We start from the raw sequence: 72,089 nt of genomic DNA, 5'->3' as shown, positions 1-72,089 counted from the left end.
ATGAATTCTGCCAATTTTAAATTCAGTGCTGGCAGTCAGGCAAGTAAACATTGGTATCATTGAGTTTGCCTCGATGACACTCTCATCTCAGTCCGCAGCTTCAGTGAAACCAGTGAAGAAAATGTTGCAAAAGAGAGGAGGAAAAATCACAATGTTATTGTAGTGCCAATAACAACGACTGGCAGTATGCCCTCAGTTGTGTTTCATTTTAGATATGAGATCCTATTAAAAATACTTCTGATATATATGAAATATTTTTGATGCATATATCAGAAATTTTGCAACTGCAAAAATAAAATTATTGAAGGAATGATGAGACTCTGGAGAGATTGGTGAACACCAGAATGAGAAAGTAAAGACAATATAAGTTAACATGCTTCTGACTATTAAAGGTGAGATTGTTTAAATAATTTAAAAGCTGAAAATTTTCAAAAGAAAACAAAAACAATATACAGTGTATAATTTCTTTCTGGAATTAATTGCTAAAACATCTGTTGCTTGCAAAATCCCACCATAATTTTAAAAGGCTTATATTTATTTGGACAATAAGAAATAGAATTAAACAAAAGAGGTTAAGGTGAAGGGTAAGGATTCTATATCAGAATGAAAGTAAATTGCTTCCTAAAAAATTAAGAGGTATTTTCTCCCATTATTAACTCTTTTTTGCATATTTCAGAAGACCTTATGCCCTTTTGTGGAATATCTGGCACTGTCAAAATGTCTACATTTCTAAATGAGAATTATACTCTTAATAGTGCTCCCCAACAGGTTATTGTAAAACCTTAATACATTTTGAGGAGTCTCCATGTATGCCTGTTATGTGGCTACCTCCTTATGGAGAATAAAAAACATTGCACAGAAAAAATATGCGCAAGCATAACGGCACAGACAGCAGTGGCTGTTCTCTCTCCCACTAATGAGGGGCTGAGATCAAAAGCAGAAAAATGATTTGCTTTATGTGGGAACCCTGTGACTGAGTAGAGATTTGCGTCCTCCTCTGCTGCCCTGTCCTGCGTAGGTTTAGCCTGGTCTGCAGGTAGCTCTGGCTTGGCCTTTTAATGCAACGTAATTGATTGCTAACCAATTTGGATGGTTTTGGTCTTTTTTTTATTTATTCCCAGTGGTTCTTATTTTTATTTTTGGTAGTTCTGGGTAATCCAAATAAGAAGTTTTTCTAATCCTCTCTGACAGACCATGCTTCCCCTCTGGCATTTAGCATATTTTTGACAGGATGTTCTTCTTGATCCAAATCTGAATTCACTTTTTAAAGCTTTTTTTTCAATAATACAGCCAGGAAATCAACCAGAGCAAAATACCTTCTTTGATAACCAAAGTTCCCATAAGAGGTGTTTTCAGCTTGTATTCAACTTAATCTCAGTAAAATATGATAATCAAACTCTACTTAAATTTTTAATACATATTGCAGTGAATACCTGAAAATAGATTTGCACAGTAGCTCACAAGTTGAAATCTACTGCAGTTTAAGAGTTTGTTTTACCTTGTGTTATAATGCAGGTGCTGAGACTTTGGGAACTGTACATTCTAACAGAAGAAAAGAAACAATTTTCAGTGAAATAAAGTAAAAAACCATGTGAAAAAGGTGCTTTTTTATTGCTGTTCCATTTTTATGCAGTCTTGTTGGCAGGCATAATGTTATGCTGAATCACATGATAATTTGAAGAGTAAGATGAGAAAGTTTCCTTAGGAGGAAAAAAAAGTTAACAAAATTGGTAAAGAATTATGGCAATTGAAGTGTTCAGAGTACGCTCCGTAAGATCTGTTTTCTACCATATCCGACATTTGGATCAGCCACCAGGACAGTGTGTACCTGAAGAGCAGAAAAGTGCCAGCAAGGCTCAGGGACAAAGCTCTGCAAATTGCTAACTCATCTCTGAGCTCTGGTGTGGATTATAGGATCAAAAGTCATTACGATACATGCTTTGTTTGCTATTGTATGAATGAAAACTAAGTTTACTGTGTAGAATGTTTGGCAGTTGGATTTTCACACTTGGAGTCAAACAGGTTTGTTCATATTTCTGAGTGACATTTCAGGGAGGCTGAATTTATTTGGAAGTATCCCCGTATTTGTGGGTTTGTAAGTTTAGATCTTCACCAATACACTAGTGAATATGGGTAATTTAATCGTGACTGCTTCTCCCTGAGCAGAGGCCAAGGAAAAATGCAAACATTTCCATTTCCAGTGGCTGTGCAAGACTTTAGAGTTTGATGTATTTTACTGAAAAACTTTCTGGTAAGAGTATTTCTCAAAATCACTCAGTAGTGTGCTGGCTGTGCTCATCCTTGAATTAGTGGTATAAAAAGGAGACCAACCCATAATACCTCAAAAGTTTACTCTAAGAATTCACTAGGTGTTAAACACTGATGAGTGGTCCAGGCTACACTAAGAATTATCTCCCCAGTTGCAAATTAAGCCACGTTCTTGACTTAATGGTACCTTCAAAGCAGTAATTAGGGATGGGGAAGTGAGGATATTTATAGCTGTTCAAATGATGAATGCATATGTTTAAAAGTGGAAATAGGTTCTGTAAAAATAAGTTGTCATCAGGAAAAAAAATGGACAAAGAAATACAAAATAATCAGAAGTACTTAAAAGCTGGTCTGGGTCAGTTGTTTTTTCTTCTAATCCTTACAGCAACACTGAAACCTTCCTGACTGACTCTTGATGAAATGTCAACCTGTGAAACCTCCATGAACTGATTAGAAAAAGAGAAATCAAATACAATAAGTGTAATGCTTTTAATCCTTTAAAAATACGTTGGTACTTCAACATCAGAGAGATATTAATGTGAAAATTGAAGCTTTTATTCTGACAATATTTGTAAAAAGAAACTTTTAGGCAACTCCAAATCCATCTTTTTTTGCAAGACGTGTTAGAAAAAAATTGCCCCTCTGATCAGAATAGCTTGATTAATGCTTTTTAATCCCTCAGAATGTTGTGTTGTCATAAGACAGCTGACCAGGTGATACAGGAACCTTTGGATGGAGGATGAGCGGGTGCAGAGCTCATTAACTTTGCTAGTCATTCTAGCATGACATCTATAAACAACCAGCTCTATTGGCACAGCTTGGTGTCACAGGTTAGTAGGTGTGCGTCACCTGGGGAATGGAGTGGTTATTAAAACCAGGTAGCTAGATGACAGCCTTTTGTTCTCTGCTATGAAACACAGCCTGATGGAGATAGAAATTTAGCTGATAGGGTCAAATTTAGGGGAAAAGAAAGTCCTTTGTTTTTTCATTCACAGTAAGTTTTTTCCCCCCATGTTTTACGTCACTTTGATGTTTACCAATCTATCTAGAGTTGAGGTCCCTAAGAAGTAGGAAAACAAGTATTATCAGACCAGGGGGATTTAGAGCATAAAGACTACTAATTTATAATACAGATGCATAATTAATAGAGATTTATACCTCCAGGCCATGATTCAGATCTTAGAGACTTTGAATAGTTCTTTTGCCCTTTCTTAATTGACCCCAGAAGAAAGTTAAGAGTGTGAGTGCCTAGTCTGAACATATCAGTTCAAGTGCATTAATGCTGGGCTGGATGAACGTTGAGTCCAAGTACCCAGAATATGAAGTAGAAAAGCCTTTGAAAGCAGTGTGCTCTGTAACTGCAAGCCTTTCTTAGCTGAGCTGTGAAACTATTTTTCTTTGTTTTCCGTAGTCTGCACGCCGTGTGTGGGGTTCGTTATTGTTCCCTCTGCGCTGACTACTGCTACAAGGTAACACAGTCTAAACAATAAAGTGATCAAACAGTGCTCTTTTGGGTATCTGAACGTTAAAACTCTTCTTGATTCATTGGAAACAGCCTAATATGTTCCTGTTTGGGAACATCCCTGAGTAAATTCTTTTGTTTTTGGACTACCACTGCAAACTGTATTATCTGCACATAAAACGTCTCTGGGCCTCTTCCTTCAGTTCTACCCCACAACTGTTTTAAATCAGTGGCGTTACTTGAGCAAGGACTTACTCCTGGGCTCTGAGATGTAATTAGTAGGACCTGAGTTCCTAGGCCACCTAGACCTCTTTTAGAAAATACCTCCCGTTGTCTTTAGTTATGAGAGGTAATAATTTTCTATCCATAAAATTATTCTTTTTTCTAAGGAGACATGCCCACATAAGGCACACATCAATCATGGCCTGAGGCTGGCAAGGAAAATAATTTTGTCTTCCTTTTGCTAGAGGAAGGAGTTACTGGAGATCTGGTATAATTAGAGTCCCAAAGAAACAAGGGAACAAATAATCAAACACATTGCATGTAAGCACCTTGAAGATAATAACCTCTTAAGTAACAGCTAACATAGATGGTCAAACCAGCTCAGTATTTCCTCACACCAGAGTCCTCTGACATAGAAGGGAGGGCTCCCCTGCTTTTGTGTTGTTTCACGAAGATGGATCTCCACCTGGCTGGCAGTTCTGCAGAAAAGAGCCTAGGAACTAGAATGGACCCCAAACTGAGCATGTATTCTCAATGTTAAACTTCTGCCAAAAATATTTTTAAAAAAGCAAACACTGTATCAGGATGTATAAACATGAGTATTATATGTAAACCAGCTGCTCTGCTGAACACTGGCCTCAGCTGGAACATTACTGCATCCAATTAAAGGCACCGTATTTCCAGAAGTTTGTGGACCAAAAGAAGAGGAGGGCAAAGCAGAGCAAAAAGTTTGATCAGAAACCTAGAAAATGTGGCTTTAAAGAAAGAATTGGGATGGTGGAGTACAAGGAACCGAAAGCTGAGGGGTAGATGTAGGTCTTCATATACGTAAAAGGCTGCTGCAAAGGTGAGATTTACAAAATGCTCTCCAGGCATTATTTAGGACATTGATCTGTTGCTCTTTAGGGTGAGAAATAGCATGTTAAAATGCAGCTACAAGATTTAGGTTAGACATGAGAAAAGATTTTCTATCAGTAAGGATAATTACATGGCGGAAGAGTTTTGTGAGGGGAGCTAAGGGGTCTCAGTTGCTGGAAGTTTTTAAGAAAACATCAGACAAACATCTGCCAGGAATGGTTTAAGTATGGTTGATGCCGCCTTTAGACTAGTTGACCTCCCTACTAACTCTGTGATCATGACTGTTTATCCTGAGTGATTTGTAAGATACTGGTTTAAAGGTGATAAGGGCAAATGTGGTGGATATATTGATTTCCCACTGTCACTGGCTAAGCTGGGCGCTGGCTGGGGAAATGATGAGCTAAATTTACCAGCAGTCAGAGAAGACGGTGGAAGAGGGCAGAGTCTGAGATGAGTACTAGGGGTAATTTCCTTTTCCTCTCTTGACCTCCAGTTTGAACTTAGCTGATGGACTTGCCATCTGTACCTGCTTCTTAAAGGAGCATGCTTTCACCCGTGTGCTGTAAGAAATGGCATTTCCAAGTTCAGAACTGATCACTTCAAGTGGGAAAAAAAGAGGGTAAGAATGCAGCAGGGGAATACCTGCTACATATCCAAATTTCAGGAAGACAGAACAGAGAGACAGAAAGTAGTAGTTCACTATCAAAGCAATTTAAGTTACAACAAAAGGTGATTTGAACCTTGGCGGAAGTGGGAACAAGCTGAATTTGGGATCTGCAGCAGAAGAGAAGCTGGCATCTTACCACCCAAATTATGAGATGTTGTACCATATGGTCAAAGTGTATTTTTAAACTACCCTCATCGCCCGAATATAAGAACCCTCCAGTAACACATTAGCTGGGGTGATTTATATCTGCCAGAGGGGTTTGTTCTTTTGATCATTCGTTTTCCTGAGGGGTGCTGTATTGTTCTGGTTTAGGAGTTTTTTAAATGCTATGACTGATTAAAAAAATGTTCCCCAACACATGACTTCGATATTCATGTTTCATTCCCAGGAAATCTTCAGGATTTATCAGTCCAGCCATGTGAAGCTAGTGAATTTTCACTTGGCTAGTTTTGTTACTTTATTCTGAATGATTCTGTGACTACACAGAGTCTACCTGTAGTCCAAAAATCACAATTTTTTGGTCAGAAATGTGGAGATTCCTACTTTTAAATACTTCATGAGCACTAGTACTTACTAGTCAATGTTAATCTAAATGAGGAAAAAATCTAAGAAAGGTAGGAAACTAGTTTTTGCTTTGTTAGGAATTTTTTAAATATATATAAAAGCTAGTGCATTTTCCCCCACTCATCTCTTAAAGAAACAATGCTGCTGTTCTGTCGCTCACAGATTGTCTCTTTATGTCATGGATGAACAGTTTCTATGGAGCTATGCAAGCTGGCATGAGCTTAAATCTTTTACTATGTGATCAGAGAAGTTCAGTCATTTCTGGCCTTCAAGTCCTTCCTTGATGAAGGATGTCAAAATTGGGTCCAAACAGTCTTTCAAAAATGTGAGTTGCTACCGATTTCACATGGAGTTAATCTCTTGCCTAATAACAACCAAAGATTGGTTTAATTTAATTAATGTTTACAGTAATAATTCCAAGAAGTCTTTCATATCAGGTGTAAAAATTAAGTACCAGGTATTGCTGAAAGACAAATTTTGGCCCATTTGTATTAACGACTGTGTGATTAATAATTTATGGCATATTTTATGTCCATCCCAAGATGTTTACAAATGCTGCTTTTTACACATCATTAAAGCTTTACTTTTGTCAAAACCAAATGGGCTGAATTAGGTATCTTCACCTTATTTCCCTTTATTTCATGCACACACTGCACATCATCTAAAGACTTTTTGTTCTTCCTCAGGATTTCAGAATTCATATGCTTGGATTCTGATGCTCCTGCTGGTTTAAAGAAGAAATGCAACACTAATAAATTATAATAAATTGTCAGTCTCAACGGGTCTGTGACCTTCAATCAGTAGGGGGTTATGTGCAACACTTCATTTCCCCTTCTTTTAGCTCTGGCTGTTTCCCTTGCTGTTAGGCAGTGTCCTTGATTTATGGGTGGGCCACCAGCAGGATATCTCACCTGCAAAAATAGTTCATACTGTGTTGTTTATTGTACTAAGTAGGCTTCATGCTGGCTGAGGGTTTTTACAAGGGAAAGAAGCTGCTGTCAGTCTTTCCATCATTTGAGCAAAGCTGGCTCCAAAGTTCTCTCAAATTTCTACATGAAGTCTAGGAGCAAGAAGCCAGAGTGAGCTATTGGCCCTTCTTCAGTGCATCAGTCTCTTTGGGCTTTTTTGACTAGAAGTTCAACAGAAGATGAGAACAAATCTAATGAAAAACAGGGATAAAATTTTTTAAAAATACACTCTTCATTTAGAACAAATATTTAATGCTGCCCACATAATTTTAAATATCTGATTTTCCCTATGCTAAATTATTACCTGCTGTGTGACACATTGCCATTTCTTGTGATTAAAACAAAAGGTTTTGGTTTGCTGAAGGAAAAAAACCACACCTCTGTTGTCCCAGTGCTGTAATTTTTTAGTGCAAATACAGGACAGAAATATTAGTTACATATTTAGCTTCCAAAACATGAACTAGGAAGCAAAAAAAGCAACCAATAAGTCAATAAAGTTACCTGCATGTTTTGTTTTTTCTGTCTTCTTATTTATAAGATTTTGTAAGAGAAGAAGTTTCCATGTTTCACCAAGGCAATATTAAATGAAAGGACGTAAAGACACTGCTAATATTTACTGATTTTACATATATTTACATTGCCAAGTCTGTAATAGGAGTTCGTATAAAGACAGTCCACTGTGTCACTGCAACATTGGTAAAAAGTTCCAGAGATTGTCAACACTTTTGTTGGGTTGCTTGCTTTTGATGGCAAATAAATCATTATATATAGTCAAGAAATACCCCTTTTCCACTCTGCTCCTCTTCAGCTGCTTTGTGCTGCTGTGGTGAGAAGTCACTGGGTGGCTATTGGCTGGCATGGTCAGCTTGGTTGTATCACCAAGGCTGGACTATTAAAACGCTTTCCATATTATGGAACCTTTATCAGCCGCTTACCTGAAAAAGATGGAATTCTTGGTTGAGCCAGTAAGAAACATACAACTGTGTAGTCCTTTCTGAGTGTCACCTCACGTGCAGTCAGGATGTGGTGTCATGATGGCCCATTTTGTTGCTATTCTCTATTTATTAATTTTCTTTACAACTCTTCAGGTGCTTTAATAAATCCTTCTGCTATATTTCCGGTTCTGTGTTTTGTTCCATGTAGTTGAATCAAAAATTATTTTAGACACTTTTATGGGGTCTTTGTATAGGCATTTTAGATTTTTGAGTGTAATTATGGTTCAAATGAACAAGTGGTACAACAGAGAGAAAAAAAGTTGGCTGGGTTATGGAGCATCTTAAGAAGACATTATACATGAAATCATGCTGCTTATCTCATTAAACTAGGATAAACTGGTATATTAGCAAACATGCTGGGATGCAACCAAACAACATTTCTGAAGTTAAAAGCACAGGTTAGGACTGCAAACCCTAAAGATGAACAAGTGGGGATTATATATGTAGTCAGATTATATATGTAGGCACTCTGAAGGAAGTGAGCAATTCTGCTTTGTTAGTTCATAATGCTTTTGCATACCTCCCAATTGCCCTTCCTTTGCTAAAACACGTACAATTTTTTTCATCTCAAGATTTTTTTGCAGTTCTTTGGGGGAAAAAAAAGCTCCACTGATTTACAAGTAGAACACATCTATCTACCTACCTACCTACCTACCTACCTACCATACAACTTTGCTGAGGAAAAAAAGAGTCTTTCTTTGCCTATATCTAAACCTACTTAAAAACTGTCATATTCACTTCCTTATACCAGAATATTTTATTCATGAAAGAATATGTTTTTTTAAATACCTCTTAAAAAATGCCACTAAAAAAAAAGATTTCACCTTTTTTCAATGTGAAAAATGAAGCTGACTGGTGTTAGACCGTCTTCTTTTTAATGTCTTTTCTCACATCTCTTAAAAGTACTCAATAGACCACAGGGACAACCAGTTTACTTCTTCAGAAATATTTATTAGACTGAATAGAAAATGTCCACTTGACAAATTTTTAAGATGCAGTTGTCTCTGTTCCCAGGCAAGCTTAAATAATAGCAACTTATGAATAAAATTCTGCTGGTTTAGGTCCCTCCATGCAAAGACAAATAGCAACTGTCTGTGATGCATTTTGTTGAATGTAAATTAAACATAACATGAAATGAATCTTTAAGGTTATGCTTTCTGGGTTAGCCTGGGTGAATAAACATGTCATATGTTGCAGAGAATTCAGTTTCAAAAGATCTGACTCAAAATCAGGGCTCATTGTTTGACAACAAGCAACAATACATTTGCGGACCTGATCTTGAAGGCCAAGGGATTTCCCACTTCACCAAATCTCCTTATAGGTTGACCTGCTCTGCTCAGCTTAGGAGACATTGGCAGAGACACATGGGGAGCTCTCACGTTGCCTGTGTGCATTACGCCTGGCTCTGCTATGTAATGACTACACTACTCTCATTTTTCTAAGTTGTTGATTTGGATATACACAGTGAAAATATCCGAAGAATTTGGTAGTCCTTAGAAAGAGTGGACTTTGCTTGCCAAGATTAAGCATGATTTATGGTAATGTGTATTAAAACTTTGACTCCTTCCACATTGTGTTAAACTCTTCAGCAGGTCTGTGTGATATATGTGTGTTGAACAATATGTATGGTTTAAACCACACCTCAGTTTTAAAGTCTGATACATCTGCACATCTCTGTTTATGGCTAACAAGAATAAACAACAAAGGGTCTGTCTGGGTATTCAAGGAGATGGCAAAGTCAATTCCTGTTAATGGATGTTGGAGGCTGGTATTTAATTCCTTGAATACTGCCTTCTTTTGACCTGTCTTGCAGAGATGTCTATCTTTTGTTCTGCCACTATTCCTCTCATACCCAAATAATCCATGTAGATCATTGCAAGTAAAGAGATTTTGCCTGTCCCTTCCATTGAGGAGAACACGCCTGTCTTAGAAACTTTCTAGAGGTTTCCATAGTGTCAAGTCCTTTTTGTATCCCTCTTCTAAGCCGTTTACCCAATGTTGGGTTTTAATGTATCTGTCCACCAGTCTTCCTAATATTGAAGATCAATTTATCCACTTCTGCTCTTGATCATCTCCACGACTGATATCATAGCACTGGCCACACAGGTTTTCCTACATAAATAAATCTGCAAAGCTGCTAACCTACTTTCATCCAAATCCTTTTCTGATGATCTCTTCTGGATGCTACAAATAATCATCCAGGGATGACAGGGAGGCAGAATCACAGTTGTAGATTGTTCATTTCCAAAAGGAAAACATGAAATGAAAAGGAAAACAAATACCCTGATAACTCCTTTTCCTCTCTTTTCTCAAATGTGTAGGTTTTCCTGGCATCAAATAAAATGGGCTCACAATGTCTACTTTGAATTTGATTTACACAATATAAACAACAACAAAAAAAATCACTGTAACCAACTGTATAAATAAAATTAATATTAAGTTATGGTTTGCTTTGCCTGTTGAATTCTTATACTTGAGTTCTTATATTTGCTGTTTACTGTTAAAATGCAAGACATTTTCGTCCCAGTGATAGATACATATCCTTGTCTGACGCCTGTTCACAGGGACAAGGAAAACTAACAAGATGGCATTGGCATAACTAAACTTGACACCAAGATCCCTATGCTTGGCTTATTCTGAACTCCAGTGAGTGCAAATGTCTGCTTGTGTAACTCCAAGAGCTGTATTTGTGATATGAAGAGAAGGAACACTAAGCAATCTGGTTAGTAATTAACACTTCACTTTCATCACCTCTGAAACTCAGTAGGTTTAATTCTTTGGAAATTTGACTGAAATTGGCTTCCTTTACGATTGTAATTTCTGCTGAATAGTTAGTTTTCTAAGAATGCCCAGTGGACTTTTAAAAATTTTATTGTTAAAGATATTTGTCTCTTTTAAGCTATGTATTCCAAAGTGTTTTAGAAAGGAAGTTAATATCATTACCCCTACTGAAAAGCATTTTCTTTTGGCTGTCTTTCCTCCAGCCCCCCTAAAGAATATTTGGCTCATAATGTTTAATATTTTACATAATATTTTACTTATTTTCCTCTTGGCACTGAAACAACAGAGTCAAGTAGGAAATCTGGAATATGTTCCACATTTTTCCCTTCTGTCTGTGATCAGTAAGCTGCAAGAGATGAAAGGGATTGCGACTTGAATGCTTCCTTTCTGTATTTTTTTGAACCCTGAAAATAGTTCTGTATTCTTTTTCATTCATCCATTTTTCTGCTATCAACATAAATAAAGCTGCTTAGAAAAAATGGCAATTGTCTTCCAAAAAACTGATCACTGTTTTAGTGATTTTAAAAGAATTGACACTGATTCACAGGAAAAAGCAAGATGAATATTTTCATAGAAGTGTAATAGGCATGATATTTTTGACAGCACATAAATGTGAGCTGCATATCCTATGTGCCATAATATTACATGTGTATCTTAGGAGAGCTGTGTGCAGAACCAGACTCTGTTTCTTCTTGAATTTTTCTTATATTCTTCCCTCCTATATTCAGATTTTATATATTACTGGGGCCAATTAAGTAAATCAACACAAAGTACACACACTGACTACATACATCAGTGTCTATGATAAAGTATGATCATCCTGTCCGCTTGTAACTATCAACAAAAAATGACACAGACTTGAAGAATTATAATTTAAGTTTCATGTTGCATAGTTGTAGCTATATGGCAAGTACCAAACTGTGATCAGACAGCTGTGTACATAAATCAGATAAATGACTGAATTTACAGAGACCTTATTAAATAAATATACAACATATACAATGAATTAGATTTCAGTGGTTTGGAATTTACTTTTTTACTTCAAGCAAAAATGCTTGCTTCAGAAATATAAAATACTTTGGAATTCAAATATATAGTGTACAAAAATTTCAAAATACGACCGAAGCCTGGAGAAGGAACACTAAATGCACAACACATTTAGAATAAACTAAATAAATTTCATTACCTTTTTCATTTTTTCACAGTGTATGATATCAAATTTTCTTGCTGTTTTTTTTTCCATCCCCTTTCCTTATTTGCATAGGAAATCAAAAAGGAAAAGGCAATTCAAATAGTTTTTCCTTTGTCTTACAACTGAAACTGCAAGAGCTCCATTTTAATCCCCTCTCTTACTTTAGTATAAACATATCATTTCCCTAAAATTGCTCAGAGATAATACCATGTGTATCTGCAGCCTGCCTGGCAACGTGCCACCTCCAGCATAGTGCTGTGCAAAGGTCTGCATTGGTATTTGTCAGTCATTTCTTGGCGATTTATAACGAAGCTGAAGTCCTTCCTCCTCCCCTCCTCCATTCCCACTACTGCAGGAATTCGTGATGAATAGGATGGAAAATCCACAGCATGCGTATTAGTGAACAGGAGGCTGTGACTACAGTTTAAATCTGAACAGAAATCGAGAGGCCTCAGAGGAATTAAAAGGGTTTTAATTCATTTCAACTGACCAGCCCTGGTTTAACTGCTCTACAGTTGTGAGCCTTTATCATCTAGGATATCTATTACACTCTACTAAGCATGAGAAAATATACATATTTTTCTTCTTTACAGGAAAATGATTGGCCTCCTTATTCACCTACATGTCAGGTCCTTTTGAGTTACAAAACCTACAACTACATAATTCAGCTGAGGTTTAAAAGCAGAAAATATCTGTTGAGAATCCATGGAAAGTCATTATGCAGATACCGTGATATATGCTGGCTGTGTCTGACCAAAGAGCCAAAATTAAACATTATGTACATTGAGTCCTATAACACTTGGACAGCGCTCAGCCTCATACTGAGTGCTTCCCCTTAAGCCAAAGACATTTTCAGTAGAAGACTGGATGGATGTCTAGACTGTGGAGCAGGTGCATTCGGTGTGGCAGAGTGCCCTCCTGGTTCCTCAGATGTTCAGCTCTAATCTTCCCAGGGAAGAGGGGGAGATGCTGTGTTTCTAGGTCTTCATCTCAGCAAGTGGAAAAGCACTGGGAGCAAAGGCTGGGACATTCTCCTGACCCTCTGAGACTGTGTCAGGATACTGCAAGAGACAAAATATAGTTTGGTGAACCTACAACTAGACATATGTCTTTCATTATAGCATATAAAATTTAATCTAGAACCAAGTAATAAAATCCACAAACCAACATGATTTAAGGCTTAAAAGGCTTTCTAGGCATTATATGTATTGTGACACAGAAAATAAAGTTTGGCAAAGACAACAGACACAAAACACAAATGAGAAAAACAAAGACTAACACCAACTACTCTTCCAATGTCATGTTTTTTACAGCCCTGTGTGTGGATAATAGCCAGGCCATTTGGAGTTCTTTAGCACTCAAATGTACCAGTGTAGAATTGAAACAACAATTATTATTATGGGAAATTATGGGATTATGGGAAATCTTGTGATGAAATATGCAAAACTCAAAAAGTATAGTCCTGCATATATTTGGCTAAGTGAATTTTAAACCCTCTTCATGGTTTAACAAAATAATTTTTTGGGGGTATTTACAGGATTTGGCAAGTCTGTTGGAGTCTCACCTCTGGCAGATGAAGTAGTTTGGTCTGTTATCACAACTGTAGCATCACAGAGGAGTGTTTCATTGCTTTCAGGAGCAATTTCTGACTACAAATATGAAACCAAGTCAATTCAGGCTGTCAGGATTCTGGGGTTCTACATCAGTGATGAATGGCTCCTGACTGCTGGTATTCACAAGTGTATTTTTTCTTCAGGCTTGGCTGTTTTAGTTCTGTATTCCCAAATGCTAAGGGGTATTTTATATCCCTTTGCAGCCTGCAGCAAGTCAAATAAATATCTTGAATTGGAGGTTGACCAAATTCCTTGATTATCCAACAGTGAGGAAAGGAGCTTTCAAGCTATCTAATCTATCTAGCTAATGTATGCCTAAAGTACTTCTCACATTTAGTGTTTCTCTTGAACTGGCAGTTGACCAACTGCCCTAAATGTCTTTGTACCAAAAAAAAGAAAAAGAAGACTTATCTTCATTATGTCCAAGGAATTAAAATATTATTATTTACTAAATAAGTACTAAAAAACCCGAAGATCTATTAACAGCACTAGTGCCAGAGCAGCTGCTGCTGGGCATACAATATTAACGCACTTATGTCACTTCAGACTACAACTCTACCCCCACATTTCATCATTGTGCTGAATGTGGCAAAGCTATCCATGCAAACTTTGCTAACAGCATAGTATAAGCCTACAGGAACGTGGAAAAACCTCTTCTCGCTGGGAACACAGGAATATGCTGTAGCAAATTTTTGACTGCAGTTTGTTCACTACTCATATTCAGTCTCCAGTGTGTGCAGAGCAACACAATAACTTGTGGGCCAGTGTCTCCAACCCATTTACTACTCATTGCCACTAGTTCAGTCATCAGTGAATGCTCATGTAACCAAACATGTTGTGTATTTAATGCACAGCTGTCTCTACCCCCCCCATCCTTAGAATTTATTCTGTCCAGGATGAGTCTGACACAGGAAAAAGGTTAAGAAAATTACAGTAAAGCCAAACATTGTGAATGAAATATCTAGAGCATTTTTGTAAGCCTGCATATCACAGAATCATCAAGGTTGGAAAAGACCTTTAAGATCATCAAGTCCAACCACCAACCCAACACCACCATGCCCACTAAACCATGTCCTGAAGTGCCATGTCCACATGTTTTTTGAACACTTCCAGTGACAATGACTCTACCACCTCCCTGGGCAGCCTGTTCCAATGTTTGACCACTCTCTCAGTAAAGACATTTTTCCTAATACCTAGTCTAAACCTCCCCTGGTACAACTTGAGGCTGTGTCCTCTCATTAAATCTAAATATGTGCATCTAAATCACATCACATCTAAATATGTGCAACAGTGTGTTTTCAAACAGTAGGAATAGGAAGATCAGTCAGGGCTGCTGCCATCCTTGAGAACACCTTTTGTTTCTTCTACAAATAATACTTAATTGTGAATATAAAGAAGACCTTTCAGGCAAATTTCTTAGCATACTTCTTAATAATCTGTCCCACTTTGTTTCAGACATAATAATAGACTATGTATTATGTGTTTGCACCTGATCTTTATCACTGATATTGATAGAAAAGATAGATAATAGTAGAGATAATATATAGGCCTGCTAGCATGGGTTTTCCCTCGAGCTTTACCTATGTGAAAAGCATGGGGTACAAAACAACCTAAACCAACAAGTTTAATTACATATAAGAGAATAGCAAGTCCTTTAACCACTTGGTAGGAATGCAATGTCAAGAAACATTTTTACAGTATCATCTGTTCAAAAATATATTATCAGTGTTACAGTTAGATGAATGGTATAAAATGTTTAAGAATAACAGTCAGTCTTCAAATGATTTATCTTTGTCTGATTTGTCTTGCTGAATACTACTGCAAATGATCCTGTCAAATCCATGGACAGGAATATTTCTAAAAGAGTAACTGCTTAATCTGTTCAATAGTCTAGGTACTATCTGTTGTATTTCTGAAAATGAACATCATAAGAAAGGTCTAAATTGCATATGGACATTCTGTTGCAAGATAATTGTCAAGTTATGTGAATCCAACTGCAACTGTTTGGATATTGGAAATGCAATAACAACTGTTTCATAGCAAAAGTTTGAAAGGGTCACAGCATTACGGCACTTCTGTGACTAATAATCACTCTTAGCTGGAGAGAAATTCCATTAAATCAGTGGTAAAAACATTGTAATAGAAAACATACATTTTCATTTGAATCAGTGTGAACATGATTAGGAGGCTCAAGTCAGTATTAGTTTATACTTACTTGCATGTCAAATCAGAGCATTACATAATTACTTGCTTATGCTCTTTTGTGCATGTTTGCCTACACAGACAGTAAATTTACTCTGCCTTCCCTTATAATAAATTCAACCCTGTTGTATTATGTTCTCTGGGTAACAAAAATACATTAGATTTATATCTATTCCCTCTACAAAGCAACACAGAAATTCCTAAAAATGCTGTCTTCTGGAAAGCCAGGCACTGGAAACTTCTATCAGAACTTTTATGTGAAGTTGCTTATTTTTATTATAATTTTTACTGAAAAGTTTGGATTTTATCAAAATGTTTCTTTTTAATTGAAAAAATACATTACAGAATCATACAATCACGAGTGTGAAGGTGCCTTGGGAGATCTCCAGTCCAAGCTCCCTGCTTGAAGCAGGGTCGATTACAGCAAGTTGCCCAGAGCTGTGTCCAGTTGGGTTTTGAGTACCTCTAAGGATGGAGACTCCACAGCCTCTCTGGGCAACTTGTGCCAGTGCTTGGTCTCCTTCACTGTAGAAAAGCTTTTCCACATGCTTAAATGGAATTTCAGTTTGTGTCCATTGCCTCTTCTCCTGTCACTGGGCTACAGTGGGAAGAGTCTGTCTCCGTCTTTCTCATCCCCCTCCTGCAGCCAGGTTTTTGCACACACTGATCAGATTCCCCTGAGCCTTCTATGCTCTGGGTTGAACAAACCCATCTCTCTCAGCCTTTTCTTATATGATAGATGCTCCATCCCTTCATCATCTTTGGTGCCCTCCAGTAAGTTCATGGCTGTCTTGTACCGAGGAGCCCAGAACTAGATCCCCAGGTCCTCTGCAGAGCTGTTTCCCAGTTTGTTACGCATCAGTGTTTACTAGAGCACTGTGAGAAATGAAATGTTTTCATTGGCTATTCAACCTGCAGCAGATTTGGAAATGTTATTCTGAGATCACTTTCTGTTCAAATGCATTGGTCAGAAATTAACATGGGCATAAAGAAACTGCTATGGGTAGCTTGAAAATGAAACCAAAAATAAATTAAAAGAACTGCTCAAGTAAACCGTGTCTACAAAAAAATTAACTATTGGCCTTATATATCTTCTTCATATTTAACCTACAAAAGTTATTTGAAGCTGGGTTGTCAAAAGGTTTGTGATGATAAAAAAAACATCGGTGTAGCTCTACCGTTATTTTCTTCTTTAGGCCAGACAAATATTAATTTTCTAATAAGTTTTATTAATAACCAGAATTTGCATGTGGCAACTACTAGTAGTGCTATGCCTAAGTCTCAGAAATCAACAGTTAGATTCATCTCATCCATCTTGACAGGAAATTGGACATACGCACTGCAGGATGGCTTTATAATCAGTGAAGGGAGATAGGCTGTGAGTGTTTATTGCCCTCTTCAATAAAATGAAATAAAAATTGAGATATCAACTTAGAAGTCTTGGAGGCAGTATTAGAAAATGAGTAATTTATTTTCTGGTTTAAAATAATATTTTAATATTTGTATATCCTCAGATGTACATTTATATATTTGATAATGTTCACATTTAGGTACACAGATCCCACTTCAACCACTGGAGTAAAATTCACACCCTTTGGGTGGATATGTTTTCTTTACATCCTTCACAAACTGAGGAACCATACTGGCCAAAAGGAACAGCTATTCTGGCCCAGTGTGGGGCAGTCTGGTCTCTCATGATTCCTGCAGCAGGTTTCACTCATGTTTGTAGCATTTAAAGTACTGCTGACTAAAAGAGTGTGGTAGCACCACGAGCTCCTATCTCTCCTGCTGAACTCACTCTTTTTTATTTTGGGCATGCTCAGAACAGACCTTGGAAACAAAAATCCAAGCTTAGGTTTATTGGCACATAAACAGATTTACACCAAGGTCAGCAAAACTGGAAACTTTGCTATTTAGCAAAGTAACTTCCTTGTCAAAAACCTGGACACCAGGCAACTAGGTGCCTTGAGGAGATGGCAGAAAAGGGCCAGCAGATTCATCCCATACTCTTTGCCACAGGTACTTGAACTCTGCCTTCATTTTATCTGTCTTTGTTCCTCTCACTAAATTAGCATTATGATTTTTAACCTGATGGCACTACTTCAAACTCCTGAGATGAAGAACAAGTCACTTACCGAACAAGAGGTCTGTAATATGAACAGTGATACATAGGCTGTGTAGCCCGACTCAGCCTGACATTCTTTGTGGCGTTTGTCAAAAGCACAGATTTCTCAGCTGAAAGCATGGTTTGAGAGGGTAGATGTAGCAAAAACACTTGACCTGTGAACCTATTCTGCTTTTTGGCAGAAAAAGATAAATAGTAATTTTCCAATTAGCTCAAAGTAGGAATACAAAGACAACACATTTGAGAAACAGAAACAGTAACAGGTCATAAAGCAAGTAAATCTTAAACAGGAAACTGTGGAAGGAAGTAGCAGTTCACAGAAGAGAGCTGGAAAGAGAGAGAAGACACGCTGTGCCACAGACTGGTGAGAAATGATCATAATGTTGATTGTGGGAAAAGCTAATGAGGCCAGCTTGGCTGTTGATCTTTGACTCAAACGAGAGCTATGTATAGACAAAGGAGGCACAATCAAGCTGATTTAAAACATCTTAAGAACCTTCATAATGAAATATAAGGCAGGTGAGATAGAATAGGTCTGCCCATGCTCAGGTTCTGGAAGAGCAGCACTCTGAGTCAGGAGCCAACATTTTCTGCTCTGTGTCTTGCCCCAGGGAAGTGATGTAGGACACTAGGACAGGAGGCATCAGCGCTAAGGGAGTGTCTTTCTCAGGTAAGAAGGTCTGGCTCACGTTTGGGCAATCATCTGCTCATGGAATCCCAAATTATACCTGGCAGCAGATATTCACAGAAATCTCCTGCAAAAAAGTTTTTGTCTAAAGCTTACTGAGGTCAGTGAAAGCTTTTCTGAACTTAAATTCTTGCCTAAAAACATCCAGTCCCTACCTTAACTCATCCAAGTCTTGTCACCAGTAGCAGCCATATATAGTTCCCTGTGTGTTTTCCCACATTTTCTCAATGCATGTATAATTTTTACCACCTTTATTTAGAAATCTGTCACCTTGTCCTCATTCAAATGCTTTCTAAAGCACTACTTCTCTTTAAACACATAGAACTGAATTTAAGAGATTAAAAAACTCATCAAACCCAACATTGCTAGCCTTAGTGTTTTCTACTGGGTCCAATCCACTGTGTATCTGAGTTAGAAAGTAGAGACAGGGAACATCTTTATTGCTGTATTGTATTAGGTAGGGATACTGTTAGTATTAAATAACTTACAGTCAATAAAGTTTAAAAGATCACTTTTACACCTGTCCATCTTCTATATTGTACAATGTTGACATCCTCCTTTCTCTTCCAAAAACAATGATCTCCTGTAGCTCATGCAAGTTTGTTTTTCCCCTGTTACAAAATGGTTATCCACTTTTTGTGTCTTGCTGAGCCTTAGTATGGTTTCTTTAATTGAAATCAAATGCGTATGCTGCATTTTTCAACACAATTAAAGACTAGATCCTGATAGAAAAATAGCATTAAAATGCATTAATTGTTGGTACTAGTTTGATACCAGATACAAAGAATCTGTTTTTAATTAAGTGTCCCTCTGGTGAAAATGTTGTGTTATAAAAATGACAACTCAGCATGTATATGAATACTGCATTATAACATCTATGTCATGTTTGCATAGTTTACTGTTTTATGAAATGTATTGCTGTGCTCTGCCCTACTGGAATTGAATTAAATTATGAAACTCAAGCTGGCACAGAAATAATGGACTGAGGATGTATACAGCATTAGATTCTTCCCACTCCTAATAACAAATAAACCAAAATGTCATCTGGTTTCATTTTTTTGGAGGAAGTAGAGTGGTATAGAAAAGTCAGGAGGGGTGCTTTCATACTTTTTAATACTGGTGTTGCAAGATGATGTAAAACTCTGAAATAACTTTTGCGTGGCTGGAGGAACACTCAGAGGAAAGTTCTTCAAACATAATGAACAAGATCTTTTTTGTTATGAATTTATTTTTAGAAAAAATTATACTGTGGAACTGTCAGTGCCGCTGTGACAGTATAATTCAGGACAGAAAACATAGGAAATATATCTCTCCTTCAAAACTGAGACTGAGCTCTTAAGATCAGTAAAGCCCTATGAGACTTTTCACAGCAGGGTGTCCCAGCTATTTCGAATGAGAGGGATTTTCTGTTTACCTGCTGTCCTCCCTCATCTCTCCTAGCCAGCGTGTTCTGCTTTTCTTTTCATCAGCCGCTGCACGTGAAATGATTCTTGAACTTCTCAACCTAGTTTTGGATTCTTCCTCTGATTTAGGCAAGGGAAGAAGACCTAATTGAAAACTGATTGTTTAATGTGTGACTATGTGATGTTTAACAGCCATTGCTGTGGTATTTAAGAGTGAGTGAAGTGTTTCACTTATCTGACTGGGTTTTGGAATCTCTGTGTTTGGGAAATACTGAAATAAAAGTGCTTAATATGCATGACTTTCTTTTTCATCCTGGAAAAAGCAGTTATAGGTTTCTTGGAAACATTTAGGTTATATATATTAAAAGATAAGCAAAGTTGCATGTGAGATTTAAATTGCTTAGAAAAGTTGTATGACTTGGCAGAAATATTTATGTTCTTATAAATAAAGCATTTCTTTTAATCATTGATCATTTTGTGGTTAACTAAAATGAATTTAACTTATCAATCATCTGTGTAGGAAATTTTATTAAAACAGGTGTAAGATAAAGCTGTCACAGATTCTTTTCCTTACTTTTTCCCAGTTAAACACAGCATGTTTGATCAAATGGATTCCTTTTTTCTTTGGGAAAAAAATCCACAGCTGTGAAAGAATCACGGGGAGAAGAAATGTCCTTATCATTCTCTTAAAAGTTTAGCCCATATTTCCACCATCAGAATGAACATCTACAGAACTTGGCAAACAGCCACAGCATCACAGAATCACTAAGGTTGGAAAGGACCTTCAAGATCATCAAGTCCAACCATTAATCCAGTGCCACCATGTTCCCTAAACCATGTCCTGAAGTGCCACATCCACACATTTTTTGAACACTTCCAGAGATGGCGACTCTACCACCTCCCTGGGCAGCCTGTTCCAATGCCTGACCACTCTCTCGGTGAAGAAATTTTTCCTAATATCCAATCTAAACCTCCCCTGGCGCAACTTGAGGCCATTTCCTCTTGTCATATCACTGGTTCCTTGGGAGAAGAGATCAACACCCTCGTCGCCACAACCCCCTTTCAGGTAGTTGTAGAGAGCGATAAGGTCTCCCCTCAGCCTCCTCTTCTCCAGGGTAAACAACTCCAGTTCCCTCAGCGCTCCTCATAAGACTTGTTCTCCAGACCCCTCACCAGCTTCGTTGCCCTCCTCTGGACACGCTCCAGCACCTCAGCATCCCTCTTGTAGTGAGGGGCCAAAAACTGAACACAGGATTCAAGCTGCGACCTCACCAGTACCAAGTACAGGGGCACGATCACTTCCCTACTCCTGCTGGCCACACCATTTCTGATACAGACCAGGATGCTGTTGGCCTTCTTGGCCACCTGGGCACGCTGCTGGCTCATGTTCAGCCGGCTGTCAACCAGCACCCCCATGTCCTTTTCCACCAGGTAGCTCTCCATCCACTCTTCCCCAAGCCTGTAGTGTTGCATGGGGTTTTTGTGACACAAGGGCAGGACCCTGCATTTGGCCTTATTAAACCTCATACAGTTGACCTCTGCCCATCAATCCAGCATGTCCAGATCCCTCTGCAGAGCCCTCCTACCCTCCAGCAGATCAACACTCCCACGCAACTTGGTGTCATCTGCAAACTTAGTGAGGGAGCACTCAATCCCCTCATCCAGATCTTCAATAAAGATATTGAACAAGACCGGCCCCAGAACCGAGCCCTGGGGAACACCGCTTGTGATTGGCCACCAGCCGGATTTAATGCCGTTCACCACAACTCTCTGGGCTCGGCCATTCAGCCAGTTCCTCACCCAGAGAAGAGTAAACCTGTCCAGGCCACAAGCCGCCAGAAAATCCTGGATTGTTCCTCAGCCATCCCAGGAAAAGTTGGCTATCTTCTGTTTCAGGTAAACATCTGTGCCTCTGGTCCATACCCCATACCATCAACACATGGGAGGATGCCTATTAAAAAGAGAGAATATCTGATATGTACTACCTGACATAGAAAAATAAACATACGGTCTCTACATACTTGTAGCACAGTCCAACCTCACACACTGAGAGCATGCATATAGGAGGGGGGAAAACAAAAAAGGATAAAGGAAGGCAACAGTAATAACATTTGAGATCCTTAGTCATTGTTTTTTTTCCTTAAAGTTGCAGAAGGAGCAGAAGACCAAGGGAGGCTTGATTGGGCAACTACCAATACCTAGGTTTAGTGAAGTGACACTAAAGAGTTTAAAGCTTAGAGCAGAAGAAGATGATGTAATGGTTATAACAGATGGGACTTACCCTACCAGATTACAACTATTTTAAAGTTCAGCATCCAGTCTAAACTGGTTGACCAGTCTCTATCAGCCGGGGTTGCTAGGAGGCCTTGCATGACCCTATCTACCTATATATGAGGAAACCTGAGGCTGATATATAAAGTGCACGGTATAAATAGCTTTAGTCAATATACTTATTCTCTGTTGACTACAAAGGGAGTTGAGATAACTGCCTTAGACAAAATACCTAACCTTTCTATGACTGTAGTTAGGTGAGATGAATCCACTCAGCACGATGAGCAAAATTTGAAAGGAAGAGGGGTATTGAAAAGATGGGAAAAAAAGCAGAGGAACTGAAAAGAAGGTAGTGTGAGGGAAGGTGATAGGAAAAAAAAAAGAAGAGCAAGTCAGGAGGAAGAAATATAAAAGATTAAAAAATTATGTAGAACATATGAAAAATATAACCATTAGTCACATGAAAAACAGAAGAGGAAAGAACCTAGCTGATATCTCTGCATATTAAGTTCAGAAGTCTACAGATTCAAGCTCTGAAAAAACCCAAATGCATTTCCTGGCAGCTAAATTTTCCATTATATTTATCAGGAAAAGGACTGTGGAGAAGAGCCTGTAAGTATGCCGCTCCATTTTTGAGTCATTAAATGCATTATCACCCAAGCCTGTGGTAAAGAACAATCTCTGGAAACATCCACTGATAGCAGAAGCAAGGTAGGACTCATTGGCCCTGTAGAGTGATAACTGTTTGGATGCACCCAAACTATAGCAGCAGTTTACGTGCTTCCATATCAGCCCATTATATCCTATGATAATTTGTGTAATGACATTGAAGAATCTCTTCAGAGGCATTTGGAGTTTGATACAGAGCCTTTATGCATGACTACAAGTTTGTGCAAGAAACAGAAGACCAGTGTATACAATAAAAACATCACAGAGGTTTTGATTCTGATGTGTGACACAAGATAGGTGAGGGATACATAATATGCACAGATCAGGCTTCTACTTGGATAAATAATATAAAATTTATTTGTTAACAGATGACATGATTGAACAGCAAGTAAAGCATCTGATAGGAGCAATAGGCTGCATTACTTGTTACTTAGATATTTTTCCTCTTGGAGGAAAAATCTTTATCTATACGTAAGCAACAAAATCTTTGTCAGCTGACCAGTTTTCACTTAAGGAACAACGCCAAATCACCTTCCCGTTTAATCTAAATAGGCAATCATTTGCAAGTAACCACACCAAAGTTGAGGACAACCTTATTTAGACTGCTCATAAAATATATGTGCTATTACTATTCTTTCACGTTCTTTCATGAAGACACGGTCTGACTTCCTAATTATTTTTGACTCTTTTAGCATTCAAATATCTATAAATAGGCTTGATAATATAACTATAAAATGAACAAAACAGGCTCAGACAATGGTACTTTGAAGGTTATATGTAGCCTGTTCAGATTCTACATCTTTGAAGGAATTCTACTGCTTTTAGCATGTTATGTATTCCTTGGTTTCATTCTTAATTTTGTAACTTTTTTTATATGAATAGCAGATTGGCTCCTGAAAAAAGTGTTGCTAAATGATGAAAGAGGAAGGATTTTTTAAAGTTTTAAATCCTGCTTGATCACAAAGAGAGCCAATAGTTGTTGCTAATGTTAAATGTTATTCAGAGAAGCAGGTCAACATTTCCTTACATATGGGAAAGGATAATCATCGAGAAAGGAAATTAATCACTAAAAATCAAAGAGATATTAATGACTTAGAATGACTGGAGCTAATTTAAAAGGGTAAAAAATTTCAGGGTCAGCAAGGCAGCGTGGGTATTGTCTCATGCTGCTACAGTAGCTGATTTCCTGTCTAACTTGTAAGTGAAGCATTTTTACAGATTGGGAGAAGATTCATCTCCCCTAATTTAGGTGTTAAAAGTTAGTTGTTTAAGTTCAGGTTAGTCTCCCTAGGGACCATGTATGGTCAATGAGAGAAACAAGCAATTAATTTCATCTTAAACAGGTTGTGTTAAGACAGGCAACATGAATTGTTTTCTGAAGTTACATGATTTCTTCTATTGAGTGTAAAGAAGACCTGGGTGACTTGGATTACTAAAATGAGGAATCTTAGATTACAGAAAATGATTCCCAATCTGGATATATTGCTACAAATCAATTGGTATTTGAGTCTGTCAGCTTTATTTCCCTGTTTTGGTGGGAGGGAAAAAAGAGAGGGAAAAATTACAACTGAATTAAAAAATAATATTGTACTGTTTTTCTATTGCATGTTTTGAAATTTTAAATAAAACTTCAGAAGCAGAATATTTTTAAGACATTTCTTACATTCTGATAACTAACAAAAGATGGTAGAGATAAATACAATAAACATTTCAAAACTAGATTGAAGCTTTTTATTAGTCTCTGAATCATAGCAATTATTGTTTGTCTCTGAATGATAGAATTAAACACAGCCTGTTCAGTTAAAGTTTGCTTAATGGTGCCACCAGAAAGAAAGGTACAAAGTACCTGTGGATGCTAGATAAATAACAAGTCCTCTTCTGAGAAATCTCGTATCGACCTAATGATTAGCAATTGTTTTTAAATCTGAAAGATATGTTTGTATGTCCCTGTTACAAATCATTGGTAGTATTAATTAGTGTGGTGCTGGATATTGTTGTTATCCTGTAATATTTAATTCCTCTTTAAAAGATTCTTCTTGAGGATACCCATGACAGTATTCTGTCCTTTAATTACTGGTTGCAAGAAACTTCCTTTTGATAACCAGGTATAAAGTCACATTTTGTATATTGTGTTTTAGATTTCTTTCTGTTTTTAAAAAAACATGGCTTGCAGAAAAACCTTTGACTTCTCTAAATGGAAGTCCAAATCAGTATAGTATGAGGTATTTCCACAGATGTGAGCAATTTGATTTCTCTGTACAAAAATCCATGGCATACAAATGAGCATGAAAATTTGGAAGCATCAACACTAATTCCTTTTATATCTGTGACATTATTTAAAGACAATAATTGTTGAAGAATGTGCACAGATTTAAAGAAGCAAGATATATTTTTTAAAAAGTGTTTGTAGAGTGACATGTTTTTCCCTATTTACTCTAGTTTACAGAGGATGCAGCTGTTGCCTTCAGAAGGTGGAATGTAAGGGGTATATTTTCAAAGCATGCTTTAATAGTATGATTTATTTTAGACCCTGTTATTTGTTGACTGCAATGCTTGGATGACTTTTTAAGGATAACTTTTGAGTTTACAGGATAGTATTTTAGGAAACAAGCTAACTTTTTAAGAAAATAAATCCCAACAGTGTCTGTATATGAAACTAGTTCAATTAAAAGAAAAACCTTCAAGAGCTGATCCTTGACACTTCTTCTACTGCAGGCAGTCAGAAATTATGCTATTAACTCTGTGGGTGCAGAATGTGCCCTGCTGTACTTTCTGGATATTGATGAATTGTAATTATTTGGTCTTATACAACTAACTGTGTGTTGTTTTCAGTTTTTATAAATAAATCTAGCAGTTACCTCTTTTTTTTCTTTAAGAACACTATGGTGGTCATACAATTTTTTCTTACTCTGTATTTGTGCTTTTGTGGCTCCTTATATACATAATTTAAATAAAAATGAATTATATTAGAAGTCACAACAGTTTTCCAGAGTCAAACACAAGCGTTTTTGTTTATTTTGTTCCTCTCATTTTATCACATTCCATTTATTTTATAATTCAAAACTAATCTATTTTAATTATATGCATCCTGAATTTGGTGCTTTGCCATGTATACATGGAACATCACTGTGTTCAACAAAATGACAATGGGATGATAATTAGTTCATGGTCACACCTCTCACAGCAGTGAGTGGGAGAAGGGGAAAGTGCTGGGACTTCAACAAAGCATGACAAGAAAAGAGTTTCTGTGTATGGTTTTAGTGAAATTCTAGTTCCTAGTTTCAAAAGTTTCTCTTTGTATAGTTTCAGTTTCGCAGAATAAATGGAGAATAGAAAGGAAACATAATCTTTCAAGAGGCAGGACAACCATCTATTCAGGGAGGCTGTGGTCTTCTTCTAGCATTGTGAAATCTCCATACATTGATATGTGAAACCAGAGTTCTGCTCAATGCTGACAGCGTGGTATGGACCTATTCACCAGCACAGACGGAGAAAACTTTCATGGGCTGTTGATAGCTTGCAAATTTGCAGAATAATTCTGCTTGGGTCGAATCATGAAGTCCTCTCCACAGCCACAGCGTGACATATCTGTGTGTTTTGTTTCAGATCTTTGCTGGGAGTAAACTTTTGTAAGAAATAGTGAAGAAGATAAGAATAAGAGATTTTGGACTAGAAAGAGTAGCAGCAAAAAAATTCATCCAGATTTCAGTGCCCCAACAACAAGTTTATGTAAGGCCATACTCTGAGATATGCGGGAGAGACAATGTTAAGTGATTATACAGAAACTGTAAGTGGGAGGGAAAAAGGAACTGACATTTCATACCTTTATTGACTGGGTGAGGTATTAGTTTAGTTGCAACAGCATTAGTATGAACAAACACATAGCCTTTTATTTTCATTCACATATTTATTGATTAGTTATTTCCTTACACTAAGGTGTCACATCAGTTTAGACACTTGCTTTTGTTAGAGTGAACTGGTCTAAATACCACTGCAAAAATACTGGCACACATGGAATGGGATGGTCAAGTGTAGCAGATGGATACACTGAATAAGTACTCATTTACTTAAAAAAGGATTCTGTTTGGAGGTTTTTTGTTTGTTGTTGTTTTTTTTTTTTTTAAATATCTTGATTGCACTAAAACTCCTTCTTACCTGTATATTCACCTTCTGCACCTTTCACTATCCTACTATCAGGAATTGCTGGCACAGGAGAGACATTTCATAACAAGACCTGGCAACAGGTGAATAAACACTGCATAAACAATAGAATACGATGCCATTTTGCTTCCAGCATTAACCTAGTGGGATACTTGGATTTTTCTGATTGTTTCTGGTAGTGGTAGCCATAAGTGGTCTCACTGTAGCTTCTTGGGGAACTAGTTGCAGGCACCGATGGTGTTGAGCTAGACACTCTACAGACAAAGAACAGAAACCCAATTCCTATCTCAGAGCTCACTCTCTGTTTGTAAGGGAAGAGACAGCAGATGGACCGAGTCATACCGGGACCATGACGTAGCAGCTAGACAGTCTGCAGCCTGAACAATATCAAGTTTATTGTTAAGTCTCCTGTATGTATTGTGGTAAAAGAGTGTTCCTAAAGATAAAGTAAAACATGATTACATGTGCAGGTATTTACTTCATAACTTTTCCCCAAAATTATTTGATTTCAGCTGCCTGCTGCTTATGTTGCAATTGATGCAGAATGATACAGTGTGAATCCATTTAATTTGAACAGACTTTACAAACATGTGGGAATTACTGGTAACAGCAAAATGAACCCCTCAGGAAAAAAAACCCAGAACCCTAATAAACACCTGAACAGATAATCATACTTTGTGGTATAAATAAAAAAACTCCCAAAGAACGGAAGAAAGCCTGTAATGAAAAGTAAATCTTGTCTCTCTGACTCGTGTGAGGGCCCAAAAGTTTAGACTATGCATCCAAACATGAATTGTTCATATAATGGAGGAGCACAAACTTGAGGCACTACCTCATGATACTAGAGCTCATCTGCATGTGATTTGCCACACTAGCTGAGCTGTTCCTGTATTGTTCACTCACGTTTTTTATTTCCTTCTCTGGGATTCTTTCAAGAGGCAAGAGTAAAATGCCTTTGAAAACAAGCAGTGAAGTTATTCTCATAGCAAAAGGCATTGGGTAGGTAATAACAATCAGCTATTGCTGATTTTAGCTAACTTTACAGTTGACTTTGACATTGTTTTTTCACCTGCCTCATCATAAAGTAATCTTCGAATACTTGTGCAGATATATTGATTTCTTTCCAGGAGGCTGAGCCAGTAGGTTACAGTAAGAAGTCATTGTTTTTAATAACGAAGGAATAAACAAAATTGTTTATTGGAATGTATGCTTGGAAGCATCAGTGAAAAGTAACTATTCTTTTCAAAAGCAGTATATCTTCTTAAAAAAAGCAAAAGGTTTCCTACCCCAAAGATTAAAATATACTGTTTTCTTCATTAATTTGCTAAAACTAAGCCTATTGGATTTACTGCAGGTCATTTGTATCATGGGATTACCATTAAGCTACAGACATTATGCTACCCTCGAAACTGTGTATTCAGACAAGTGCGAGTTGATGTAGACTCTTTGACTAACAAAATACCGCTTTGTTGAAGTAACCGTATTTCATTCATGCCAATATAAGTGCAATTGCCTGTACACTGCCACATGCTCAACCCAGCTAATGCATATCCCATTAAATGAGGAAAGCTGTGTGTCCTTGGGTGGTTATTTCCCTCTCTGCAGCTTCCCAACCCCAGCGAAGTGCCAGGGAGCGCGTCCCGCTCCCTTCCTCAGCACAACACCCTGCTCCGGTGGCTCCTCCTCCTTGGGAGGAGAGCTGCCTGTCTGATTTTGGAGCTCTGGCAAAAAGCCTGAGCTCATTGATTACAGATCACTGTTAATAAAGAGCATTTGTAATGCAGCAGTGGTGATACAATCTCCACACGCCAGTTCATGATGGCCCTTCAGTCTCCACAATTAAGTCGTCCAGCAGGCATGCCCCCTGTTGCAGCTGCTCTGTCAATCTCATTTTGTAGTACAAATGATCTTAGACCCAGTATTTGACATGGGGTTTTAACACCAAAGAAGGCAATTCTGCAACTTCAAATGAGCCTAATTGGTTGTGCGCTCAGGCGTTCGCTCAAGCTGCTTCAGTCCATCAGAAAGAGATTTCCAACTAATTGAACAGCTCGGAAGAAAAAGAACCACGGAAATCACAATGCACTGGGCCGTTTGAGAGGGGTTTTCATGATAAAAACCTTCAAAATAAGATTTTTTTGTTGTTGTTAAATCAGCCACCTGTCAATCTAGAAAGCAGTTTCATTGGTACAGAAGCTCTTAATGAGGTGGGGCCTGCAAATCAGTGGCTGTTAATAGCAAAGCCTACAGGTAAATGTAATTTTTTTAATATTAAAAAATGTGTCTTTTGGATTGTCACGGTATTTTCTTTAGACTGGCAAGCTTTTCTTATGATGCATAACAATTACGTGGTAATCGACAGACTCTGCAAATACAGGACATTGCTTACCCAAGGAATGCCATTTGAGACAACCTTACTGCTGAAGTGTGTGGAGTTATTCCTACGTACAAGTGTTGGGACTGGGCTGGGTGAGATTCTGCTCACGTAAATATTTGCCTTTTTTTTTTTTTAGCACAGCTGAATTTAAATTTGCATGTTTGTTCTAGGAAATTATGAATCTGGTTTCTCTTCTGAATTGCACCCTTTTTACCTCTTGTTTTCACTCTACTGATTTAAATAACTTTCTTTCAAAGGTCAATTCAGAGACTTTGGCCCTAGTGTTTACATACTCTATGTCTAATAATTCCATATCTATTCCATGAGTGATTTAAACATATAATTTATGCAATATTTGTACTCAACATTCAAGGTAGTAGTTCACATCTGAACTGATGACAACTCAGTAGCTACTTTTTTAGAAAAAGGAAGATAGACTATAAAATATATTTTTATTTCCTCCCTGTTTAAAATAGGAAAAAACTGAAGACTTTTGCTTCAGTAAATATGAGTACAGAACTTCATTTATTGAAATGAAGGTGTGTTCTGGGGAGGAGCTGATTAACCCAGTCTAATAAAGCACTTCAGCGGCTGTTTAATTGTAAGCATCTAAGTAGTTCTCTGATTCCAAATGCCAAGTTGCCTTTGCCACTGTTTGGACTGTGGTGGCGTTACAAGGCAACCAAGAATTAATCTGTATATGCGTAATTGTGGATGTAGATGAGGTATGTTCTTTGCCTGGGAACAAGCTGGGTGTCCTTGAGTTAGTCAGGACTAGATACTGAAGGAATTTCTCATCTCGATTTTGCCTCAGATTTGTCCTTCAAGGTGGGAACACCCCAAAGCCTGAGTGAACTAACTGTGTGGTTAATCAGTATGTTTACAATAGTCAGCCAAAAGCGTGATTGAAACTGAACCTTGAGTGAACTATCCTGATTAACATCCAATTAACATATAATTGGCATAATAGAAACCTGCCCCTGGATAGGGAAAGCCCCCTGCTCACAAAAGCCCCTTCCCCACTGAGCATGCGTACTAAAGAAGAAGGATGCTGTGACTTGAAGTGGAGACAAGGCTCGCAAGAACCAATGGGAAGAAGCCGATTTTTAAAAACACCGATAACTGTTGCTAGAAATGTATAAATATTTTCTGTGTGTTAACAGAGGTGTGCTAGCTTTGTGGGCCTACGACCTAGCACCCAACTCGGCACAGATTTGGAATAAACCGACATCTTGTCTCTGTGTGTGAAATTGGTTTATTGCACACCCGGTAACGAGCCCACCTTTTCGGACAACAGTGGTATGGAAGGACTGAACCCATCTTTAAGTCCCTGTTGAATAGTATGTACAGTTTAGTCAGGGACAATGCTTTCCTCAATGAGTTTACAAAGCTTGTGGGGGAAAAAAAAAATTGTGTCTATATATGTACATATACATGCATATATATAAAATATAAACTAATTGTTCCAGCTTGTGGAAAATTCCAGAGGCTTTGAGACTTATGCCTATACTTTATTTGTTTTCAGCAATATTTACACAATTAGATTCTAAAATAACGATATAATGCAATAAAATAAGACCTCAGTTGACCATAGGGAATGCAAAACTCCATGAAATTAATGAGACATAATTATCAACCAGATAATTATAGCAGTGTTTATATATTGTCATCTTTAAAGCCCAATGGCAGTGAAACTAAGCCCAAAATAGTAAACATTTTGGTTGAAGTCTCATAAACTCATATATCCTACCATGTTACAGGCATCCATGGAAGTTAATAACAACACTCTCATTTAACTTCAGTGAGAACAGAATCAAACACTCCAGTTTCATGATCAAACACTAAATTCTTCCAGTTGAAATGAACAGTGAAGAATAATATCTGCATGTTCAGAATGTACTTTTCCCAATCACTTGAGGTGCTTTTTCCCAATCGCTTGGTCTGGTGTTGAATCACAATTTGGAATTTTAAAATTCCAGCCTATGTAAGAGGATATAAACATAACATGGTTACTTAAGTAAAATACCCTTTTATTTCAGGAATATTTACTAAATTAAATTAAAACATCATGATGCTTATCTCTCTGAGGATATATTTCAGTGTGAACTATACCACAAGAATATTTTTGTATAAAACCTAAAGGATCATAGTATACATATGATATCTAATGCACTTGTAATCCTATAGTAAAGACAGTAATTGTTAAGTGCCTTCTAGGTCCCCTAACAGTGGGGTGGAGCTGTAGCTACAGGGATCCCTGTTGCTGAACTCATCAGACAAGCTGCCCATGTGATTCCAGATGTTTCTGGTTTTTTGGGGCAGGGGACCTCCCAGGATCAGAATGTCAGCATGTCTGAGGTAAAGAAGCCACCCTTTGACACTGGAAACTCAGTAGTCCTAACCCTATAGCTCTGCAAGAAATTGAGTTGGATCCTCAGGGGCAGATAGGCTAAACAGATCCATGTTGTCAACTTCCTTAGCCAATTGCATCTGCCAAAAATCTCATGTTTAATTTGCTGACACACACACACACAAAGTATATTTCTAAACCAAGAGGAAAAAAAAGCCAAAAAAAAAAAAGGTGAAAACCTTATGCAGAAAAACAGCTGCACTCATTTGTGCCATGAACCAGCTGAGTCAGCCCTCAAATAGAGCTCTAATTAATTTGTGCACACGGCGTAACCAACAAAGAATGGCAACAGTCAGAAGAATGGACTGTGTTGAGGGGGATTAGTCTCTAGCAGAAAGGGTGCCTGAGAGAGAGCCTGATGGCAGCTAATTGCTGCCAGGAGGACCACAATAATGGGCAGCCTGCAAGAGAAAGAGAAAAGAAAGGGCTGGTGGGAGTAGTCATCAGGTGTTTGCAGTGATGAAGTTCATTGCCCGCACTGTTTACTCTGGTGTTCAGCCTCCATGTCCATTTGGAACTGGCACGGTGAGGAGCCTTGTTAAAATAATAAGAGCTGAGTGTATAATGTATTGATGGAGTCAGAACTCCATGCGAATGGCCCTTTCACAGGGACGTGTAAGGTTCAGGCACTGAGCCGTGGAAAGGGCTGAACAGCCTGATGTTTTCGCACAGCAGCTCCTGCGGACACTGAACATCTGTGCTTAATACGGCTTCCTCGAATAGCAACTGTTTAAGTGGGTGATGTCTGAATAGATTTTTGCCCTTTAGAATTTGTTCATTCGGTTAACATCCTATTTTTCATCTAGGAAACATGGCACGGTGTTACCAAACCATTAGTAACCTAAACATTACTCTGCATTATTTTGAACCTGCCTTGGAAATAAGTTAAACATACTTCTGTAGTTCCATTTCTTAAAATCCAAACAATGAATGTGTAATATTTGATAAGTATACAACATATTAGACTACCCTTGTGGTTTCTCATGTGTGAATGTGTTAATATTTAATAAGGAAAATAAGTGCAGCACTACTGCTGCTCTTGAAGTTGCTGTAAATTGCCAGCAATAAGTACCACTGAAATTCAAGCCCTGGGTGTTGCAAGCTAAGCACTGCAAACTGATGGTCAGCATAACTCTGGTCTCATAAATGTTTTCAGTGTTTTGCTTTACATATCCATTACAGCAGGACTGGCTTAAACTTGTGTAACACAGAATTGTTGAACAGTGTTTTCTGGAAGAATGAGAAGCAATTCCAAAACAAACCAAAATATTTTCTGTGAGTCATCTCAGTGAGAAAAATACATGGGAATGTCATGCATAATGTATATGTAGACAAGCCATAGAAACATGTGTTCATGCATATATAGATCTATGAATATTTAATCAACAATATATGTCATCAGTGACAGATAATAGACAAGGGAAGCTATCAGTTTTTTAAGACTTAATGCTTACAAAATAAGAAAAAAAGGAAATCCTACTGTTCATACAGTTCCAGTAAGAGATAAGAGTAGAACAGCTATCAAATACAGTCCAAAAGCTACCATCAACTTGCAAGGATGTTAAACTACCTCTAGTATAATAAGACAATGTGAATCAACACGACACCAAAGTTAGCTCATTAATTTCTTGGTCACTATTCTTGATTTGTAAGAAACATACATATACTGTCCTGATATGAAAAAAGAAACAGTGTATTTTGAGTATTCAAGCTGGCTAGTATTCTGATCAAAGCCGTGGAAAAGCTCATATCATGCATAGTCAAATAACAAATTAAAACACGTTTACATAATCAATGCCAGCTGAAGAAGTTAACTGTATTGACATCATATACAATGTAAGGGCTCAGTACCACATTACGTTCTGGTTAAAAATAGTTTTAATAAAAAATATAATGGAGCCCATATGAAAGAAATTAAACTGGTCTGCAAACACTAATTTCAAATGGAAAATCTACATCCAAAAAGGGACAAAATTCTAGTTAGGTCCTGCCAGGCCCTGTTCATTAACGACATATACCCATTTTCTATTGTGATCTAGAAGACAGTATAAAATCATTGCTTAGGAAATGATGATGATGATTAAAAAAATTAAATCACAATAAAACTAGGAGTAAAAGATTGCCCGACAATGAACTTCTTTTGCATGGAGTGTGGAACAAAATAAGATATCAGAATTTTCCTTTATGAAATTATACTATGAACTATGAAGTTATATATTCTACATTAAAGAAAAAAATTAAAATATTTATTTGATTATATCTAATTTAATATCTCATTTTAATATTTTTTTTTTTAACTCAAAAAACCCCTCCCAATCAGGAAAGCAAGTATCTTTCTCTCAAACTGTAAATCTCAGCATTGCCTGTAACATCTTTCTTCCAGAATGTAACTCCAGGGAAACCTTTATGATTCTGACAGAAATGCATATTCAGATGGAATATGAGCCCATCAATTTTTCTCCAATTAGTCCTGCTAATGTAGGACTACAAAGTAGGTCATGCTTACCAGATGGGCGGCATTGATCTGGAATTAGGTGACATGGAAAAGAATCCAGAGCCACAGTAACGAATCAGCTAGGTATGACTGAGGAGTATCAGCTTGGGGTTAGAAGAGGCAGTACTGTTTAAAGCTGTATAATCCACTGTACAAAAAGCAAACCAAAACCCCAGAATTATTGGAAGTCTGAAACATTGTGAATATGCAGGTTATGGTTAGGCCATTTCTTAAGCTTTCCTTGCATAAATAAAATACAGTAAGCTTCCAGAGAAAGGCATTCTGAGATTGGATAGCTATTTAATCTAGCACAAACTTTTCCCCATATCTCACATTCCCTCAAACACAGCAAAGCTGAAAATACATTAACATGGCTTGAAATGTTGTCTTTGAAATAGTGACAGACACAACAACTATGACTTTACCTGGAGATCAGACATGGCCAGGACTAATCCCTGGCCCCAATAGCATGTAGCAGTGGACAGTTATGTCCATAAAGCTAATCTCATCTACATCCTCCTGCCCACAAATCCTTGTTAACCCTATTGGGAGCACACCACAGCTTGTGTCCCCTCCTGAATGTGCCAGGGCAGTAGTTGGACCTGTGGGGCATTGGCTAAAGCTGTGCCAAGGAGCACAATAACAAGCGCTATGGAAATGTCTGGCCCTGGGTAAGTTGACTGGGACAGAGGTAGTCAATACAGTCACATAAAATTAGTCTCCCTTCTCCTTTGTTTTTTTCCCCTATTCATGATTCATTATCCTATACTTAGAACCCACTTGTCTTCATGGCTGACCGACACCACCACCAAAACGGTTAAGGGCGGTGTTCGGTTCTAAGGTTTTTCATGAACTTGGCGCGTGGCTTTGGGCTACTGAATTAATCTGTTTTGCCAGATTCTCCCTGCCTTATCTAGAAATGAGGTGTGCTAGCTCTCCCCAGGATGATCCTGTTCCTCTCATGGCTACACTGCAAACCTAGGTGAGGTTCCTCGCTGAAGGATGTGAACTGAGTAGAATGGATCCAGACCTTTGCACCTTAGGTTGTTTATCCATAAAAAAGACACTGTGTTACCTTCCTCAGGTGATGAGAAAAATTAATTACTCTTTTCCAGTCTCAGAGAATTTTCCATGAACAAATCTTGTACAGCTGCTGAATGTTTCTTCTTTGCTAGATAGTAATAGTATGCTTTGTGGTTTTGCAGCAGACTAATTTTGTATTAGTAGCTTTCAGTCAAGTATTCAAATTATTTTCCAATGAAATTAATATGCTTAATGAATCATAGACAGTTTTAACACCAAGCAAAGGTACTTAAACCACATATAATTTCCTTTGACAGAAATCATGTCAAATCCACTCTCTGCCCAAGGAATTTCTGTCTTGGCAAGTGATCTTCATTGCCAGCCACAGGAGTATGCTCTGCCTCCATCACTGGTATAGTGCTAAACTCTCTCTACCTGAGAGACCCCTAATCCAAAGGTTAGACACACCAATAACAGCCCCAGATGTTTTCTTCTGCAAAGAAACAAATTGGTTTTATGTCTGTCCTTCAGCTGCCTTGGCTCAGCTTGGGTCCCCTGGGGTATATTGAGCTAGAGGGCTTGGGCAGTGAACTTCCTCCCTCCTGCCAGATTGAGGCAGCATCCAACAGTTTGCACAGGTCCGACTGCAAGATGGTCTTTTTTATGTGGATGTAATGGATGAGGACTCAGGGGCAAACAGTTGACCATTTCATAACACAGACCCTGTGATATGCAAAGCTTTCATGGAATAAGGACTTATGCTTGATTTCAACTCTGCACTCTCTGTCTGTTCTAATATCCTTTCAAATTGTGTGATGGGGTTGAGAGACACGGCAAGAGGAAAGTGCGTTAAGAGGTTTACAATAGTTCTCTTCTTTCCAGGAGCAGCGTTAACAAGAAAAGACCATGTTCCTGGCACAGTCCCATAGTAGACATTAATCTCAGGCCTCCGGGATGATAAGGGAATGAGACCCTTGAAGACTTAGTGTCTTTTCTGAAAATTACTTTTAATAGTTCAACTAAAATGACCAAACTGGCCAAATCATGGACCAGTGTGAAACAGAAGTGTCCTATTTGAATTGTTATTTCTTTTTTGCTTTACCTATTAAAAAAAAAAAAGGTTTTGAATGCTCTCTTTCAGTTGAATCATCCTTGCATATTTTCTTATAGTACTTGTGCAAACATTTATGAAACATGGTTTTTTCTTTTCTAATGGGACCTAGTGGCAAGAGCTTACCAACATTTCTCAAGTGACTTTGGAGTTAAAAGCACCAAGACTCTCAGTGGAAATGTAAGCAATCATTTCTATACGTTGCCATTTTTTTCTCCATAGACCTGGAAAGCAATGTGATAATTAAAGCTTTATTTGTGATGACTGGATGAACAAGCTGTGGTTGAATAGAAGGCAAATGTACTGTGGTTTTGCTATGTTCCTCAAGTTGCTTTTCGTTGTCTGAAGACAAAACAACTTGTGTTGGTTTTGGTTCCTTGGCACAGTTCTCATCTTGATATATCAAATTTTCTCATTCACCTGGCTTTTGCCTATTTAATACATCTCTTTTGGAGATTAATGCTGTGGACTCCTCTATCAAAAAATCCTTGAGCCAGGCAGCAATTGGAATGAAAAGCTCAGGGCTCTGCCATTCAACCCTGATCGCAGGACTAGGAAAGGAAAGAAAAGGATTTGCAGGTTCTGTTGTGTACTTCTTTTTCTGTATATATTTATTGTATTCACATGTAAACGGAAAAAAATCATTGTTATCTTGTTACTGAAAGGGTACACAACAGAAATCAATTTAGAGGAAAATGCAGTTATGGAAAAATCGACAAAAGCCACGCGCCAAAAAATCGACAAAAATATATTCAGATAATACAGCCCATGGATTCTGCCTAAACTCAGAATTATATATGTTCAACTGTCCTATACATGCTTCTTTTTAGAATGATAAGATCTCAAAGTCTCTTTAATCCCACTTGTTTTAAAATCTCAGATTGGCTTTTTCCTTAATTATTTAAAATGGAAGAAGACTCTCAGTCTTCATTCACGCACTGAATACAAGCCAACCTGTTACGCAGGTGATCATCAATGCCTGGATACTTCAGGCAGGTAACTGCATTTGCAAATACTTGCTGGCACATATAAAAGCTAGTTTAAATATTAAAATGTTATTTTTCTTCTAAGCAAAGAAAGTACATCATGCAAGAGATATTAATATATTGTTATGAAGAAAAATACTATTTTTACATATTCAAATAACTCAGTGTTATTTCATTTTTAAATTTATATTGAAAGAGTTTTGGTTTGTTGCTGATTTTTATTATTATGTGTTATAATACATAATGGGACTTATATAAAAGTGCTATGTGAATAGATGATATCGTTACTAGGAATCTCATCAGTTGGTGACATGATTGAAAGGTAAAACCAACAAATGAATTTAAGCTGTTGGACAGATACGAGATCCTTGGGTTTTTATCCTTTCATTGTTTTAGTTTTGTTTTTATCATATTTCTTTTGCTTACATGGTTTGCTAACTATGTAGTTTCTATAGCAACATCCATTGACCATTGAAATAATGAAAGCCACAGCAACTCTCCTGCAGTGAAATCCCTCATGCTGACAAGCACAACTCCAATTTTCTTTGTCCAGTGTTGCCTGTTACTTACACAACTGACTCATTTGTCAACATACTCAAGACGTTTGCTAATTACTTCTGAACTCGAGTAATGTAGACATCTAACCTTTAGTTTACCTGCAAACTAATATTCTAACAAAGAGTTAAAATAGGAATCCTTTTTGTGTGCTGGAAATGTAATTTCTTTACTGTGGAAGGATTTCAAGTATGCATTTGTGACATTTAGGAGAAAGAACTACTTGAATTTTGAAAAACAAAACCAGTCAAACAAATGTTAGTTTCTTAACTTAATTCTAAAGCTTTCTTTAAGGCTATCTCTCTGAACTGCTGTATTTTATGGCTGTTGAATTTGATTCCAAATCAGCAGCAAACAGGATCAATGCCTGGATGATGGACCCAAGGGAAGGACATAGGAGGAGCAGAAAGTGGTTCTGGTCATTCAGTAGGTGGCACTATAGGTTTCTATCTCACTGAATCATGAAGATAGTAGGCCCTTTACTGTTGGAGGTGCCGTCTTCCAGCTGAAATAAAGAACTAACCATTGATGCTAACTGAAGAGCCTCTAGCACTTTCTGTGTTAATCTGATGCTGATCATTGTGCCATGCAAGTAATCGTACTTTTACAAATTAAATTCTCCAAATGGTAATACTATATAAAGCAGGAGTGACCTGTCATGGCTTTTAGTCAGACGTAGCTCTTCCTCTATTGAAGTGAAGCTTCCAGACTGAATGCTACCTGTGAAATGGAGGACAGAGGCTACATAATCTGGACTCCTGGTTATGTGGCTAAGCAAGCCCGTGGAGGCTTCTGCCTTGCCCAGCTCTGTCTCACCCTGACCACTTCTAGGCAGAGAAACAGTGAAATCTTTGGAGAACAACTGTGGTCTTTTGTCTATGGAACACTTTCCAAAACTTTTCTTTTGCCTAGCTTTCCCATCTGTGTGGCTGCTGGCAGTATGAGTCCATTGGTACGAGACCGAGAGTAGTGATGGTGGCTGTTTCTGATATAGAGTGCTGCTTAACTTCTTCTCTTGGAGTGGTATGCATTCTTGCTGTGAACTATTCATTATTATATGCCTCCTGGAGCTGGATGTAGAACTTACCTACCTCTGTAAGATTTAATGCTGATGAACTGATTTCAAATGCTGGTGGAATTGTTGAGCATTAATCAAAATCAAACCATGAGTCCTGGTAAATTGTAAAGGCACTTGACGTTTTTGAGTGACTTTTTTCCTTTTTAAAAAGATTGGTTTGAAACCAATCCAGACACCACAAAAGTTATTTATTGTGTCCTCTTGGATTTGCCTCAACAATGCAAAATATGACTTTTGGGGTTTTTATTTGATTGCTGGCATGATTTATCCATTTTTAAAGTAGCAAAGTAAAGAAAAATGTAAAGACAGGAGTAAAACCTAAAAGAGTCAAAGTACATTAATAATTTAGATATTCACATAATGCTATGAGTGACCACAGTTTCTGATTTCATTTTGCAGAACAGTAATGCAAAAAGCAATGCAGGTGAGCAATACTGTCAGGCTGGTGAACACAAAGCAACATTGCTGAGAAGAACAAGTAGAGAGAACATAACTAAGAGGTTACTCCACTGGAGGAGATTAAGTTCTGCAGATAGTTAATTGCTATTTTCTGTAAGGCTACTCTAACTGACAATGGCTTTTTTTGTTTTTTTTCTGGTCATATGACTTGCCTCTGTTTATAGAAAGGATAAAATACAAGCAGCAAAATTAATATGGTGATATGTGAAAAGGTAATATTTGATTTGGTCATAGCTGATTTAATAATTAGCTTTGGTTTGTCTTCCAGATGGGTTCATGAAAGACATTTGATTCGTTGTTTTTTTTTTTAATATGGAAGAGCTTTCACTGCAATGGGCCAGCTCCGAACTTTATAGTCTTCAGCTCAGAGTCAAGGCATAACTGATAAGGATCTGAGTAATACAGGGAAAACCACAGAAAATTCTCTAATGGGGCAGCTCCTGCCTTGCATGGGACATCACAGGGTTTCAAGGAACTCAGCAGGAACTGAGAGAGCTTGTGCGTCTGGGAATAGCTGACATTAACTTTTATTCCTGAGGTTAGCAGGCACTAGCAGCCACTGCCTAGGACATGTTGTAGCCAGTGGTCTCCTGCAAGGTCTCCTAGCTTCTGCTAAGTTTGGGACCATATTCTCGCACTACACCCTAGCACTAAGGACTGCGTACAGAGAGGTTTGAATTGGCTTGTTGTGATACCTGTGGGCTAAGTGAGCCTAAATCCCCAAAGTGCTTTGGGAATGTTGTAATCTTTATTGGGTTTCGAAAGGAAAATTCTGACCAGCTGTAATTTTTAAAGGAAAAACACAGGTACTTTGGGCATGTGGTGTATTAGGAAGCAGTTATTTACTGGTTTTGATCATCTCACTGTCGTTCAGTAATGCACTTGAGTCCCTAAAGTCCATATAGATCCTCAACTTCATGTGTTTAATCTAATAGCAGATAAATCAGAAAACTATGCTTGAGTGCATATGAGATAAGGTTAACACCTACAGAGATGTAAGGTTAGAAGAGGAAAGGCCAAAATCTGCTGTCATGCATTTGGTTGAAATAACTTTATCTGCTGTTTTGGAGATTCTCTGAATTGGTGCGTCCAAGCCCAGCATCTCACTCCATATCTTCAAGGTGAAACAACATCTTAGATTTTTCCTGCTTGAATAATCTCAAACCTTTCTTTTAGCTTTTACAAATGTAAAGATATTTATCTTTTTACATAGGCTAGCAAAAGGTGTATGCACTACATCTACTATTGGATAATATAGTTGGGATCTGAAGTTTTTTACCTGGATTCATGGAAAAGCTTGTTTCAAAAATAATTTGTTGCCACCACCACAATTTCAGATAAGCCTTTCACAAGGTAAAAACAGGCTCTTCAATAAACTGCTTATATTCCTTTAATGCAATTGATTTTTGTGTTAGAGCTTGGTAAGCTCTTAAGAATTTAAAACCCATCAGGCATTTAACATACAGATGTTCAACGCTCAGCTTTGCACCAGCTTTCATCTGAAATAAACCAACAGAAGTAAGTAGGATTGCACAGGTGTAATTCACCAAAGAGCGTGATCTAACTGGTTTACTTTTCCTGTTACATCAAATGCACTCCTTAGGGTGAGTCTATCTCAAGTTTGGTGGTGAAAACTGACTAAATGTATTAGTAGCATGGATTCTTCTCAAGGTTTATGCCATAGTAGCCAAAATCAGCTATGGTCTTTTCAATTTAATAATGTCGTGTTTGGACAGATGATTGTTCACTTGAGTATTTTGAAATAGGAGTCAGTTACTGTGCAGACTCTGTTCAATCAATTTCATGGCTTGGATACATTGTCCTTAGCTAATGGGTATCAACTTAATTGCTGCATGGAAATGTTCCTCTGCTGTACAATTCTTTCCATGTTGGTATGCTGTTTTCAGTAATCATCTCTCAGGAGTAGGTTGATGCTAATTTATATATTTAAATTCATTCATAACTAGCTGACCGTTTACTAGGGCATGCAAATCGAGAATTTAATTTGATTTTTTTCAGATAAGCTTGTCAAATCTGCTTATTGCATAGTACAATTTTATGGGCATAAATGTCTAAATTTACAAATTACCGACACTGATAGACCTTTGAGGCAAAAAAAAATATACAGTAAATATTTTGGATAGTCAGCCTTGATGGATATAGCCTGGTGAATCTTCTACTGGAGAAAAAAACACCCAGCATACAGTTTAGTTACATCACTGTTATGTTCATTTTTAGTTTAGCTTCAAGTAAGTAACAATCATTAGGAACCTTTGATGATAAAAAACTAAGCTGGACTTTGTCTTTAAGTTCATATCTCTCTTTTTCATAGACTAACGTTAATATATTGAATATAATACTACCTACTGAACCTTTAAAGTTGTATTTTCACTAAAACAAGTCTGCGCTGAATCTACAGCAGTTCCAATGCATCTGAAAGCATTCACAAATTGTAGTGTATGAAGTTGATACACCAGACTCTTCAAAATCGTTCAAAATCCTTTCTTAGGCCATTCTTATATGCTCTCCTCAATGCCTAAGGATGATTCTCTCTGCTTATTAGACATATTTATCTTACAGTGGAAAGAGCTGCCAGAGAAGACATTGAATGCAGAGGCAGCCCAGGTGATTCATATCAGCTGGACACCTAACTTCCTCATGGATGAACATAAGTGATATGAACAACATGCTATAAAATGAACATACAAGCAAGACTATCTCTTGGCTGCAGTATGTTTGACGTGGAGGGAAGGTGACTGTAGGGGTTTTTTTCTTCTTCCAAACAGAGTGAATATTTTCATACCACTCCAGAGCCAGGGTGGCAGGAAAAAAGTAAGAGGACAGGTTTGTTGGTAAAGCTTGTAGCACGAAAGCAGAGACCCCGTGCTCCGCTCCTGGTTTTACCTCACACCGTAGCCAAGTCGCATCATTTCTCTAGCATCTCTGTTTTCCTTCCCTTTCCATAAAATGTGGGTAGCAATGCTATCCTGCAGTAAACCACAGATATGTAAGAGTGCATTAAGCTTCTTGTATGACAGTTCTCATGCAAGTGCTAAATATTGTGTTATGTAATATGGATGATCTTGCATGTGGTTGTCTTTTGATGTTAAGGAAAGACTGAAGCAGTTTAAATACAGCACAGATTTATGGATGGGTGATATGGAGACAAATAATGAGGGAGTCCATCTGCAGCCCTCAGTGAAAACATTTTTTGTTTCAGGGAATTTATATTTTAATACAGATAGTTTCCACACAATATAAGATTTTCCACAATTCTGTAAGACACATCAGATCCAAAAGTAAATGGCCTGCATTTCCATCCATAAAATGGATTGTTTCTAGATTACAGACAAGACAGCCAGTTCAATGACACTGGTAGAAGACAAAGTGGCTCTTGAGAGACCTAAGTCGTCCATTCACCAGTACTCTCTGGCCCACACCCAGCTATGAATTGGATTCCCTCTCGTCAGATTTTTATGACAACCAATTAAATCAATATGACTGTCGAGACATATGGCAACAATAATGCTCTGAGTTTCTGCCCATTACCACTCCAGCAGGAAACCAAGAACACACAGTATTTGTTATTGCTTATTGCAAGGATTCACTGAAGAATATCTCCTTCTTAAATAGTAGATTCACTGTGACTGTGTCAAAGGCAATCAATACTGTGGATGCTATCTGTGGAGCTGCTAACATATCAGTGTGCAGAAGGAGTTCTCCTGCTTTTCTGCCATCTGGAGCCATATTCAGAAAATGTCGTTGGAATCTTAATGTGCATCTGTTCTTGCCAAGATATATTTAAAAATATTAGATATTAATCTTCCTACAGAGAACCCTATGAGACAAGCCTACACTAATGTGCTTTCTGGGGTTTCTGCTTCATGGATGACTAGACATTTGAGTGGTGCAGACTGTGGTAAGATTTCACTAAGCAGAACTTCTTTCAGTGAGCACATTGGAGCTGTGATTTGTAGCCTTTATCAGCCATGAATTTATTTTGGAAAAGATGCATTTTCCTCCCTGTATTCCTAGATCTTGATAAATTTTTCTTCAGATGATGCCGTGTTGGTAGAGCTTGACAGGGAATTTTGGTGCCAGGCTGTTTCAGTGAAAGGTTAGACTCTGGAATTTCCATTTCTGCTTTGTTCAGTGTGTAAAATGGACATGGTCCAAAGTCTCTGCGTTTTCTGATTAGTCATTCTTAAGTAGGGCTAATGACCAAAGAGACTGTTTGGGGATTCCTGTCTGCCTCTTTTTTTTGGCAGGAGTTGTTTTGTTGCTATGTTGGGAGGAGAGAGGTCTATTTTTTACTGTAACAGTGATTTATGTGATGTACTGCATATGCTCGTAAGGCAGAACAAGTGTGGACATATTTAAGAGGAAGAAAACCCATGGGACTGCACTGCAGAAGATGACCATGAAGTTAAGACATGGGAAACATAGTGCTATTAGATCCACAGAGAGCTGTATGGCACTGTGGTTAAATGATTGCTGGCACCTCAGTTGGCTAGCTTCTGTATCTGTATCCTAATTTTAGAATAGTAAGTAGATATACAAAGAAGCATAACAGCTCTCCTTGACAGGGCCTTTTTGATGTTCCTTCTAATTCTTAAGTTGTTATTAATCTCAATCACATAGACGCATTGTCCTGGTTTCAGCCAGGATAGAGCTGTTTTTTTTCACAGAAGCCAGTGTGGGACTGTGTTTTGGATTTGGGATGAGACAGTGTTGATAATGTGCTGATGTTTTGAGTTGTTGCTGAGCAGTCAAGGACAGTCCAGCTTGTCATGCTGGCCTGCCAGCAAGGAGGCTGGGGGTGCACGGGGAGCTGGGAGGGGACACAGCCAGGACAGCTGACCCAGGCTGGCCAAAGAGATATTCCCTACCATATGACGTCATGCCCAGCACATAAACTGGAGTTGGCCGGGGGGCAGAAATCGCTGCTCGGGGACGGGCTGTCGATCTCCGGGTGGTGAGCAATTGCTGTATTGGGCATCGCTTGTTCTTGTACATTCCTTTGTTGGTATTATCATTGTTGTTTCTTTCTCTCTTTCTGTCCTAGTAAACTGTGTTTATCTCAACCCATGAGGTTTTTTTCCCAATTCTCTCCCCCATCCCACTGCGGGAGGGGGAGTGAGTGAGCGGCTGCATGGTGCTCAGTTGCCGGCTTTTTGTCGCCCAACGTGGGGCTCAAGGCTTGAGATAATAACAGTTGCAGGTCACAATATCAGTTTATTTGATTTGCACCATGCTCTCTTCTTTGCCATACATGTTAAGGATCGGTGTTGGTTTCTGCGGGCTGCTGTACTCTGCGATGATTAGTAATGTCTCACCTGCGAAATTTGTTTTTAGAGCACTGACCTTGAGCTTAATGTGGTATCATCTGAGCTCTGTACTAAAGCCGTTGCTGTATTTTGGCTACTATCTTGATTAGCAATTATACTTCTGCCTCTGAAAGGTTTTTTATGGAGGAAATGCAGAATGGTACCTTTGCTACTGTTTCCTCCTTCATCACAATAATTTTTCAGTATTTTGAACACCCTTGGGTAGTTAAAATACCTCTATTGCTACTTCTGGGGAACATTGTTTCAGTTTTGTCTAAGGTTAGCAAGCAATTTAAGAATATCACCCAGAGATCTACCCCAAGGCTGGATAGTTATGAATGGCAGGGTGTGTGGAACAGCATGGGCAAATGCCTGGGGCAGTGGGCACCTCTGGTGTCTTGGAACTTCACTCCCGAAAAAGTGCAGAATCCTATTAAACTAGCAGAATATTTGGAAGAAGTATGCTGTCAGCCTGGCAGCTCCAAGGAGACACAAATCATTGCAATGTGCTGGGGCCTGGCCCATGCTACGGAGCTCTATTTAACACTGTGCGAAGGGGAGAGAGGCTCTCTGGGTCTGATGGCAATGTGGCAGGCACTGCCACTACTGCAACCCCTGTGACAGGCACTGTGACTACTCCAACCCCTGCAACAGGCACTGTAGCTACTCAGACTGTTGCAGCTGAACCAGAGAACCAGCCCGTCCCGGTATCAGTTGCCCCTGTACAAAAGAAGAAATTTTGGAAGTGGAAGTCAGCTGGTTTAGTAAGGGACGAGGAAGATTCTTCTAAGAAGGAGCCAGAGGGAGAGAGTGAGGAGGCAGAGTGCTCCGAAGCAGGGCCATCACGAGGACTGAAGAGGGAAGAGAGCGAGTCATCGCTTGAAGAGGAGGAAGAGGAAGAACTCATAAAAGAGACGGTAACTACCCGATCTCTATCCCTGAGTGAATCGTGAGATATGCGAAAGGATTTCAGCCATCGTCCAGGTCAGCACATTGTCACCTGGCTGCTCCGATGCTGGGATAATGGGGCCAGTAGCCTGGAATGAGAGGGTAGGGAAGCCAAGCAGCTGGGATCCCTTTCTAGGGAAGGGGGCATTGACAATGCAATTGGAAAAGGTGCACAAGTCCTCAGCCTCTGGAGACGACTCCTGTCAGGTGTGAAGGAAAGGTATCCCTTCAAGGAAGATGTTCGATGTCACCCAGGCAAGTGGACCACCATGGAGAAAGGTATCCAGTACCTGAGGGAGCTAGCTGTGCTGGAAGTGGTTTATGGTGACTTGGACAATGGACAATCATCCAAAGATCCAGAAGAAGTCAATTGCACGCAACCTATGTGGCGGAAGTTTGTACAGAGTGTACCATCATCATATGCCAACTCATTAGCAGTAATGGCCTGGAAAGGCGGAGAGAGACCAACGGTGGATGAATTGGCTGGCCAACTCCAGCAATACGAAGAAAGTCTCTCTTCCCCCTACGGGCCTGCATCTCTGCTGTAGAGAAACTGTCCTGGGAGTTCCGGCAATTCAAAGAGGATATCTCCTACCCTCCAACCCGTACGGACCAGTGTCTCAGCCATTAGAAGTAAGCGCTCTCCTGCTCAAGAGAGAAGATATAGAGGATACACACCGTGAGCCACCCTGTGGTTTCAATTGCGTGACTATGGAGAGAACATGAGGAGGTGGGATGGAAAACCAACCTCAACCCTAGAGGCACGAGTACGCGAGTTGCAAGGAAAAACAATTACACAGGGCAGTTCAGGTTCCTCCAGAAAAATCGTCGCTCCATTTTCCAGTGGGCAGTTTCCCAGAAAGAATAGAAGAGCTGATCTCACCTCTGATCCTCTTGAAGGGACTTCTGATTCATGTTACAAGAAGTGGGTAACGCGTACTATGAGCAGGACTAGAGGGGCCCTGCCTCCAGCCAGGCGGAGGAGAGGGACAACCGAGTTTATTGGACTGTGTGGATTAGATGGCCTGGCACATCAGACCCACAGGAATATAAGGCTTTAGTGGACACTGGTGCACAATGATGTACCTTAATGCCATCAAGCCATACAGGGGCAGAACCCATCTGTATTTCCAGAGTGACAGGGGGATCCCAACAGCTGACTGTGCTGGAGGCCGAAGTGAGCCTAACTGGGAATGAGTGGCAGAAGCACCCCATTGTGACTGGCCCAGAGGCTCCGTGCATCCTGGGCATAGACTACCTCAGGAGAGGGCATTTCAAGGACCCAAAAGGGTACCAGTGGGCTTTTGGTGTAGCTGCCTTGGAGACAGAAGAAATTAAACAGCTGTTCACTTTGCCTGGTCTCTCAGAGGACCCTTCTGTGGTGGGGTTGCTCAGGGTCAAAGAACAACAGGTGCCGATGGCTACCACAACAGTGCACTGGCGGCAATATCGCACCAACAGAGACTCCCTGATCCCCATCCATGAGCTGATTCGTCGGCTGGAGAGCCAAGGAATGATCAGCAAGACTCGCTCACCCTTTAACAGCCCCATATGGCCAGTGTGAAAGTCTAATGGAGAGTGGAGACTGACAGTAGACTATCGTGGCCTGAATGAAGTCACGCCGCCACTGAGTGCTGCCGTGCCGGACATGCTAGAACTTCAATATGAACTGGAGTCGAAGGCAGCCAGGTGGTACGCCACCATTGATATTGCTAATGTGTTTTTCTCAATCCCTTTGGTGGCAGAGTGCAGGCCACAGTTTGCTTTCACTTGGAGGGGTGTCCAATACACCTGGAATTGACTGCCCCAGGGGTGGAAACACAGCCCTACCATTTGCCATGGGCTGATCCAGACTGCACTGGAACAGGGTGAAGCTCCAGAGCATATGCAATACATTGATGACATCATCGTATGGGGCAACACAGCAGAAGAATTTTTCGAGAAAGGGAAGAAAATAATTCAAGTCCTTCTGAAAGCTGGTTTTGCTATAAAACAAAGTAAGGTCAAAGGACCTGCACAAGAGACCCAGTTTTTAGGAATAAAATGGCAAGATGGACGTCATCAGATCCCAATGGATGTGATCAACAAAATAACAGCTATGTCTCCACCAACTAGCAAAAAAGAAACACAAGCATTTTTGGGTGTTGTGGGTTTCTGGAGAATGCATATTCCAAATTACAGTCTGATTGTAAGCCCTCTTTATCAAGTGACCCAGAAGAAGAACAATTTTAAATGGGGCCCTGAGCAACGACAAGCCTTCGAACAAATTAAACAGGAGATAGTTCATGCCGTAGCCCTTGGGCCAGCCCAGGTAGGACAAGATGTTAAAAATGTGCTCTACACGGCAGCTGGGGAGAATGGCTCTACCTGGAGTCTCTGGCAGAAGGCACCAGGAGAGACCCGAGGTTGACCTCTAGGGTTTTGGAATCGAGGATATAGGGGATCTGAGTCCCGCTATACTCCAACTGAAAAGGAGATATTGGCGGCATATGAAGGAGTTCGAGCTGCCTCAGAAGTGGTTGGTACTGAAGCACAGCTCCTCCTGGCACCCCGACTGCCGGTGCTGGGCTGGATGTTCAAAGGGAGGGTCCCCTCTACACATCATGCAACTGATGCTACGTGGAGTAAGTGGGTCGCGCTTATTACACAGTGGGCTCGAATAGGAAACCTTAATCGCCCGGGAATCTTGGAATTGATCATGGACTGGCCAGAAGGCAAAGATTTTGGAATATCACCAGAAGAGGAGGTGGCATGTACTGAAGAGGCTCCAACATATAATGAACTGCCAGAGAACGAAAGGCAATATGCCCTGTTTACTGATGGGTCCTGTCGTATTGTAGGTAAACATCGAAGGTGGAAAGCTGCTGTATGGAGCCCTATACGACGAGTCGCAGAAGTTGCTGAAGGACAAGGTGAATCAAGTCAGTTTGCAGAGGTGAAAGCCATCCAGCTGGCTTTAGATATTGCTGAACGAGAAAAATGGCCAATACTCTATACTGACTCATGGATGGTGGCAAATGCTCTATGGGGGTGGCTGCAGCAATGGAAGCAGAGCAACTGGCAACGCAGAGGCAAGCCCATCTGGGCTGCTGAATTGTGGCAAGATATTGCTGCCCGACTAGAGAATCTACTCATAAAAGTATGCCATGTAGATGCTCACGTACCCAAGAGTCGGGCCACTGAAGAACATCAAAACAACCATCAGGTGGATCAGGCTGCTAAGATTGAAGTGGCTCAGGTGGATCTGGACTGGCAACATAAGGGTGAATTATTTATAGCTCGGTGGGCCCATGACACCTCAGGCCATCAGGGAAGAGATGCAACATATAGATAGGCTCGGGATCGAGGGGTGGACTTGACCATGGATGCTATTGCACAGGTTATCCATGAATGTGAAACGTGCGCTGCGATCAAACAAGCCAAGCGGTTAAAGCCCCTCTGGTATGAAGGACGATGGTTGAAATATAAATATGGGGAGGCTTGGCAGATTGACTATATCACACTTCCACAAACTCGCCAAGGCAAGTGCTATGTGCTTGCCATGGTGGAAGCAACCACCGGATGGCTGGAAACATATCCTGTGCCCCATGCCACCACCCGGAACACTATCCTGGGCCTTGAAAAGCAAGTCTTATGGCGACATGGCACCCCCGAAAGAATTGAGTCGGACAATGGGACTCATTTCTGAAACAACCTCATAGACACCTGGGCCAAAGAGCACGGCATTGAGTGGGTGTATCATATCCCCTGTCATGCACCAGCTTCCGGAAAAATTGAACGATGCTGTTAAAGACTACATTGAGAGCAATGGGTGACGGGACATTCAAACATTGGGATAAATATTTAGCAAAAGCCACCTGGTTAGTCAACACTAGGGGATCTACTAATAGAGCCGGCCCTGTCCAATCAAAACTTTTACGTACTGTAGAAGGGGATAAAGTCCCTGTGGTGCACGTGAGAAATATGCTGGGGAAGACAGCCTGGGTTGCTCCTGCCTCAGGCAAAGGCAAACCCGTTCGTGGGATTGCCTTTGCCCAGGGACCTGGGTGCACTTGGTGGGTAATGCGGAAGGATGGGGAAGTCCGATGTGTACCTCAAGGAGACTTGATTTTGGGTGAAAATAGTCAATGATTTGAATTGGATTATGTTAATTGTTACACAATACAGTATGACATTACTCCTATGGTTGCTATCTACCATATCAATGGTATTACAGTAAAAATCACCCAGACTGATGAAGAATGAGCTTCACTGAAACCAAGCAATGTGCAGCAGTGATGGAACCAGAACTGGCTTCAGCAGCTTGCGCCCAACAATTCCCTTGAGATTGACGTCTTCGACCTGCAGATCATGGACATGGACCGTGCCAGATGACAATGCAACACCACATACCATCTCCCCCGCCCTGAGAGACTGCTATGATGGATGAAGCCCCGAGTCATGGACTGACTGAACTCCACAGACATTTTAAAGTGATGGCCCATGGACTAAGAAAGTGATATCTGTGTGTATATATTAAAAGACAGGAACAGTAATAATGAATAATTGGAATGTATTGAAAAGTACAGGACCCGGGCATGACATAAATGGTATGGAATAAGGGGTGGATACTGTCCTGGTTTCAGCCAGGATAGAGCTGGTTTTCTTCACAGAAGCCAGTGTGGGACTGTGTTTTGGATTTGGGATGAGACAGTGTTGATAATGTGCTGATGTTTTGAGTTGTTGCTGAGCAGTCAAGGACAGTCCAGCTTGTCGTGCTGGCCTGCCAGCAAGGAGGCTGGGGGTGCACGGGGAGCTGGGAGGGGACACAGCCAGGACAGCTGACCCAGGCTGGCCAAAGAGATATTCCCTACCATATGACGTCATGCCCAGCACATAAACTGGAGTTGGCCGGGGGGCAGAAATCGCTGCTCGGGGACGGGCTGTCAATCGCCGGGTGGTGAGCAATTGCTGTATGGGGCATCGCTTGTTCTTGTACATTCCTTTGTTGGTATTATCATTGTTGTTTCTTTCTCTCTTTCTGTCCTAGTAAACTGTGTTTATCTCAACCCACGAGGTTTTCTTCCTAATTCTCTCCCCCATCCCACTGCAGGAGGGGGAGTGAGTGAGCGGCTGCGTGGTGCTTAGTTGCCGGCTGGGGCTAAGCCACGACAGGCATAAATTTGTGTATTAGTGTGTGATTACAACCTCCCTTGTGTATGTAATCACAAATACTTTTAATTTAGAAAATACACATTTTAAACCTACTATATAGTATATCTATATTATGAGTAAGGAACATGCAGACTTATAATTTTGAAATTTTTCAGATAGATTTTTAATGTTTTACTACAATTTAAGTCTGACACCTTTCAAGTTGGAACTCAAAGTCTTCAAGAAGACATATATGTTTATACACTTCACTTAAAGAGAAGCAACAACTTGAAATGTACTTAGCCCTTGCTCTTGCAATAACCTAATGATTCTTACATCAGATGAGTCTATTAGTAGAAATAAGGGAATGTTTTTTAAGAGTTTATGGGAAAGTTTGAGACCACATGAAAGAGCCATGCTTGTTTCCTTCTATTTTTTTTTTTTTGTTAATGCAAATAAACACCACCACCCCCCAATATTAAAGTTCAGTAACAAATGAGTTCTAAAGTTTTGGTTTGGTTGCTCCCATTAACTTTTGTGGGGGTTTACGTGATCAGGAGTGAACAAACTGTTTAGATAGAGCTAGCCATTCATGCTTTTAATGGATGTCAGGTGTCAGCCTCCTTCAAGGTTTACTCCACTGATGAGAATAGGATTAGTTATAGAATAAATAATTTTTCGACATGAAAAAAGGTTGATATCTTCTGATCCAAAATAAAAACCTGCAGATGAGGCTTTAAGCATGCTTAAAAGATGAGATAAAACCTGTAAAATCAACTTAGATTGGGGCTTTTGTATAATGCTGGCACCTGAACCACTGAGGTGATTTAGAAAGATTATCCCCAGCATTATATAGCTCTAAAGGCACCTACAGCTTTCTAGATATCTTGCTGGTGGTCTTGAAATTTTTCTAGATATCTAAGTTCACATTATGTACATATGCATGAATGCTTTGACTTGAGCAACTGGGTGACCGAATTCCCCCTCAATTCCATCATGATCCAGCTGGAAAGCAGAAAAACACGTGAATGCCTTAGCCCTGAGAATCACCAGACTCTACACTGCTAACACTGAGTCTAGCATAGAGAGCACAAACACCATTTTGGTTACAAAAGACTAACAATAAAGGGAACATTGCTGAAGGGGAAAAGGAGACGGTTGAAGCGTGGATCTGTTTTTGTATAATGACCTAGTGGTTTGAGCAACTGCCTAGGAAGGCAGAAACTGAGGCTCAGTTCCCTTCATAGCTTGAAAACAGAAAAATTTCTTACGTGCTCCACTTGTCAAGTATGTGCCGCGCTCAATCCAGACAGTGTTTCAGAGACATCTTCCTCTCATCCGGTTGACATTGTCCACCATGGAGTGCATCAGTCATGGACTTAGAAGAGGAACAAGCCAAGAGGGACAAGACTTGTAACTGTTGGTGGTATGATGTCTAGGATATTCAGACTAGCCAGAAGATGTCGTAGTCCTGGCTTGTGCTCTGAGTACTGTTTCTGTAGGGACGAATTGATTAAAATATAAATTTCATTTAATTTCAGATTAGTTCCATATACCTAATATAGGTCTAGATTTTGAGAGCAGAGTACTTCTGCGTAAGTTCAGAAGCAAAGGTGAAGGAAGACATATCAGAAGTTTTTTAAGATGTCTTCTATGTCATGGCTTTTAAGAAGGTGGTGAAATTGCTTTATATACCTGCAGGCTTTCTTGAGCTGTTTTTCTTGGCCTGGGCGCCACAGTAGCACTTAATTCAGTCTAGCAAGTTTGAAGCCTGTCTTTGTCAATGGCTTAAAATCTAAGTTGAGTGTCTAATGTGGACATTTTGGACTTTTCTGCAACATTTAGTTAATCTGTTTACTGAAAGTGTCCCACTCATTCCCTTCAGTCTGCTAACGCCATTAATTAGAGAGTTCTGGTAGCTGATTTAATGTGTTTGGATGATAGTTTTAAAACAGGGTGTTATTTTGTAAGCTGGCTATTATCTATAATTACAAAAGAATATTTAAAAGATATTTTAAAGGACATTAATGCATTTAAAATATTGTGGCTAAGAAGCACAGAAGGGACTACTTCTACACATTTTACTGATTTCTTTCATAATGTTATTGAAAGGATAGAAATTGTCATAGATATTTAAATGACTATTTTTATCTGGTAAAGCACAGATTTCTTTTTAGGAAGTTTTTTCTTACAGAAAGTGTTTTCAGATATGCATTTCAAAAACAGCACATGTAAAACAACATTACAGTGCTTCATACTAACATTTCTGCATCTTTAGTTTTTATCTCTATCAGATCACTTTAAGTGAAGGCTTTGCGTTTGGAATCATAATTTCTCTGAACCTCCTTGACATTCTAGAGACATCACCCTCCCCTGGAGTACGTCTCTGATAGTCCATCTAATTCCTTTGTTTCACAAAGGAACTGAGCTGAGCGTGGCTTTGTGATTTTTTGTTCTTGGAGTACTATAGAGAAATAGATAATGATCGCATGCAGCGTTCTATACTGAATGTTGGTGGCTACTCAGATCAAAGCAGGGAATTGCTTTCTTATACACTGCTTTAGAAAAACACTCATCTAAATGGTTTGGGGGAAAAGGGCATTTTCAAAGCTTTTTGCTGCACATGCATGCCTTGTTGTATTTGACCAAGCTTGACATTGTTGTCAGTTTTCATAGGTGGATGAGAAAAACAAATATTTCCACTTATGCTTATGCTTCTAACATAATATTGATATTATTTAATTAAATTTGTAATTCCAGTCTCATTATCAGTATCATTCCACCATGAAAATGCTAGCATACTGATTTTCTTTTTTTCTGCATTGTTTCACAACGCTTCACCTTGTAATGTGTAGCCAATTAGCCTTTGTTTTCATAGAGATAAGCTAATTCATTGCCATTGTAGAACTTCAGAATGGCTTGCATCAACACTGAAGAAATAACCAAGAACAATGGAAATTCAAGTAACGATAAAATAAATGGCTAAATATATTATGTTAAAATTTTATTCCAGCTATCTTGGAATGGCTGTCATTTTCATCAAAAAGTTTTCAATACCTCAAAGAGGGTAGTGCCAGATCCTTGCCAGGAAGCCAAGAAAACCCTCTTCCAGATAGGTATTGTTAAAGGATTGTATTGGGTGACTACATATGAAAAGCATCGTCCTTAGATGTTGGATCTTGTACCAATTCAGTCTCTTTCTTGGAAGTTATTATGGTAGAACACCACATTTCTAACATTTAATTTTCATCTTCTCTAACTTAAAGTGTCTAATTATATACAACGTATAGCCTAGCGAGGTGCACCTAAAAGTACAGACCTACCTAGAGAACAAAGCAGCTGTTCACAATAGGTCACAAGAAGACAAAACCAAATTGATTTATGCCTCTTTCCCCAGTTACAGGAAACTGGTTATTATTTGTTATTCATGCCTGTATCATTTCTGTAAAAAGATACAATATGAAATATAAGCTTCTAAAAAATTCTTTCCCCAAGAGGCACAGAAGGACTCATAAGAGCATAAAATGCTGTCCAATTAAGCTGCTAAGCATGGGGGTCTGAAGCATAATTTGAAAAAAAACAGGAACAATGAAACCTTTCTTTACCACTGCCTTAGCAATGATTTCATATGACTAGTTCCAATAACTTTGGGACATGACTGGCTGAGTAAGAAGGAAAAAATGGAGAGTTACTACTGCCATAAGCACACTCTTATGGTTAATTCACAGTATTTTTGCCAGATGACTACAAGAGTTTCATCTCAAAGTGAAAAATATTAACGGTCACTTCCCACTTTTTGATCCTTGTTTCGGAGAGCTGCATGGCAGGGAAATGTGGTTAACAAAAAATGTAACAAGTTGGTTAGTTGTTGATCAAGAGATTCTGGGTGGTCAATGAGGAAAGTATTGCAGAAAAAAACTTAGAAAGAAGTCTTTCTTTTTAGATTTTGAGAAAGATGTGGAATTAGGACTTAAAAACTCTCCTCTCTTCAGACTACTAAATCTCTCCCATTTTTGTCCCCACCATGTAGATGATGTTCTGCACTTTGCACAGTAAATCTTTTAAGTACAAGGAACATGGAGTCTTTTTTGCAGTTAGTCAGAAGGGCCTGAGTACACCTCCAGAGTTAACTCATGAACAAATATGTAGTTCTAACAACCTAAATAGTTACTTGAGAGGTGCACTAATGCAAGGACATGATGTGATATAGAATTTGGGCATTGTTTGCTTTCTTTGAGAGGTGCCTATTCAACAATATTTTTAACAAGAAGAAGTTTGTATTTCCAAAAAGGTTTAAATAACCATTTAAATAACAAAGCTGAGTAGTCCAATTATACATTAAAGAACAATTTTTCAACTAAACTGTAAGTTCAATAGGATGTGTGCTCACATTTAGTGCCATGTCTGTCTAACTTTGCTAGCTACTTTTAGTTGCTTGCAAAATTGTAGGATTTATATAAACTTAATTGGTTATGCAGACAGCTGATCATTAAAAGATTTAGCTGAAGCTAGAGTTGCAGCACTACATTACCGTCTTTGTCATAAAGATTTAAATCCTCAATTTTGCAGGCTACTGACTTGATTCTTGACTCATCTGAGCAGTTCTTACACGCTTGGTCTGAGCTCAAATACCATGTATACTTCTCTAAGTCCATTGACTTAGTGGAGTTTCTTCTGGTTTAAGGTTGCACAAGAAAGATGCAAATCAGCTGGATGGCTCTGCCTGTGCAGCCCAGGATGTCCCACCCAGGTAACAATCCCTTGTTTCCAAACAAAATGGTGTAAGGTGGCTCCTGTCTTTTCTTGAGCAGAGTGAATAACATGCTGAGCATGTGGCCTACACTATCCTCTGGGCTTGCTGTGGTGCTCCCATGGGTTCAGATGCTATTTTTGGGGTGTTTGTCTTTTTCAACAAAAATGCCTTAAACAATATGAGGAGTGCCACAGACACCAGAGACGTGTTTTTGCAGCATGAAGTTGCAGGTAGGTGTTGGAGAAGGTGAGTCCTGTCCAGGTTGAAGGTGGATGCTGCCCATACTCAGTTCAGTCTTCTCACAGTCTTTTCAGGAATAGTGTCAGGGTTAAACCATCCTGGGCAGCATGCGCAACTTGATCCTGGAGGAATTGTCTGCATCACCTTGGAAGAAATCCTGAGAGTAAGTGTAGGCAGTGAGACAATAAGAGGCGAAACACAGCGGTAAAGTATTTGCCAGTGGAGGCTGACCCCATAAGACTTACTAATGGCAAGAGCAAGGTCTTGTCATGTAAATGAAAGTCCTCTTACATAAGGTCCAGCCTCATCAGTAAAGATTTATACAGCTGGTTATTAAGAGGTTCACACAGAAATAGATAGTGGAAACTTGCAAAATAGAGAGTCCCAAGAAGCACTCATTTTCATTTGACATGAAAAAAGTATATGAAACAAATATTTTTGTAATGGATAATTGTGAGTAATTCAAAAGAAAAATTCCAAAAAGATATCACTAATGTTTCTAGCTGAACTGTTTTTTTCCCCAGGCAAGTAATCAGATTTTGGTAATGGTTTTAAATTGCATGCTTACATGTTACAAATGCTTTTAAAGATTTTAAATCTGTACCTGGTTTGTATTCAGATTGTGTCTTTCTGTAATTTAAATCTGGTATCGTAATGAGGAAAATAGTAACCACAATAATCAAAACAAGATCATGGAATAAAAGTGATTAAAGTAAAAATGCAACCTAGCTATATAAAATAGTGCTAATAGTAATAGCTGAAGCAAGGATATTTAAGATCTAAGGATCTTGCATTCTTTTTTTATGATCTAATAGAAGCTACTATTACAGCACTATTGTTTTGCTATAAGGCCTCTGACTAAATGGAAAAATGTTCTTTCCAAAGAACTTTCCTCAGAGACTTAACAAGCTGTTTTAGCTGAAAAGACATCTGATAAAAGTTACAAAATTCTTGCAATAAGTAAAAGTTACCTCTTCTAAAAAACCTCTCTCCTCCCTTCTCTCTCACTCTTTTCTTTCCTGAGTAACTGTAAATCCATTATGGTCACATTCGCGTACTGCATGGTAAGCAACTGGGAACTGTTATAAGTTAAAGAACTAGTATTTGGCACTTATGCATGTAACTGAAATACTGTTTCTTCCTGCATAATTCGTGTGTGCTTTTCATCAGCAGGAATCTGTGTCTGTAGTGTGAAATTCCATTAGCTGATACTGCAATCGCCTTAATGCAATAGCAGAAATATGAAAAGGCTCATGTCTAATTCATTGCAGTACCCTCAAGCCTCCCCCCACCCCAATGTATGAAGGCATGATCCTCCTGTAAAAGAATGCTGCGTAGGCCTTCCTCCAGAATACAGCTCTCGGATGAAATATGGGACAAGTTCATTTTTTTGTAGACTTCAGGTACCCCTGACCTCTTGATCTTTTGTATGTCTCTATTTTTTTGGCTTGACAGACCACATGCCAACGTGCAGCCCAGAATTCCTCACCCGCGTGATTTATTGTTTACAGCTGTTTGAGTATTTCAGACATGGCAGCTGCTTTTCAGATGTCCTCAAATTAGAATCAAAGTCTTAGATAGAGGTCTTAATGCAAACCTGTGTGCTTGCAGAAAGAAAGGGGAAATGCTGATGAAAAAGTAATCTGAATTCTGCTTTAAAAGCTCTCAATTGATCCTAGCCTTGAGGGCAAAGGAAAATGTTTGGTTTATTTCATAAGCTCATTAGGTGTGGGAGAGCCTATTTGGCATTTGCTATTGACTGGGCCTGAGCAAAAAGTGATCACTGGCAGGGTGTTCAATAAGAGATCAATAACAAGCGTGTGATTGGATTAGCTACTTGATCAATGCTTTGTGCTAATATATTAACAAGCAAATTACCAGGCAGCCCATAAGAGCAGAGTGCTGACTATAATTGTATTACAAACTATCGTGATCTAATGACCCTTGAAGTGCAAAAGGTTATTTATACAGTCAAAAGGCCTAAAAGTACTTTGAGTGATGCTGCATTATTTCAGAAAGAAGATCTTTCCCTCAATTAGCTAACATTGAATCATGTGATTAAAATAGGTACATGTATTTTGCATTCTTCCAAAATGTTTAGACTAGTTTTAGCCATGCTGCTAGGATAGAAAGGAGAGAAAGAGTAACAGTATTCCAGTGGGCAATTAAAGGTGGCAACACTTCACAAGAGCCGGGAAATAACTGGAGAGGAGAGTGGGGAAGGAGGTGGCTCCTGGTAGGACAGGAGAGCGTTACGAAGCAGCACTGGGGACTGAGTGGGCAGACTGCCGTGCAACCGAGGGGATTGCTTAAAGGCAGATCAGACCGAAGATAGGGCTGTGCCAATACTTAAATCTGAAAATTCTGTATGAAATTTAGAAGTAAGACGTAAGGTATCGTAAAAAACAGAAATGTTACACTTTCTATAGACTCTATTTTGATTTAATTTTTCTACCACGAGACCAGAATAAAGTATCTGTTGCATGGAGTTACGTTGCCTGAGTTCTCAGCGCACAAACTGTATCTTTCAGGTTTCTGTAAAGAGCAGATAAGTGTGTTTAAAAGCAAGATCGACATGGGTCTTGAGACAAGGGGACAAGATTGTCTTCTGTATTTGGTCCTCATAGTTAAATGGAAAATTAGGAAAAATTGTTGTAAAAAAAAAATCTATTAGTTTTCTAGTTAGTTCTCAACTTTCCATTTTATCGTGCAAAACCCAAACTGTTTTAATTTCTGTTCTTTATAGGCATTATTCTTGATATACAGCAGGAACTAGGCAGGTAGGCACACAAGGAGCAAGCATTTGTGAAGTCCTAGACTTCCTATCCATCTGGACAGAGATTTTAGCTGCGACTTCAGATTTCCAAGGCTTTGTCGTTGCCCTCCCCCTTCCCCTTCGCCTTTCCTGCCTTCTGAGGGGAGGCTGAAACGGTGGCAGGGAGATGTTATTCGGGGGCGGGCGGGGGGCTCGGCGCGGCGCAGGGGCCGAGCGGCGCAGCGGTGCAGCCGCCAGCACGGGGCAAGGCCCGGGCCGGGTCCCCCGCGGCGCGCAGCGGCCCCGCCCGCGCTGACAGCGGCCGGCCGCAGCTGACAAAACAAGCTGCCAGGCTGCTACCCTCGGGGTCCCGCTCGGCGGAAGAGGAAGCGCTGTCAATCAATGCGCACATACATACAGTGGGAAACATGATCGCCAGTGGAGCCGCTTCAGGTTTTGACGGGTGCTTGTCAGCGGTTTCTGACTTCTCGGGCGAGGAAGGGTGTGTTGCCCGGCATGGGCACGGCCAGGCGGGTTACCTGCAGCATCAGCGTGGGCTGGTTCTCTGTGCGTGTGCGCAGATTAAGAGGAACGTGTTTGCCCATTTCACTTCACTCTGTGTCTTTTCTTCTTTTTTTGTATTAATTTTGCAGAAGGAGCTTCCCACAGATGCCAGACGATGAAACGGGTTTCTCTGACAATGATGGCTTCGAACCATGTGCGATTCATTTGACTTCTCCTTTCTTTTCTTTCCCGTTTCAGAATTCCAAAGTGACCATCTGAATGAATGTTTTCACAGCAACCAACACCTTTACAAACGACTTCAAAGTAATCCGTTTCCTTTCCAAAGCCACATGTTAGAACTTGAAAAAAATATCTGCAGTCCTTATTTTAAAGCATGTTTGGAAGAATTAAAAATTATATATGTATCTCCTTATTTCAGCTACAGGTCTTATTTACCTTAAAAATGTATAAGCCCCATATTTACCTTAAAAATATATAAGCCCCAGATCATACAATAAAACTAATTGCCTGTGGCAGAACAGCTCAGTCAATGGGTCTTCAAGTCGTCTGGTCACTTAGCATAATTTTAGCGTGCACATTGTACTTTAGGCCTCCATGAGGAAATTAGTCAAAGGAACGTTTTGCCATCCATGCCCCTAAGAAAGCACATTCAAAATCTTGCTTGCCAATTTTAGGCTTCGTTTTGAAGCTTACAGTAAAAGAAGTAAAAGAAAGGGCATAATTTCCAAACAGTGTTGAGCCACTGAACCAGATATCATTTTTGCTTTACTTGGTTATTGCTCCATAGGTCAAAAAGATATACACACTCCTCTCACCTACAGTGTGAGGGAAAGGGAGTGGTCACATATAGCTTGTAGTTTAGCTAGTCCCTATCCATCCTAAATTTAGGGTCTAAAACTCCTTGGGAGGTTTTTTGTTGAGAAATAACTATATGCCATTCAAATTTTTTGTGTGTGTTTTCTCACGGTCATTCTGATAACTACACTTGATAAAATCAATTACTTCTCAGATTTTGAGTTTTCCACAAAAGGTTTTGTCAGGTTATTACAGACTAAGAAGTCTGATAGTTAGGAATGCTGTTCACTTTATCCAGCTTGAAATAAATATTAACTTTTTTCCCTCCAGCACATCCTCTCTCCCAGTCTTCATAGGCAACAGATTCCCTTCCAATAATAACAGTTATAAGGAAAATTGTGTCTTCTGATTAAGATAAGGTTTGCCAAGATTGGATCAAACATTTTTAATGACAATTTATAAATCATTGACAACTGTAGACCAGTACTGTTATGTCACAACCTGCAATATAAAACAAAGCCATGAAGTGGAGTTAATCATTATGTCTTCAGTGGAGAATAATGCTTCTTTACTAAACAGTAAAATCCCATTTAATTCTTAAGCTTCCGTAACTCATCCACAGGTTTATCAAACGCTTAAATTGAACTGCTAAAGAAAATCCTACGTCTTAGCAAAGTTCCATAAAACTATTAGGTCTTCTTGTGAAGCTGTAACATAATACTGCTCTCCATTGCACACAATATGTGGTTAATTGTATTTCTAGGAATAACTGCTGGAGATGTTTCTTCCTAGAAGAACCAGGAACCAGTTGCACAGAGTGAACCCCACCTTCTTCAGTGAGGGCTATCTGATGAAATCTTTAGGGAAAAAGTACCCCCCGTACTCCATGCCTTGCAATGGCTGGTTGATGAGGCTGGGAGAAAGAAGAGTGGGCAGTTGAATGTGAGAAAGAGAGGGAGAGAGAGGAAAAAAAAAGAATTTAATAGCTTCTTAACTGTAGGCCAGACTGGAAGCACTGTGCAACAAACAGACTGGGGAGATTAATAATATACTGCTAGGCCATTTCAGCGGCGCCACTAAATGGATAAGTTAAAAGAGGAATTGAATTGAAACCTTCTGACTGGTTTATACATTTACTTACACAGTAGCAGCCTTTGAAGCACAATCTATTATGCTTCAGACAACCAGCTAGATAAAATAGTAGAGTCCCAAGCACATACTTTTCAAACCCATAACCCCACTCTAACATCACGGCCTTGGTCTGTATCTAGAGTGATAATAACTGTGTGTCTCAGGATGGGCATATCTTCTTGCTTCCAAGAGCAGAAATAACCACCATGCCCTGGGAAACTGTGGAAGCAGTTTCTGTCCTTTTCTGATGGGAAAGGAAAAGAGTCATATTGTGTTTATCTCAGCACCTTAGATGATAACATTCAGAGCCTTCTTCCTTTTTCCACTTGACACCATGTCATTCCTCACTGCAATGGTATTATTTTCTGGGCTACAGAAGAAAGCAGTCTTGAGAGTAAAATCCTACTGAGCTGCAAGAGATAGCTTTCTTCTCATAGAGTTTCTTTCTGGGATTGCTTCAAAACCCAGACAGGCATCCCTGCATTGGTTATAGTTAGCTTGACTTTCAACCCTTCCTTAAAAAATGCAGAGAGTGAGAAGATGAAATTTCTTTTGAAATGAAAACTGAGATTGGGACATAACCATATGGAGCCAGGAATTTAGACCATAAGATTAGGCATAAACTACCTACGCTTTAATCAAGTCTGTCCCTAAGCCTATTTTATGACCATTTCATCCTGGTTCTTTGATGAGACCATTTCAGGGTTTCATTCACATTAAGTCTTGATTTGTACTTAAAGAGTTAACCATCGGCACTGAGAATCAGTAATGTTGTGACTGAACAATGGTAAGTTGCCACGAATCCTGATTCAGGATCCTGCCAACTAGGCCAGTTTGTTGCAAATGGACAATTCAGACTGCTTAAAGAACCAGTGTCAAAGGTATCAGCAAAAGTGGTTTTATTGAAATATGGTGTTGTAAAAGTGTGACTTAACAAATTTCAATGGGAAGGTTCACCCTATTACTTACTGTACAAAGGATGTAGCAATGAATGAAAACTACCAAGGCAGAATCAAAGTTACCAAGACAAAATCAAAATGACCAAGACACAAATCAAAGTTACCATGATACAAGGTTATGTCCAATGTCAGTCACTTACCAAAGATCTGCAGTTAGTGTAAGGTCTCTCTGCCCCAAGGAGCAATCTTGAGAGGTGTCCCAGCTCAAGGGGAAGATCACCACCATGCAGCCAGCTCCTTACCAGGGATAGCTCATAGAAGGCTCACTTAGGCTGCCATATTTATGGAATAAAGTGGTTGGCTTGTAGTCAAATTACATGTGATGGAAAAGGTATACATGAGACTCCGTCACTACAGAGGAACCTCAGAGAAAAAGAAACCCCTCTATGAGTGAAGGGGATTAAGTTAATCAGGCTAATGGATTTGCATGGGCAGTACAGCTCTGAGACCCAGCATTACGGCAGGATAAGTGACCCTTCTTTCTTCCTTGGTTGACTCTCCCAGTTGTTTGGAAATTGATGAGGAAGAATGAGGTGCTGCAGGGTGATAAGATTACATAGGCAAGGATTATAGAAAAGCCTTGCCAAGGTAGCCATCCAGTAGCCAGTGACTGGGATTAGAGTTCTCTGCATGCTTTTTTTTTTTTTTTAAGAAACAATCCCAAATGATTTTTGGCACCAAATGTATTGGGTTTGCCTGGCAAGGTTTTGGTACTGATGGAGGTTGCAGGAGTGGCTTCTGCAATAAGTTGCTAGAAGTTTCCCCTGTGTCAAATAGAGCCAGTGCCAGCTGGCTCCAAGACAGACCAACAGCTGGCCAAGGCCGTGCCCATCAGTGATGGTGGTAGCACCTCTGGGGTAACATAGTTAAGAAGGGGAAAAAAACTTGCAGAGAGGAGTGAGAACATGTGAAAAAAACTCTGCAGACCCCAAGGTCAGTGAAGAAGGAGGGGGAGGACATGCTCCAGGCGCTGGACCAGAGATTGCCAGCCCATAGTGAAGCCCATGGTGAGGCCGGCTGTGCCCCTGCAGCCCATGGAGCTCCATGGGGGAGCAGTTCTCCACCTGCAGCCCGGGGAGGACCCCACACTGGAGCAGGGGATGCCCGAAGGAGGCTGTGACCCCATGGGAAGCCCATGTCGGAGCAGGCTGCTGGCAGGACCTATGGACCCGTGGAGAGAGGAGCCCACACTGGCGCAAGTTTTCTGGCAGGACTTTTGACCCCGTGGGGGACCCACGCTGGAGCAGTCTGTTCCTGAAGGACGGCACCCTGTGGAGGGCCCCAGGCTGGAGCAGTTCATGATGAACTGCAGCCTGTGGGAAGGATTCATGTTGGAGAACTTCATGGAGGACTGTCTCCTGTGGGAGGGACCCCATGCTGGAGCAGGGGAAGAGTGTGAGGAGTCCTCTCCTTGAGGAGGAAAGAGCAGCAGAAACAACATGTGGTGAACTGACTACAGCCCCCATTCCCTGTCCCCCTGCACCATTTGGCGGGGAGGTGGTAGGGAAATCAGGAATGAAGTTGAGTCCAGGAAGAGGGAGGGGTGTGGGGAAGGTGTTTTAAGATTTGGTTGTATTTCTCATTATCCTTCTCTGATTTTGATTGGCAATAAATTAAACTAATTTCCCCAAGTTGAGTCTGTTTTGCCTGCGACAATAACTGCTGAATGATCTCTCCCTGTCCTTATCTCAACCCCTAAGATTCTCATTACATTTTCTCTCCCCTGTCCAGTTGAGGAGGGGAGTGATGGAGCAGCTTTGATGGGCACCGGGCATCTAGCCAAGGTCAACACACCACACAAACCCAAGTAACTTCCCTGTGGGATTGGTCCCCTTGTGAATTCACCGAGTTGTTAAGAGAGTCTTTTATTCTATTGCCTTTCCTGTAGCTGTGGTTAGAGCTCTTGACCAGTGATTTCTAACCTGCCAGTGACCCAGTTTACAGGCATGAAACACCTCAGCCTCCCGCAGCCCGGACGAGTGCTCTGGGTGTTCTTGTTGTTGAGGTACATTCTCTCTCAATTCATTCTAATTAAAAAGATTTTTTCATTAGTGTAGGATCTGGAACTCTGCTCAGTCCCAGCTCACAGCATAAGTCCTTCTGATATTTTTTTCAGTGCCTCCAAGTGAAATAGTTTCCAATGTTTTCTTATACACTACAGCATATTTTTGCGTCGGGACCTCTGAGTTGTAAGTAATTGTGATAATGATTGTATTGTTGTTATATTGTCCAGATAATCAGTTGTAAGTATATTATATTAAAAACACTTCTATTAAAAATATTTTGCATATGCTGTGGGTAGGAAAAAGGGGAAAAGCGGAACATTATGTGTGCAACTTCCTTTTGGAAAAGGAAAAAAATAATAAAATTTTGTAAATAAAATTTACAAAATACTTGTAAAACTGATGCTACACATATCCAGAGAAAGAGAAACAGGTATTCTGTGTGTGATAGTGATGTCCTAGCATTTTTGTCTGTCACAAAACAATTCAATGCAAGGTATGTGCCATGTACATAGTTTAAGGGGCGCACATCTGCAAAAGTACTATACCATGTGTATTTCTGAGAGTCAGTGGCATTTCTTACTCTTATTAGTACTTCACTAAAAAATAAACTTAATGGAATTAGTAAACATCAAAGTGTGCAGAATATCCTTGCACATATATCAACATACCAAACAACTTTCCAATGTTGTTAACTGCAGAAAAATCACTGCAGAGATTTACCAACTCTATACACTTCAAAACAGATCACTTAAAATCCCCTCTTCCTTTGATCAAATACCTGGAAAATATGCCTTAATGCATTGACAGTCTGGAATAATCATGCTTTGGTCATTCTAATGCATAGTTAGCGTTCAAAATCACATACAGATTTTTGAGATAGAACAACTTTTCTCTGTTTTTTCTGTTGGCATTGCAATGTGCTAAGGCAAAAGTTCAGCTGCTTTGCAAATTTGTAGGAAATGTTTTCACACTTAACATTCAGAAATTATTTTGCTGGGGATATGGTTACCCTCCATTGTGGTCAGAATTGCATCAAGGTTTTCTTGATGAACCTAGATGTATAAGCGCACATATAAGCCTTGCATTCAGACATCTATTTCTTATTCTCTACATGGTGTGGGGTTATGTTTGTGAAGGAAAGTCCTACAGTCCTTGCACACCCCAAACTGTCTTTACTTCATAGGAATATTACAACGTGAGCCATTATTTTCCACTGTGTCTTACTGTCGCTAGTTAATGTAATCTCACTGCACATCTATAACATCAGCAATTATTATTATTAGCTCAATTTCTTATGCAGGAAAACAGACATTGAACATCTGTGCAATTTGTTCAAAGACTTACCTCAGCTAAATGGGAAAGCAATGAAGAACATCCAGATCTATCCTTAACCACATGACAATCCTGCCAGACCTAAAAAGACATATTGAATTCTACTTAATCACTTCTTGGAGCATGATAAAACACTCACCAATAAACTTTGATGAAATAGACACTTTCAAAGTATTAATGATTGGCCACTACCATTACTTTATAAGTAATTAAGTACGTCATAAAAATGGAATTGTCCCTCCCATCTGCTATATGGATTTCTCTATGTATCATGCCTGCATTTCTGTACTAAAGCATTTCTGTCTGCATGTCACTTCAAAAGAATTTGATATTCTGGACACTAAACAGCTACTTGCTACCTTCAGACATTTCATTCATGTTAACTTTTTAAAAAAATTTGAATACTACTATATATTTGCTTAATACTTATGGTACATCATTGAACTACTCTTGTTATTCTCAGTAAATTAATTGATTAAGTAGTTTATTCAGAGCATATTAGTCATTCTGTAATCTTTCCAGTGGTCCTTATGGAGCCTGCATTTGTATGAATGCAAGTTTTATATGTAAATCATTTTTATGGGTCTTTCAGCACCCTGTCATTTTTGTGCAAAATCAGTAGAATGTGCACACATCAAACCTCATTTAGATGTCAAAATAGCTTTCATACCCATGATGAGAAGCTCTTTTGGAAAATGCAGGGGTTTTTTTTCCTTCTCAAGTTAAACTTGGTTTCTGAGAACACCTAGGCACGACTATGAAGTGCTTCCAAAAGTATCCCATTATTCCCTGTTAACCTCTTTTAACAATGTATGTCTGTATTTATTTATTTGTTTATCCAATGCCTTTCAATGTGTGCAAATATGTATGCTGATTTGGTAGTGCTGTAGTATTTTAAAATGCTTTTTGCATTTCTGAAAACTTTACCTTCTTCTTTGTATTGTATATTGCCATTGTACTACCTGTAATATTTATGTATAAGTATGTCAATGAACAAACTTTAATGATTATGGACGGTCTGTGCATTTGTAAATACAATGATCAAATAGTATTTAATTTCTAATTTATATTTGTGGAACAATACCCTGAGGTGAAAGAATATTCAGGATATTATAAATTACGAGAATGGGCTTCTAGCATACTGAATGAACTATACATCCAGCCTCTGCTTCACTAAGGTTGGTTGTTTCTGAACAGGGAATGCTACTGATACTCAGAGAATTGTACAGTATAATGGAATTTCCTTTACTTTTTCATCTTTCTCTTTAGATACATTCAGAAACAGTTAAAAACCATTAGAGTGCTAAGGTTGGAGAATGGAGAAATGAAAGTTTGGAATCACAGGTTTATAGAATCCTAGAATAGTTTGAGTTGGAAGAGACCTTTCAAGGTCATCTAGTCCAACCCCCCTGCAATGAGCAGGGACATCTTCAATTCGATCAGGTTGCTTAGAGCCCCGTCTAACCTGACCTTGAACATCTACAGGGATGGGGCATCCACCACCTCTCTGGGCAGCCTATGCCAGTGTTTCACCACCCTCACTGTAAAAATTTCTTCCTTATGTATAGTCTGAACCTGCCCTCTTTTAGTTTAAAACCATTACCCCTTGTCCTATCGCTACAGGCCCTGCTAAAATGTCTGTCCCCGTCTTTCTTATAAGCCCTCTTGAAGTATTGAAAGGCTGCAAGAAGGTCTCCCCAGATCCTTCTCTTCTCCAGGCTGAACAACCCTAAGTCTCTTAGACTGTCTTTGTAGGATAGGTGTTCCATCCCTTGGATCATGTTTGTGGCCCTCCTCTGGACCTGCTCCAACAGGTCCACGTCTTTCCTGTGCTGAGGGCTCCAGAGCTGGACACAGTACTCCAGGTGGGCTCTCACCAGAGCAGAGTAGGAAGGACCAGACTAAAAGTAATGAACACAATCTTAACATTAGCCTTTGTACACAAATATCATGGTAAAGATTTTGAATCTACGATGATGTATCAGCATCTGTTCAGGTCCCTGGTTTTAGCCAGCTCACAGATTTGGGGGAAATTATGAAAGAATGTGGCAGCTCAGAGATCCTCTGCTTCCCTCCTTCAGTGGCTGATTGTGTACAGAGGACAAAATATGTAAGATTTCTTGAACGGAATAACAAAAAATTTGGTGATACATTACTGCTTATCCCTCTTCTCCTTCCAGAATGGGAGGGCATGAGACAGAAATCATGTACACATTTTATGTAAATAATGTCCATCTCATTCAATTAAACACCTTAGAAATATACCACTATAAAACTGAAATTATAACCCTGAAGAAGAGTGGCTGATAACACATATATATAAAAGGCAGAGCTGGGAGCCCGAAAATGTCACGTTTATTTCTGAACCTGTCTGCATTTATCTTTAAAAGCCAAACTATTATTTCAGTGTAGTTTTTACAGAATTTTATGCAGACATTTTTATGCCTATTGCGAAAGACTAGGAATGGAGAGCGAATAAGCAGTTTGAGAGCACTGCATTATGTTCTGTTTTGCTTTGGATTGTGTCTGAGTTTTACAAGTATTTGCGCTAAAACCAAGTAGCATCTTTGGAATGTATTTGCAAAGCAATTTATAAAACAGTATGCATTGACATCCTTCAAAACTGAGGAAAAACTATGGCTGGTATGATCCTCCAAATTGGCTGGTATATCCCATATCCCATTTAATTTATGTAAGTGGCTCCTTTAAAAAAAACCCACACAACGGAATCTGTGGTGAAAATTAGGGATGTGGCATAAGTAATGATACAGTTCCATTAAGATGCTGTTTCAGGACAGTGAGCAATAAGCCTGATGTTCACTCTTGCACATATAATTGTTTTTAACCAATTAATGAATAACATTTAAGGAAATTTGAAAAAAGGAGCAGTTTATCATTTCATTTTATGGCCAGGTAGTAAGAGGATTAGCCAGTTTTGCTACAGTTGACAGCACATAAACACAGTAAATGCAGACCTTGCCCAATACTAGTTTTTATATGGTAAAAGACAACACAGTTCAATTCATGGAAATACCATTCAACCTTTTTAATTGAGTTCATCAGTCAGTGGCCTTTTATATTTTTATTTACTTATTTGGTTGTTTTAGAAAAATTCTCCATTGTGGTAACCATGTTAAAATCCTTCTTTAGAATAGGATCAACATCCGAGGCTAAATTTAAACCTCAGGAAAGGTAAAAGAATCTTTAATTTATGAAACTGAACAAGTAGACTTATCTAAACATCTCTAGGGCTTTAATGGGGGATATCTATAATTCTCTGAATTGTATTCCTTTCACAGTGATATTTTGTAATTCCATTCTATTACCCTTGCTTAACATTAATGAGATAAAAAGATCACATTATGGCGATTGATGTTCTTCAAATTAAATGCACGTTTCCATGTACAAAGCTGTCTGCTAATTTAAAAAACATAGCATGTAACATAGAATCATGACCATGGTCATCACTCAGCTGGGTTCAGATAGCATTTTTTATCTATTCATTGGATTTAACAAGGCATGAGATGGAAGCAGAATACAAAGTGTGGGTAGATTATCCCATATCCCCCCTTTTGGCCACTTTTGGCAATCTCAGCAAGGAAACTGAGGCTTTATGTTGCCATGGAAATAAACCTCAAGGTCAAAGGGGCATATGGAAGGTCAGGCAATGACAAAGGAACATCTGAGAGGCCATCTGGATGAGTGACCTGACATAATTAGTCATTAATCCCACTCTTGGGAACAATAGAGTTAGCCGAGAATGTGTTTGGACTTTGATCGTGGTCAGGGTGATCTCATGGGGAAAAGGGAAGAAAGCTCCACTTGGTAACTAAGCAGATTACCCTGGCATGCTGTTAACTAAAGAAGAGTAGTCAGAAGAGGCCAGTGGGATATGCATTTTACATATGCTGTGTTTTCCCTTTAGTTACTACAGGCCTCTCTAGAGCCATGTGGCTCTAGGATTAGCTTTTGGGTAGTGATTTTAAATTTTTTTTTTTTTTTACAGTTTTCAATGAAAAGAGAGCAAGTGTCCCAAAATACTTCACTTAAAATTCCCAGGCAACAGATGGAAAGAGAGCTGAAGAGCCAAAGGCATCAGCCAGCTTGGTTTACAGGTGTCAATATTTACTAAGTAGAGTTGGCCAGGGTGCCTTTTGGGAAAAGAGGGAGAGAATGGCTAATCAGTAAAACAATGGCAATCATCCCTGTTGCCTGTTTTATACTGAATGGTTAGAATTATAAGATGACTGAGTGTGTGGCAAAAGCTCCCCATCAGCATCTGTCTTTCCATTCGCACTTCTCTCCCTTGCATGTCATGTTTTCATTATTGAGACCAGTGCCTTGATGAGACTATATCCCTCACGTGTATCTGAGATTCTTCCACTTGAAAAGTTGGTGATATTTTGTGATTGATTGTCTACAATGTTGTGGGGTATGAATGTGATAATGGACTACAGTAAATGCATGCAACACAGGATATGCAGAAATTAATTTTTCCTTTATATAAAAAAATATGCTTTTAACTGTGCCATCAAAGGAAGTAATAAACGAAATAGACAAAGAAGACTGTAGGGTATGAACAGAGGGAGATTTCAGAATTTTTTATTTTTTTTAAATAAAGTGAAATGCAGCATGTAGTGTGCTAATTTTCAGCAAGGGTATATTTGTTAAGTATTTTCCTCTTTAAAAAAATATATTCGTTCCATCATATTATACAATCTCTGCTTAAATGTATTGTCTTTGCCTGTGATAAAGGCATTTTCCTACACTAAGAGCAAAAGTTAAGCCACTGATACTTCGCTATAAATACAAGTAAGCATCCAGGAGCCTCCATAGAGAAGGTCAGATATGACATCAGCAACTGCAATCCTTTGCTGTCCCTGTGGAGTGAAAGTAACTTTTGCAAATAATTTCTGCCACCAACAGGTTCCACATTTTAACTCAAGTCTTTAATTATTGACCAAACCCAGGGGGAATATGTGCTGCTTCTCCATAATTAGTACTCGATTTAATAGTGCATAAAGGAAACCCAATATTCTTTTTTTTTATTGTTGTGATTTTGACACCAAAGGCTACTATTTTTTCCCAGGATCATATCATTAATCTGCTTTATTAATACATAGTAGCTGTAACGCAGGGAAACATAATATTTGTCAGCAAGAATCAGCAAAACCCTTGGAAACCGTAGGTTTGTCACTCTTTTATCCCCATTCCCTTTAAAATTACCAAGTGAAAAACTGAAAAAACTGTATTGGTTTGCACTTTCCGAGTGCTATGTGGTAGTTATATTATGAACATCTAAACCCTTTACCCAACTAAAAATTAATTTTACTTTTGTATTTCTGTCTTCCTAACAACTTGTTATGGACTATAAGAAGTTGCTAATGGCACTACAGAAATGAAACTATATTATTTCTGAGGAAAAGTTGTTATTCCTTGCAGCCCAACTGGTATCATAGCTATCATTAATGCATTGGACCTTAATGAATAGGCTTTGTATGCATAAACACAAACCAAATCTTGTCAGCTTCATAAGAATGTAGAGGCAATTTTGGCAAATTTTCGGCATTACTCTGGAAGGAATCATCTGGCCCACATGATCAGTGGTGTTCACACAATGGCAAAACTCAAAACTATACAGGATGCGGAAGACATTAATTTGGAACAATCTATGAGCAACAAATAACCTCTTTATTTTTTGTGAAATCATCTTGTTTTCATTTACGAGAATCATGCTATGCCCAATTTATTAGGGAAAAAGATTTCCACATTGTCCCATTTTCTTTTTTTTTTCTGTTTTTTTAAGAATAAGAGTGGAGAAGAGGGGGATTATGTAACATGTTTCCCATTGTGCATGACTTCAGTGTGAGATTATATTCTTCCTTCATTCAACATATTCATACACAAGTACTTGACTTCAGTAACAGTATTTTAGCTTTCACCGATAATAGGTGCTAGCATAGAACCAGTTGAGAGAAGTCGTTGTATTGACAGAGACAACCTTGCAAATCTATAGATTCTTTTATTTCCTTTATGGTAAGAGTATGATGTGTTCATAGGACTCTATCCAGACTTCATATACCATACTGTCCCTGAATAAGTCAGAAGAGAACAGCTGAATGGGGATATAAACAGGCCATTGTTAAATAGCATTGTTGGATTGCTTAAGGTTTGACTTGGAGTTGTTAAGATATTGTACTTCAGAATGACTCATCCCAGTGCCAGTGGTAACAAGCTGCATTTGGTTTCATTTATCAGTACTATTAAATAAAATACATCTTCTGTGTCCCCACTGCTGCCTAATACCTACACAATACTCAAAGGACAAGCCCTTTCCCCTGCGGAGATTGATCTAACAACTCTATATCATGCAGGGATGTGTTGTTTTCATACTTTTCAGTTTGCTTATTTTTCAGTTGTGTATAGTTTTGAAGATAAGACCTTCATCTCCTTGTTTTAATTAACAATTGGGGAGATTTGAAAGTGTTTAATTCTTTATTGCCATCTACCTCAGGCAGGATCATGTTGTCCCTCTGTTGCATCAGTGAGAAATTTCTGCCCTTGATGCAATGAGTAAGAATGA

Source organism: Phaethon aethereus, assembly GCF_964289735.1.
Source record: "Phaethon aethereus genome assembly, chromosome: 3".
Classification (NCBI taxonomy): Eukaryota; Metazoa; Chordata; class Aves; order Phaethontiformes; family Phaethontidae; genus Phaethon; species Phaethon aethereus.
The sequence above is the reverse complement of the archived record's forward strand: the minus strand, read 5'-3'. Positions refer to the sequence as shown.